This window comes from Lynx rufus, unplaced genomic scaffold (genome assembly GCF_022079265.1).
Source record: "Lynx rufus isolate CCGP_SWC_20201006 ecotype Redwood Valley unplaced genomic scaffold, mLynRuf1.p SCAF_2, whole genome shotgun sequence".
Lineage (NCBI taxonomy): Eukaryota > Metazoa > Chordata > Mammalia > Carnivora > Felidae > Lynx > Lynx rufus.
The window spans coordinates 185786430-185848342 of record NW_025814834.1 but is presented as its reverse complement, the minus strand read 5'-3'; the positions used below and the strand labels follow the sequence as shown (position 1 = coordinate 185848342).

The following is a 61913-nucleotide window of genomic DNA, read 5'->3' as shown; positions in this document are numbered from 1 at the left end:
CCTCCCCCGCTCATGCTCTGTCTCTCAAAAATGAATAAACGTTAAAAAAAATTAAAAAAAAAAAAAGACTGTGCAGTGTTGGTGGAGGGTTAGACACATAGATCAATGGAATGGAATAAAGATCCCAGAAACATACCACACAAATATCCACAATTGATTTGTGGCAAAGGGGCAAAAGCAACTCAGTGGAAGAAAGACAGACTTTTCTTTTTTTTTTTTTTAATTTTTAAATGTTTATTATTTTTGAGAGACAGAGAGCAAGCAGGGAAGGGGCAGAGAAAGAGGGAAACATAGAATTGGAAGCAGGCTCCATCCAGGCTCTGAGCTGCCAGCACAGAGCCCAATGTGCCCCAGACTTTCCTTTCTTTAAAAAAAAAAGGGGGGCGCCTGGGTGGCTCAGTCGGTTAAGCAGCCGACTTCGGCTCAGGTCATGATTTCGCGGTCCGTGAGTTCGAGCCCCGCATCGGGCTCTGTGCTGACAGCTCAGAGCATGGAGCCTGTTTCAGATTCTGTGTCTCCCTCTCTCTGACCCTCCCCCGTTCATGCTCTGTCTCTCTCTCTGTCTCAAAAATAAATAAACGTTAAAAAAAATTAATTAAAAAAATGTTTTTTAATGCTTATATATTTTTGAGAGAGATAGAGCGCGAGCAGGGGAGGGCAGAGAGAGAGGGAGACACAGAATCCGAAGCAGGTTCCGGGCTCTGAGCCGTGTACACAGAGCCCAACATGGGGCCTGAACACACGAATCACGAGACATGACCAGAGCTGAAGTCAGATGCTCAACCGACTGAGCCACCCAGGCACCCCAAGACAGACTTTTCAACAAATGGTTATTGAAGTAAATTTCTAGGCCCAAGTTGGAGCCAATCCTGCCCAGGGTGCCAGATCAGCAAACAGAAACTTAGATAACTTTCATGTCCCTGTAAATGCTCTGCTTGACCAGAAACACAGTACATCCACTCAGCCAATCTCTAAACACCAAGCCAACTCTGGGCTCTATACTTATTTCCTTGTTCCTTCCCACCCCAAATAAGTTTCACTATGTTACCCCAGCCAATCAGATATTTTCTATTTTTCTCTTCCTTGTTCTTTATTCTTTATCCTATAAATGCTTCCTGCCTTCTGTCCCATTTCACAGTTCTCCAAATGGAGACTGTCCACTTCATGAAGTATTAAATTAAGTTTGTTTGTATCACCTAAATCGTCTTCTTTAATGATTTTTTTTTAACATGGTGCTGGAGCAATTGAACATCCATAGGCAAAACAGTGGATTTGTACCTAAATGTTACGTTATAAAAAAGAAATTCAAAGTGGATTACATATTTGAATGTAAAATATAAAACTATAAAACCTTTAGGAAAAACATAGGAGAAAAATCTATGGTTAGATCTAGGGTTAGACAAAATGTTCTCAGACTTAACACCAAAATCATGATCCATAAAAGGAAAAATTGATAAATTATACTGTGTCAAAGTTAAAAATGCTTGTTCTGTGATAGATTCTGTTAAGAGGATTAAAAAAAAAAAGCTACAGAATGGGAGAAAATACTTGCAAACCACATATCTGACAAAGGACTAGAACATATAAAACATGCTCAAAACACAACATTAAAAAACAAAGAATCCAATTAGAAAATGGGCAAAAGATATGAGATATTTCACTGAAGAGGATATACGGATGTCAAATAAGCCCATGTAAAGATGTTCAATGTTATGAGCAATTAGGGAAATGCAAATTAAAATCACAAGATATTACTTCACACCTATCAGAATCGCTAAAGTAAAAAATAATAACAGGGTGCCTGGATGGCTCAGTTGCTTAAGCCACCCACTCTTGATTTCTGTTCAGGTCATGATCTCATGGTTAGTGGGTTTAAGCTCCTCATTGGGGCTCTGTTGACAGCGTGGAACCCTCTTGGGATCTTGGGATCTTGAGATTCCCTTTCTCTCTCAAAATAAATAAATACATTTAAAACAAATCAGTAAAGGGGTGCCTGGGTGACCGAATCGGTTGAGCTTCCAACTCTTCCGATGGAGTAATGATCTCTTAGTTCATGGGTTTGAACCCCAGATCTGGCTCTGTGCTAATGGTGCAGAGCCTGCTTGGGATTCTCTCTCTCTCTCCCTCTCTCTGCCCCTCTCCCGTGTGCGTGCGTTCCCTCTCAAAATAAATAAACTTTAAAAAATCAGTAAGTAAAACATTATTGCCCTCCACCGCCCAAATAGTAAAATTATCATCAGAGGCAGATTTACCATCAAGCTAAAGGTAAGCTTAGACCCTTAGACTCCTGTCTGCATAGCCTCTGGGAGTGCTGGAAGTTACTAGAGATTTGTAACCAGTGTTCTAACTAGGAAGAAACCAGACTGCAACAGGAAGCATTTCTAATTGCCTAAAGAGGTTTCAGAAGAAAGGGACCCACATTTCCAAGATTCCATAATTGGGTATTTTTTCCTTTATTCTCAGTAAATATTAATATGTGTTCCTAATTTTAACGTGTGCCTAATTTTAGAGGGTCTCAACAAGTACTTACAAAAGCTTTAGGCCCCACAAAACCTGGCTCTGACCCTCCTTAGCATGGTGGCTAAGAACAATGACTCTGGAACCACACACTACGTATGTGGCTTTAGACAAGTTACTGGTTTCTCCGCACCTGTTTTCTTCACCTATAAAATGGGGGCAATAATAAACCTATCTCATAGTAATGAGCACTAAATGAATTATATGTAAGAAGCTTGGAAGTGCTTGTAGTAAATGTTATGTATACCCTTATTATAATTAGTGAGTACCTAGGTTGTGCCTGGCACTGTTTTTATTTACTTTTAAAGATGTTATTTTATTTATTTTTAAAGTAGGCTCCACACCCACCCACACTCCGGGGATCCAACTGAACCCGGAGATGGAGTCTCACACTCCACCAAAAGAGACAGCCAGGCGCCCTCTGTGTTGAGTACTTTCAACACTAATTTACTTAATTCTCAGAATAAGATACAGAACATAGTATCTTCTCAGGGGAAGATACCAATAGAATGCACATTTTAGATGTGCAGAAACTGAAGTTTTGAGAGATTGAATCAGTAAGTCTCTGGGATCAGGCCTGATTCCAAGAATCACACTTCCACCAACTTGATTTTGCCTAGCAAAGAAACAGCTTCCTTCAAGAAACCCCGGACCAAACAAATTACTTCCCCTGAAGGCTCTATCACTGCGGAGTAGACCTAGTGATAGGTAGTCCCGGCCGAGTGACTATCCCCATCCAGAGAGTGGGCGAGATCTGATTCCGACCCTGGACCACAACTCCAGGTCGAGCACAGGGGAAGTGCAGACACGTGCCATCTTTCATAATACCCAGCCTTCTGCCGACAGGGGGCAACTCTTCCGCAGTCCAGTCTGATGCCAATGTCACTTTATTTGCCTGCAAGCCCCGCTTGCTCCGCTCACCTCGCCCAACTGCGCACATCACTGTTGGCCCGCCCGTCATCCCTAAGTCCCACCTCCTAGCAGGTCGGTTTAGTCTACTCTCCGGAGTCTCGGCCCATCGGTGACCACAGCACTAGGCCCACCCCCTTCCTGGGGCCGCGAGCGCCGAACTCCTCGAACGCAGCCAATGGGTGATGCGGCGGCAGCACCGCGGGAGGTTCGATTCACTGGGCCTGGCGCGTCCGGAGAGTCCCGGCGGCTGTTAACGCGCGCTTTGTGGAGAGGAAGGTTAAGCCGGGCTCCCTGGGCCCGGATTTACTTCTGCGGCTCTTTCCAGCTCTTCCTGGGATTCCCCTCCCAAGCCTGGGTGTTTTACCTGTTCTGCCTGGACCCCTGCTCGACCTCCCCTAGTCCTGGCCTGGCTTCCGCGCTCCAGACCTGGGAAAAACCCCTCCGCAGTCGAGCGCCTAGCCCTCCCCAGGCCTCAGCTTTTCACCCCAGCCCCTTTCCCCTGGCCTGTGATTACTTTTCCCCCTCAACTACTGCCTGCCGTCACGTCCACTTGGACCATTATCCCAGCTCTGCCGAATCCGGCACTCCATCTGCCTCCTCCCTCTATCCCAGACTTTTACTCACCTTTCCTTGGATACTTCCTCTTTGGCCTGCTCTCCCGCCTTGGCTAACTGGCGACCGACACTCACAGTTTGGGCTCAAACTCCAGCCCCTGGCTGGATTCCCTCCATCCACACGCCCTCTTTAATTAGCTCATGCTTTCAATAATACAGCAGCCCGCTTTAATCCGCCCTGCTTCTGCATTCCCAGCTGTTGGGTGCCTTTGATCTTTGGCTGATGGGTACTTGACATTTTATGATCCTGAGCCCAGGATGGTAAGTATGGGCATAAGAGAGACTGTGGGGAGCCTTGTGTCTGGGTCTAGTGGACTCAGGCTGCAGGATCTCTGGAGAGCTCAGTTTGCATTTTCCCCTTACAGAGGAAGAGCTTAGCTCCTAGCCAGCTGGCCAAGAGAAAACCGGAAGGCAGACCTGGTGATGAGGAAGATTGGCAGCCTAGGACAGTGGTGAGTACTCTACCCCACAGGGGTATAGGACAGGTGGGATGCAGGACTCTTTGGACAGAAAGGAATCCTGGACTTGGTTTCTGGGGTTACACGGAATGAAGCTGGTCACCTCCAGAAACCTCTTCAGTAAACTTTTAATGAGTGCTTACTTTGCATCATCAGGCATTGAACAAGATAAAATCTTTGTTCTCAAGGTGCTAACTAAAATCTAATATAGCCTCAATTTTTCTGATAGAAAAGGATATTTCAAAGCCAAAGAGTTGGGCTTGGGTTGGGCCTTTTGGCTTCCTTGGGGGAAAAAATGGCTCCCCAATAGCAACTAGCTGCCTGCTTTTTTTCCTCTTTGTCCCCTGCCCAATATCACAGAATAGTAGAATACTATAGGGCCTGCCTTAGGGTCCTGAGCTCACTTGGGCTTAGATTAGAGGAGTGGTGCCCTTCTAGTCCCTCCTAATACTCAAGTACAGTTTGATTTTGGTCTGGGTCCTGTGCTCTGTTGCCTGCTTTTGAGGCTTTCTGGGGTTGGCTGTGGGCAGGACCTATATAAATAAAAATCAACAGGATAATGTAGCATATACTTCAGAGATAGAGAGGAGTTAAAGAAGGGCTTGGCCACTGGAACTTTGGAGGAAGGGATTAGCTAAGGAAGGTCTAGAAGACAATTTTGGGCAGGGGCTGTATGTGAGAGGGGAAGAGACCCCGTGTTTGTTTCAGGTGTGTCTCGTAGGATCATTGAAAGTTCAAGTACTTTTGGCAAGCTGCTACAGGCTTGCCTGATAGTTCCATGGGGTCTTGCTCTGTAGTTGCACCATTGCTGGTGTGCAGGAGGCTCCTCTACCTGTGAGGGACAAGGCTGCCCCTTGTTACTCACATGGGTCTCAGATTTGAATTTGGGGCGGCACTTCATGCAGCTGGGTCATAAATGTTGCTGTTTGAGGCTGGTTGCTACTAAAAAATGCTTTCAGTGCTAGTGTCCTCACTGCCTTGGTGTGGGCTGACTGGCTCACTTCATTCACTTCATCCAGTACCCTTCTTCAGATTGGACAAGTTCTGTAACCTCATTAACCTAAGGTTTTCTCACCTGCTAAATGAGTATAATAAATATTTATCATAGGATTACTGTGAAGATGATACACGATAATACATGTAAAGAGTTTAGCACAATGCCTGGCATTTAATAAGTGTGTTAAATGTAGTTGTCATTTTGGTAAACTCTGTGGTCTTCCAGATTTCACCTTTCCCAATACTCTTCTAGACTCCCAAGAAACAGAAATCCAACAGTGGGACCCAGAGCAAAGAGTGTTTCCTGTCGCCTTTTCGGAAACCTTTGACTCAACTAACGAATCGACCACCCAGTCTGGACAGTAGTCAACATGTAAGTCAGAATTGCTACCTGCTGGTAAATGTGTGTGCCCTGTGGAGGCGCCTTTCTTGCTTTGTCTAGGGAGGCTTCTACTGTGGGTCCACCCACAGCCTCGAGGGCCTGGAAGAGTCCTGGCCTCTTGCCTTCTGAGATATGTTCCTGACTTGGAATCACCCCTTGTTTAGAGCTATTTGGGCACCAGATCTCAGGTGGCTCAGATTCCTGAGGAAAGGGAAGGCCATGGCAGGGTATTGGAACCACAATCCCCATGCCAGCTCAGTCTCTCACTCAGCCTAACTTACAGGTTTCACGTGTTTCCTATAGTAAAATCAAATGTAATCTTTACTATGACAGGTTCTGGACATTATCTCATGTAACTCATTTTTTAAGATGAGGAAACTGAGTCTCGGATTAAATAATGTGTCCCAAATTACAATTGCAGAGTAGTCAGAGCTGCTTAGTTTCACCAAAGCTTTTTCCACCAAACTTTCTGAGGACTGTTGTATTGAGCTCCGGCCTGGACCTCCAAAAATGTTTGGAATTTCTTAAGTGAATAAGTAATAAAGGTGTCTTTTATTATTCATAAAAAACCCTTTCAGCTACAGCTGAGTTTATGTTAATGAGATTTCATTTGTAAAGTGCCTAACCTTGATGGCTGCTTGCTAGGGGAACCAACCCACCAGTGGCCAATGTTTAATCAGTCATGCCTATGTAATGAAGCCTCCATAAAACCCCAAACGGTCATGGTTTGGAGAACTTACGAATAGGTGAACAGGAGCTCATCCATGTGCCAGGAAGTGGCACATCCCAAACTCCAGAGGGACAGAAGCTCCTGTGCGCAGGACCCTTCCAGACCTTGCTCTATGTATCTCTTCTGGCTGTTCATATCCTTTATTTTATTTAAAAAAATTTTTTTTAATGTTTGCTTATTTTTGATAGAGTGTGCTCACGCGAGCTGTGGAGGGGCAGAGAGAGAGAGGGAGACACAGAATCCAAAGCAGGCTCCGGGCTCTGAGCTGTCAGCACAGAGCTCGTTTCGGGGCTCAAACTCACGAACTGAACCATGAGACCATGACCTGAGCGGAAGTTGGATACTTAACCAACTGAGCCACCCAGGCGCCCCTGTTCATGTCCTTTAATAGCCTTTGTGATAAACTGGTAATCTAATGGGTAAACTTAGTTCCTGAGTTCTGTGAGCCACTCTAGAAAATTAATTAAACCCCAGGAGGGGGTTGGGATCCTCTGATCTAGAGCTTGTTGGTCAGAAGCACAGGGAGCAACCTGGATTTCGGATTGGTGTCTAAAGTGGTGGGGAGAGGCAGGCTTGTGAGACCGAGCCCCTAACGTGTGGGATCTGATGCTATCTCCAGGTAGGTAGTGTCAGAAATGAGTTAAATTATAGGACACCCAGGTGGTGCTGAATAATTTCTTGTATATAGAAAACACATCTGGTGTCAAGTGAAGTACTGTGGTAGAATGGGGGAGACATACAGGAGTGTGTTTTTCCTTTACAGGGACGTTTTGCAGGAAAAATGGGAATATATAGTGGACATTAGTTATTTGTGCGTTCAGCAAACATTTTAAAACATTTTTATGTAATACTTGATAAATACAAAGGAATATGCATGTAACATGTGAGATAAAAAACACCTGTGAACCCGCCATCCTGCACTAAAACATCAAAGTCATAATCCCTTTTCCCATCCTGAGAGGTAACCACTATCCTGAATTATCTTCATCATCCCTTGCTTTTGTGATAGTTATGTGTATATAATTCACTAAATAATACATTGTTTAATGGTTTACTGAGCCGTTAAAAATGGTGTGTAGTTCTCTGGGACTTTTTTTTCTTTTAATTTTTAAAAATTAAAAAAAATTTTTTTTAATTTAGATTCAAGTTAGTTAACGTATAGTATTGGTTTCAGGAATAGAATTTAGTGATTCATCACTTACATGCAACACCCAGTGCTCGTCCCAAAAAGTGCCCTCTTTAATGCCCATCACCCATTTAGTCCATCCCCCCACCCAGCACCCAGCCAGCAACCCTCAGTTCTCTATATTTAAGAGTCTCTTATGGTTTGCCTCCCTGTCTGTTTTAATCTTATTTTTCCTTCCCTTCCTATGGGACTCTTCATTCAGGATTCATTCAAGTTGTCCTATGTAAGCATATGACATAAGTGCAGGTGTAGTGGGAGTATACAACAGGGGTCTAACCACCTGGAGGTTGGTGAAGACTTGAATCTGAGGGGTAGGACGATTAGGTTGAGTCCTCAAGGATATGAGGAGTCAGCCAGGTGAAGAGAGTGGGAGGTGTTCTAGGTGTGTTCTAAAGGCAAAAGTGCCTCAGGCCCAGAAAAATCTTACAGTGCAGCCCTGGGGATGAGCACTTAGATGTGATGTGTTTTGAAGTCTGATAGGATATCTAGGTTTGGGGATAGTTGCAAGTATAGGTAGGTGTGGAGCCTAAGAGGAAGCTGGGGACTGGGAATAGATTTGGGATCCTTAGCATAGAGATGATATTTGACACCTCCAAAGTGTATTGGAGTGTCACAGTGAGTGTGCATTCAGGAGCTGAGAGACAATCCCTGAGCCCTGAGAAACACTGACTTTTAAGGGGGTTAAGCAGAGAAAGAAGAGCTCATTAGGGGGCTGAGCATGAAGTTCTAGGTCCTGACCTAGAGGTCAGAATAGTAGGAGAGTGGTGTCATGGAATTCAAAGGCAGAGAATATTTGAGAAGAAGGAGTGGCCAGCTTTATCTTCTACCAACATAAGGATAGGGACATGTCCACTGGAATTAAGGTCATGTAGGCCATTGGTGATCTTGGCCAGTCATTTCAGAGGAGTAGAAATGGCAGAAGATACCAGGAGTGGAAGATTAGAAAAGGGAAGCAGACAATTTGTAGCAGTTTGAAAGGGAGGAGATAAGAGGTCAAAGGAATTTTTGTTTTTAAGATAGTTAAGCATGTTTTGAATGCTGGTGGGAAAGTGGTAGTAGGGAGGGAGAGGCTGAGATACAGGAAAGATCTAGCAGAACTGATTGAGTGAATCTCTCTGGAAGAGGGAAGCTTTGACCTTGGTGGGAAGGAGGGATACTCTTCCTCTTCTATCAGAAGGAAGGGATGGTATGAATTTTCAGTAACTAAATAAAGTGAGAGCATGCTCTCTCCCCTGCCTCTGTCAGTCTTACCAGACCAGATTTTCTGAAGCAGGCCATTGCAAGTCTTACAGGCTGTGCCCTCGTGTTTTTGGCCAGGGATGCTCATGCTAGTTGTACAAACTTGCAGTTCTCCCTGCGGACCCTATGGTTACTGGGTTTTATTGAAAGTCTTGCTTTTTAAATCTGTGCATAAGTTTTTGGCTACCCTGAGCCTCAAATCTAGCCTTCTGTATTGAACATATTGAAAAGAAGATTTCAGTTTTTTGGGGGTGCCTGGCTGGCTCAGTCAGTGGAGTGTGAGAATCTTAATATTGGGGTTGTAGTTTCATGCCCCACATTGGGACATTGAGTGTAGAGATTACTTTTAAAAAATCTATTTTATTTCATTTCATTTCATTTCATTTCATTTCATTTCATTTCATTTCATTTCATTTCATTTCATTTTTAGGGGGAGGTGCAAGTGAGTGAGGGGCAGAAAGAGAGAATCCCACAAGGGGCAGAGAGAGGGAGAGAAGCAGGGCTTGTGCTCACCCAAAGTGGGGCTCATGCTCACCCGAAGCGGGGCTTGAGCTCACCCGATGTGGGACTTAAAAAAAATCTTAGGGGAGTCTGGGTGGCTCAGTTGGTTAAGCATCCACCTTCGACTCAGGTCATGATCTCGCAGTTTCTGGGTTCAAGCCCCATGTTAGGCTCTGTGCTGACAGCTCAGAGCCTAGAGCCTGCTTTGGATTCTGTGTCTCTCCTTCTCTCTCTGCCCCTCCCCTGCTTGCGCTCTGGCTCTCAAAAATAAATGTAAAAAAAAATAAATAATTTTTTAAAAATCTTTGAAAAAATTGTTTTAGAATTGAAGCTAAATTAGAAAGGAAATTAGAGTCCATCTCCTTTCTTTTCCTCTCCTTTGAAGAGTAGCTTTTTGATAGCATTGTTCATATATGTTTCTCATTATCATTGCTATTCATAATTATAAGCATAGTCAATATGCTTATTATAGTCAATAAAAGATTTTATTCAGCTGCAAAGAAATATGCAATTAACAGAGAATTTGGGCCTTCCTCCAACCTTCCCTTGTCATGTTATTTAATGTGATGAAGTTCAGTTCTCCACATTCTTTTTCTGTCTTCCAGTAGATTGTCAAATGTGTTCATTACATTTTTCCTATTTAAAGTACACTGAGTTTCTAGAAATTTATGATCAGTGTAGCAGTGGGTCAGAATAAAAAGGTAAAAAATTTCAGGGCAAGACAGGTGTGCTTTTTTCCCTATTAAACCTTTTTGTTTGAGGGGAGTATTTTTCATTATTTCTTTTTCCACTAATGTATTACCCATTAAAACTACCGTGAGGGGTTCTGTTTTTTCTCTTTGCTATCTTGGGTTTTAGCTCTTGTTTTGTTGAGGTTCACAGGCCATTGTAATTCCCCAGAGGGCTCAGGGACATTACACACACACACACACACCCCAGAACTTTAATGGGAGTTGTCAGAGTTGGCTCAGGGGCTGGTGCTATGGACTCCCCTACCTTCTCTCCCTATCTTGTCTCCTGCCCCAGCCTGACGTGGGTCTTGAACTCATGAACTGTGAGATCACCACCTCAGCCTAAACCAAGAGTTGGATGCTTAACCAACTGAGCCACCGAGGCACCCCTCTGGTGTTTTCTTCTTAAGGTGCTGCACCCTGGGGAATATTTAATTGTCCTCACTGACATGGCCTTTCATGAACGAATGGGTCTAAGCCTTGTGGTTGATTGAGGTTGGTTACTTGCCAGTGGCACTCTCCTCTCCCTGAGTATTTGTGTTCTAAATGCACTCTCCTCTCCCTGAGTATTTGTGGAATCTTATGTAAAGCCTCAAAGATGAAAGCTGTTGTATAAAACCTAATAACCTAATAAGGAACACATGTCCTTATGTTTTTTTTTCTTTTAAGTTTTTTTTCTTTTAAGTTTTTATTCATTTTGAGAGAGAGCACATGCATGTAATCTGGGTAGAGACAGACAGAAAATCCCAAGCAGGCCCTGTGCTGACCAGGGGTAGGGTGGGGTGGGGGAGCTCAGTCTTATGGACCATGAGATCATGACCTGAGCCGAAATCCGGAGTCGGACGCTTAGGTGCTCAGGTGCCTAGGTGGCTCAGTTGGTTAAGCTTCAGACTTCAGCTTAGGTCATGATCTCCTGGTCCTTGAGTTCGAGCCCGCATCAGGCTCTCTGCTGACAACTCAGAGCCTGGAGCCTGCTTTGGATTCTGTGTCTCTCTCTCTGCCCTTTCCCCATGTGCACTGTCTCTCAAAATAAATAAGCATTAAAAAAGTCAGACGCTTAACTAACTGAGCCACCCATATGCCCCTCCTTATGTTCTAAATGCATCTGAGTGAGATGTAATCAAAATATAATACTCTGAATGTATTTATTATCTTTAAATTTTAGACTGCATTTGTAGAAATATTATCCCCAAACCTCTCCAATCAGTCCTGAATCCCTGTTTCTTTTTCTTTTTAGGAAGCCTTTATTCGAAGCATTTTGTCAAAGCCTTTTAAAATTCCCATTCCAAATTATCAAGGTAAAAATAGAGACTTTTCTATCTTTTGAATCAATCATGTGCAAATGTATGATGAAATGAATAGAGGAAAACCTCTGCTTCTGTAATACATGCTTACTTTGGAATTGAAGATGCCAGCCCAGTGGTGTCTGTGTATGGAATGGCTCCAGAGGCTTGCATGAAGGCTGTATTTGATAGTTTGAGCAAGGGCTGCCACACCTGACTGCCCCTCATCTCCTTGGTGGGGATGTGCCAGTGCTCAGGAATCTCCTGGTGGGCCCAGGTGGTTGACGGGCCCAGGCTTCATTCAGTCTGAGTAATTTCAGTAGCATCTTGTGTCTGAGGTTGGCTGTGTCTGAGACCTGGGTTCTACAACGTTTTCCCTGACCTTTGTAGAGCATATTATTGTGCTAAAACTGGGACTGGAGAGGGAGGAGGCCAACTTTCAAGAGCCCTCCATCTTGAAAGGCCCTTTGGGTTCCACACCTTTCTAGGATTGACTTGAGATGAACAAGACCCAACCCTCCAGAAGTTTATAGTTAAATGGAAGAAACAAAATGGGGAAAAACTGATCTGAAGCAGGTTGGGATAATGGTCAGGTAGAGGTGCCCCGCTGGGTTTGGAGAGGTTCTGGGAGAGAGAAGGTCGTATGCAAGCTTAAAGGTCATATGAAAGATAAGTATTTAAGCTGGGCGTGCTGATCTCAATATAGAGCCCCAGGTGACAGATTGTTGGTTTCTAGGTCCTCTGGGCTCTCGTGCATTGGGCCTCAAAAGGGCTGGGGTCCGCCGGGCCCTCCATGACCCCTTGGAAGAAGGTGCCTTGGTTCTGTATGAGCCTCCCCCTCTGAGTGCCCACGACCAGCTGAAGCTTGACAAGTATGTGCATTGGTATTTCTTGAACAGGTTTGGTTTTCTGTTAAGTGCACATACCTGGGAGGGCAGAGGGAATTTTGGTGTGACTTTTTTTTTTCCCCCTTGGGATTGGCATGCTTTCAGAGTGCTGTCATGACCACTGCATCATCCAGAGAGTGGGTAGGTGGGGAAGGAGAGTGTGTGGGGAAGAGCTTGTGGGCATGTCCAGTTGGTGGGGGTTCCTCACCCTTCCTGCCAAGCTTGCTCAAGGGAGCAGGAGGGATTGATGACACAGGGAGCCCTCTCCTCACCTTCTAACTCCTGGAGCAAAATTTTGCTATGGTTTGATTATCAGGCTAAGAAGGTCTTTTCTTAGGCAGCTGCCTCTGGCCTCTAGATCAGCAGGACACAACTTCCTGAGGGTGTGGCCTTGCACATGTCTGAGCACTATATTTTCTTTGCTGTGTTTTCTCAGGGAAAAACTCCCTGTCCATGTGGTTGTTGATCCCATTCTCAGTAAGGTCTTACGGCCCCATCAGAGAGAGGTAAGGGGAGCTGGGGTAAAGAGGTATGAGATGGGAGGCTGTCATCCCTGGGGCTGCAGCAGTGTGGATCAAAGTGGCCTGAATGCTGTTATTCCCCAGGGAGTAAAGTTCCTGTGGGAGTGTGTCACCAGTCGGCGCATCCCTGGCAGCCACGGCTGTATCATGGCTGATGAGATGGGTCTGGGCAAGACGCTGCAGTGCATCACGTTGATGTGGACGCTTTTGCGCCAGAGTCCAGAGTGCAAACCGGAAATTGACAAGGCAGTGGTGGTGTCACCCTCCAGCCTAGTGAAGAACTGGTACAATGAAGTTGGGAAATGGCTTGCAGGGAGGATCCAACCTCTGGCCATTGATGGAGGCTCTAAGGACGAGATAGACCAAAAACTGGGTATGGAGCCTTAACTCTTCCATAGAGCTTGCTCGCTTCTTGTGTGTATGCTCACTGATGGCCAGTAGGTTGAGGGCACTGAGAGGATGGAAGAGAATTCCATGGAAAATAATTGAAGTAGTTTCAGGCTAAATTAAAGAACCGTGAAACTTTTTTTGTTTAAGGTATTCTAAGATTTGTTCCCTTGACCTGTTTTCTGTTGTAGAAGGATTCATGAACCAGCGTGGAGCCCGAGTGCCTTCTCCCATCCTTATCATTTCCTATGAGACATTCCGCCTTCACGTTGGAATCCTCCAGAAAGGGAGTGTTGGACTGGTCATCTGTGATGAGGTACTTGCCTCTCAGCAGTCTGGGTGGTAGGAGGAAGTGTTGAAATCTCCTAATAACTGCCATCCAAAGGCTGTGCCAGTCACCAGGGAATATTAAGGACAGAGCTTGTTGCCTTAGAGGACGCAAGTGAGAGGGAGAGCCTTTGATACCAGCCTGCCAAAAGGGATTAAGCAGTGCTTGGAACTTGAGGAGGGTGAGGTACTGTGGGCTGTTTGATTGCTTCCAGTCAGTATTCTTAGACTGAAGAAGGACTTTGAAGGATGAGAGGGATTTGGATAGGTGGAGACAGACTGTATAGTGTTTAAGGGAACAGGTTCTGGAGTCAGACTAGTTTTGTTTGTTTGTTTGTTTTTTAATATTTATTTTTGAGAGAGAGAGAGAGACATGGAGTGTGAGTGGGGGAGGGGCAGAGAGAGAGAGGGAGACACAGAATCTGAAGTGGGCTCCAGACTCTGAGGTGTCAGCACAGAGCCTGATGTGGGGCTCCAGCCCACAAGCTGTGAGATCATGACCTGAGCCAAAGTCAGACACTTAACCGGCTGAGCCATCCAGGCACCCCAAGAGTCAGACTTGTTTTCAAATTCTAGCTCTTCTACTTACCAGTAAAATGACGTCGGACAAGTTAACCACCCGAGCCTCTATTTTCACGTCAGTAAAATGGGCTTATAATATTTGTTTCATGGGTTATTGTGAGGGTTAAATGAGGTGAATGAGGGAAAGCTCTTACCAAGTGCCTGGTATGTCCTAAGACTTTGGTAAAGGTCATAGAACTCTGTTTTTTTATTCTAGGCTGGGGGAATGCATATGAACAGAAGCACAGAGGTAGGAAAGTCCAGTGTGGACAGTCCATACACCTTACACCAGTCCGTATTGACTCGCTGGGACAGAGGGAAATGTGGCAGTAGTTACTTACTAGCCTTTTCCACCACTATGCATGAATGGTGGTAATGATGCTATTACTTAGAAAGGAATGAGGGTGGTGGAAGCTTCCCAGTATAAAGAATTTTCCAGGGGCACCTGGGTAGCTCATTCAGTTAAGAGTCCAACTCTTGGTTTCCGCTCAGGTCATGATCTCATGGTTTGTGGGTTTGAGCCCCGTGTTGGGCTCTGCACTGACAGTGCAGAGCCTGCTTAAGATTCTCTCTCTCCCTCTCTCTGCCCCTCCCCCCTGCTCGCGCTTTCAAGGTCTCTCTCAAAATAAATAAACTTAAAAAATGAATTTTCCAGGTTTTCAGGGTGCTTGGCTATCCTGAGGCTGCTACCATTATTTGTACCTCTTGGGAAGAATTAAGGCCACCTTGCACACCCCTGGGTCTTTAGTGGAGATGTGGCTGAAAGACTTGGCCCCCATTTGTCAACTGATTGGGAAGCTTGACTGTGCTCTGGGAATTGTAGGTTATTAGCTCAGTATCCGAGGGACTTTTGGGACAGGACAGAGAAGAAAGGCTTACTTTTGGGATGCCATGCTTGCTACTTATAAGCTCTTTCCCAATTAGGCTTTTGTCCTTAATAAAGAGTTAGTCATTGTTGGGCAAGTGTGCCAACTTCTGATACCTTGATGGGCTGTTCTTGTAAGAGTAAAGGATATAGGAGGTTGAGGTAGGGTATATGTGTGATAAACCCTATGAAGCTCAGGGTCCTAGCCCATCTGGATTTTATTCTGCTCTGTAGTGTTTTCTTTCTCATTCTCTCTTGTTTTCTGAGCTGACTCTGCAGGGCAGAAGGGACCAGGCTGCTGCTTGTCACACTTAGCATCCTGGCCTGCCTTTTTACTCATCTACCTTTTATTTGTCAGCAGTTTGTCAATTGTCAGAGACCTGAGGAAGCCAGTCCTGGAAGACTGCCTACTCTAGGAGGGTTTGTCCTGTTCATACCCACAACTTCCTTCTAGCTGATGGGTCTTTCTGGAACACAGAAGTGCTGCGTAATAACTCTGTGTACAAAATCTTTGATCCCTCATAGTAACCTGAGCTAGGTTACTCAGGTTATTCAGGTTACTAGGGCAAGTCAGAAGACATGGGGTCAGCCTTGGTGTTGCCACTTGTAAGCACAATGCAGAAGAGACTGCTCAGAGACTCAATGACTTCTGTACAGTGGATGGCACAGGGTATACCTGAAAGGGACACGATCCTGATCAAGAGAGATCTATGGAAGCATTTTGGAAAGTGTATGAATAGGTGAGGGATTGACATCATTGTCATCTCCGTTTTGGAGGTTAGGAGTGCAGTGACTTGCCTAGGGTTTCCCCTGTGAGGACCTAGTGAGCTGGGACTTGAATTCAGGCCTGGGGTTTTAAGACCGGGCTCTTATCCCTTAGTGCCTTGGATATAATCCAAAACGTGGTATAGGAAGCTTGGCTTAGGTATGGAAAGACTGGCCCTTTTGTCTTTAAAAAGGATAAACGGAGAACTCTGCCAGAACAGAAATTCAGCAGCAGCTTATTAATAAGAGCTCTGACAGCTTTTCATCTGGCCAAATATTTGATTTGCTGAGATGCCAGAGTTTGGGTCTTATTTTTATTATTTTTTTAAAATTTTATTTTTAAGCAATCTCTAACACGGGGGCTCAAACTGAGGACTCTGAGATCAAGAGTAGCATACTCTTCCGACTGAGCCAGCCAGGCAACCCAGAGAGTTTGGGTTTTAAATCTGTGGGTGATGGTGGGAGGAGCTGGGTCTGGAGCTGGGGTGTTCCCATAGGGAGCTGGTATTGGCTTACACTTCCACAGAGACCCACAGGGATAGTGTGTCAGCCCAGTTCATTTGTTGGATTATTTATTAAGTGCCTGTCATGCATCAGGCCCTGGGAATCCCATTGATATCTGCCCTCAGGGAGCTTCAGTTTAGAGGGACCCAATTGTTGACCCCTATTTCCCTAGGGTATTTTTTGGGTTTTTCTGTTAAAAAAAAATTTTTTTTAATGTTTATTTTTGAGAGAGAGAGAGAGAGCACAAGCAGGAGAAGGGCAGAGAGAGAGGGAGACAAGAATCCAACGCAGGCTCCAGGCTCTGAGCTGTCAGCACAGAGCCCTACGTGGGGCTTGAACCCAAGAACCGTAAGATCATGACATAAGCCAAAGTTGAACGTTTAACTGACTGAGCCACCCAGGTGCCCTTCCCTGGGGTCTTTTGGGGAATTTCCTCACAAGCTTCAAGTTTTATTTCCCTCTTTGACTCCAAAGTCTCAGCCTTCTGTTTTCAGGACTAGTGCTTGGAGCCTCTAATCATTTTTTATTTTTTTGTTTGTTTTGGATGTCTTAAAAATTATTTTAATTGAAATGTAATTGACATGACATTGTATTAGTCTTAGGTATACAACATCCAGTCATTTTTAAAGATTAAAATTCTATGTCTAATTCTTCTTTAATAGCAACGTTGGTTATTCTTTCATTTAACAAACATTTACTGAGCAGTTCTCTGTGGGGGACTCTGTCATGTACACCAAGTTATATAAAGGCAAATCTGACATGGTCTCTGTTTGAAGAAGTTCCTGTCTAGGTGAGGAGATTGAGTACATACAGTAGAGTATGATTAGTACTCTGTGTAGCAGTAGATGAGAGGCAGAGTAGTACAGTGCCCAGATTTTGGAATCACACAGACCTGAGTTCAAATCCTAGTTCTGCTACTTCCTTTAAAAAATTGTTTTATGTTTATTCATTTTTGAAAGACAGAGAGCGCAAGCAGGGGTGGGGCAGAGAGGGAGGGGGCACAGAATCCGAAGCAGGCTGCAGGCTCCGAGCTGCCAGCACAGAGCCCGACGTGGGGCTCAAATTTATGAACCGCGAGATCATGACCTGAGCCGAAGTCAGACACTCAACCGACTGAGCCACCCAGGCACCCCCTAGTTCTGCTACTTTTTACCAGTGTGGGATTTTGGTGTGTTCACCTTTCTGAACTTCATTTTCTCTAAAATAGGTATTACAATTCCCACTCATCTAATTGTTATCTGGATTATAGAAGAGAATATACAGGAAATGCTGCTTATTAGTCCAGTGCCTGGCACTTGGAAAAGATTTAGTAAACAGCTATTATGTACAGAGTGCCATAGGAGCATGGAAGTGGGAGACACCAACAGCTTGGTGTCAGTGAGGAGGGCTTTGCATCGGAGGTGACATTGAGGAATTTGCCTGTGGGAGAGAATTCTGGGCAGAGGAATGGCATGGGCAAAGAGACCTAAGGAACTCCAACATTAGGAGTGAGGAGGAGTTATGGCTTCCTGGACTAAGACGAGCTGTGAAGACTTGTCAGAGAAGTTAGCTGGGGTCTTACTGAGAAGTGCTAAACTAATGAGCTTGGACTTGATCCTAGACACAGGAGGGTCAGTAGAGGGTCTGTGTTTAATTTCATCATACAAGGCTGGCCAGAGGGAGCATGCTGACTTGTTTGTCCATTCTTTCATTGGTGGTTGCATTTGGGGCTGAAATGGAGACTGTAGATAGAACAGGCGCAAGCTTGATCTTGCCCATGTGGTTCTTGGGGAAAGAGGGAAGATGATAGGGTCCTTTACCACTTCCTTGAAAAGGGCTTAAAAGAGAGAAGTAACAGGGTGTGTATGAAGGATGGGTGACGAATTGGGGAAGAGATACAAAGGGAGGAAGGGAGGCTCTTAGGATTCTGCAGGGAGCGGGAAGAAGGAGCCTGGGCCAAGTCCAGAGGGACTTGGGCTCTGACAACCCAGACATGGCCTGTAAACCAATCCAGAAAGCATCTGGCTCAGGAGGTGTTCTGGGTTGGTTTGGCTCGTGGGAAGGGAGGATTCCCTGAAAGCATGGGTCACTAATGTGGCTGAATGTCTCTGAAGAGGATAGGCAGGCTGCTAGGGCTCTGGAGGTTAGGGCAGGGAAAAGGAGGTGAGGTAATAATCCAGGGAATCGTTGTTTTATGGATGGATGTAACACTAGTGGTCTGGAAACTGAAGGTCTATCTCTTGAACATGACATTTCTCCATAAGCAAGCAGGTAGGTTCTCATTCTTGCTGTGCCCTGCCCAGTTCCTAAGGCCCCAGAACCTGTAATGTTTGATTCCTCTTTCCTCTTTTCCTGTCTACACAAGACTTTGCTATCATTAGGGATGCCTTATCATGCCCAGGCCTAAGTGAGAATTAATTTCCTTGCAGGGACACAGACTTAAGAACTCTGAGAATCAGACTTACCAGGCCCTGGACAGCTTGAACACCAGCCGGCGGGTGCTTATCTCTGGGACCCCCATCCAGAATGATCTCCTTGAGTATTTCAGCTTGGTACATTTTGTTAATTCGGGCATTCTAGGTAAGATTCCAGCCTTTTCTGCTACATTGGAAAGGAGCCTTGCCTTGGCCTTGGGAGTATAACTCTAGCTGAATAGAGAAAGGAGAGAATGCTAGTTATAACATGTGGGTCACTAGTCACTCTTGTAGGAAGGCTTCTCTTGTCAGGGAGTAGCAAAGCCATTGGGAGACCGTGGTTCTGCTGAACAGCTCAGCAAGGACCACTGTAGCCATTTTTCCAGTACAGAGGTAGCAGGGGCTATGCACAGTATGGTGTCACTATGAGCTGGGGGTGGAAACACTACCCCTAGGCATTTTTGCTCATTGCATTGTAGCTGCCTCATAAGAGCTTTGGCCTCAGAACAGACTGTCTTGGGCTGTTTTGTTTTGTTCTAAACTACTTTTTAGTGTACAATTCAGTGTCCTGAAATATACTTACATTGTTGTGCAAATATCACCACCATCCATCTCCAGAACTTTTTTCATCTTTCAGAACTGAAACTCTACCCATTAAATAATAACTCCCCATGTCCCATCCCCCCTCACCTCCCAGCCTCTGGAAACCACAGGTGGACAGTTCTTGCGCTTAAATATCTATGGGAGGATGTCTTAGTGCCACCTCAACTTGCTGTTGCTCAGGAAGATGGTTTTAGGCAAGAACCAGCTAAGCAGTAGAATTTTCATGTGAACACATTTGTGTAACCACTATCAGATCAATTACTGCCACCATCTCAGCGACACCCCCTTCTAATCATTATTCTCACCTTTTCCCCCAGAAATCTCTTCTGACTCAAGATTGGTTTGTCCTATTTTTGAACTTTTGTAAATGGAATAATACAGTATTCCTTGGCATCTAGTTTCTTTTTGTTCATTATGTTTGTGAGATCAGTCCATGTTGTGCAGTAGTTTGTTTTCTTGTTTGTGTATTTCATTTTCATGAATATACCAGGCTTTATCTGTTCTGTTGGACAGTTGAGTTTCCAGTTTTTTATTCTTTTGAATAATGATGTAAACATTTTTGTACGTCTTTACCTGAGCATAGTATGCATTTCTGTTGTGTACATATGCATTCTCTGTCCTATGAGTGGAATTTCAGGGGTATGCATGTGTTTAGTTCATGTGTTATGCATGTATTCAGCTCTAGTAGATACTCTGGCTTTCTTTCCAAAGTGTGCCAGAAGTGTATGAGAATTCTAGTGTCTCTACATGAGGGGTTAGTAAATTTTTTCTTAAAGGGATAGGTAGTATTTTAGGTTTGCAGGCCTGTCTCTGTTACAACTACTCAATTCATACTGTAGTATGAAAGCAGCCATAAAGTATAAATGAATGGGCATGGTTGTGTTCTAATAAAACTTTATTTACAGAAACATGTGGCTGACCCATGGCTGTAGTTAGCTCACCTCTACTCTATACCATGACTAATATTTATCTTGAGAAAAATTTTTTCTGCCCTCCCTGCCCTCACCATGGACTTGTCAGGGCACTGATGAGCCGAACTTCAGGGCCACATGGGAGCCAGTCTGTGATGCACTCTGAGGGGACGGGCCTCGTGCCTGCATTGAACCCGGTGAGGGCCCTGGTGGCTGACGTTTGTCTCCTGTTTGTAAAGCTCAGGTGTCTCTCAAGTCCTTGCACCAGGCAAGAAGAAAAATTAAAGATTTGGGGTTTCCCCCCCCAATTTTTTTTTTAATTTTAGTAATTCTAGTGGGTGTTTAGTGATACCTTGTGTTTACCTAATGTTTAATAAAGTTGAATACCTTTTAATATGTTTATTGGCCATTTAGAGTTATGCCCAGAATTCGTGATCCCCAAAGACCACCAGGGAGCCGAGTCCCATGCAAAAGCAAAAGAACCTTTATTCGAGCTAGCTCGAGCTCAGTCCCCTACCTGCACTGACGCAGCGGTGAGATACCAGGGAGAGAGGGCGAGTTTCAAAAGCACAAAGGTTTTATAGGGGTCTAGGGGCAGCCGATTGGCTGGGGAGGGGGCGTGGCCTCGGCCGATTGGCTGGGGAAGGGTCAGAGTCCTGTTACGCAGGTCGCTGGGCGTGTTTTGATCAGGAAGTTTGAATGGGTGAGCGGGAGGTTACTCAAGGGGAGGAGGTGTGGTCTAGGTGAAGGACACAGAACAAGATGGAGTCAGCCGGTGTAGGCCCGCCCTTTCATTCCCTATCTCTCCTTAACCTCAAACTCTGGCAACCACCAATCTTCTTTCTATCTCTATGAATTTGTCTATTCTGGACAGTTCATATAAATGGAATTCTACAATATGTTACCTTTTGTGTTGATTTCTTTTACTTAGTATAATATTTCAGCTGCATTGTAGCACGTATCATACATGCTACTTCATCTCTTATGAGCAGCATATAGATGGGCTTTAAAAAAAAAAAAAGCCCAGTCTGACAATTGTATGGTCTTTTAATTGGATTATTTGGTCCATTTATATATAATGTAATTAGTTATATATTTGAGTTTTAACCTACTTGGCCTTTCAAGTCTCCATTGCTTTGGTTAGCTTTCTGATCCATTCAAACAGAAATTGCCTATAATTTGTTCAGCTTTGTTCTTGGCAGGAAGGTGGTCTGTAACAAAGCAGTCTGTCATTATTGGCAGTGGGATAATCATTCTGTTTTTGTTTTTGTTTTTTTTAATTAAAAATTTTAATACAGTTCTAATCAGTGTGCCAGGTTCATTTCACTTCCTTCACTGCCAGACCTGGGGGTAGGGATTGCTTCAGTTTCTCTGCCTTTTTTTTTTTTTGTGATGACCAAGCTGCATGAAACTTTCACCTTCACATTATCCTTATGTTTTCCTTATGTTTTCAATTTTTTAAGAAGGAAGTTGATATAGTATTTTTTTTGTTTTGTTTTTTGTTTATTTTTGAGAGAGAGAGTGCCAGAGGGGCAAAGAGAGGGAGACACGGACTCTGAAGGAGTCTCCAGGCTCTGAGCTGTCCACGCAGAGTCCCATGAAGGGTTTGAACCCCTGAACCATGAGATCATGACCTGAGCTGAAGTTGGAAGCTTAACCAACTGAGCCATCCAGGCACCCTTTTTTTTTCCCTTGAGAAAGAGAATCCCATGAGGGGCAGAGAGGGAGAGGGAGAGAGAGAGAAGCAGGGTTTGAGCTCACCCAAAGTGGCACTCGAGTTCACCTAATGTAGAACTCAAACTCACAAACTGTGACATCATGACCTGAGCTGAAGTCAGATGCTTAATGACTGAGCCACCCAAGCGCCCTTACGTTTCTTGATCTTGGCAGATTTGGCATCCTTTCATTTGGCTGTGAGCAAAAAGTCCTTGATTTCTTCAATTTTGTGAGGCCTGGCTAGGAGGGGTGCCGGGGAACACATGGCAAAAAGAGCAAGTGGCTAGAAGTGGGATGTAAAAGAGCGAGACTCCCCTACCTTTTTTTTTTCTTTATGTAGTATTTTATTTTTCCCTTCTCTTTTGTCTTAGGAACTGCCCATGAGTTCAAGAAGCATTTTGAGTTACCAATTTTGAAGAGTCGAGATGCAGCTGCCAGTGAGGCGGACAGGCAGCTAGGAGAAGAGCGGCTACGGGAGCTCACCAGCATTGTGAATAGGTAATAGCAGGGTGGGTGCTGGGCTAGGCAGCAGCACTTTTTTTTTTTTTTTTTTTAAAGTGTTTATTTTGAGAGAGAGAGAGGGAGAGACAGAATCCCAGGCAGGTTCTGCACTGTCAGCACAGAGCCCAACGAGGGGCTCAGACTCATGAACCATGAGATCATGACCTGGGCCAAGACCGAGAGTTGGACACTTAACCGACTGAGCCACCCAGATGCCCCAGCAGCACCTTTCTTTGGGATTTTCCCCCAAGTTAGGTCATCAGAATTGCCTACTAAACTATCCAAGTCCAATTCTTTGGTGCTTTGGCCCATGAGGCTGGGAAAGGAGTGGGATCTGTGCCCTGACTATAGCCACTGAATAAATGGAGAGGTCTTGCAAGCCAAGTCCCTGCTTTCTTCCTGGCCTGGACCCTGTGGTCTGGCTTTGGGCTGCTTAGCATCCTGCTGAGGAAGCTCTTCTCTGATGCTGGTCTCCCTGAACAGAATATCCCTTGGAGCATTGTTAATACTTCAGAAGCTTCCTGTCAGTCAGTCTTAGACCTAAAGCACCAGGCTTCCCTTCTCAGACCCCATAGTCTTCTTTGACAGGTAGAAATAGATCTGACTGATGGGTGTGGCTCCCAGACTAAGAGGGCTTTTCCATAGGGTCCACATAATCCAAAAGGCAAGTACATTCTAGATTCCCTGTTGTAGGTAATACACTTGATTTATATCCTGGAGTCCCGCCCTCTCTCCCTCCCAATTTTCGATGGCAGGAAGGAGAGTCACTATATTCTTAGGAGCTGCTCCTTAGGTGTCTGATCCCGGTCCTTCCTGGTCGGCCAGGAGGTATGGGCTTAATTTCATTGAACCTTGGGCCCTGTGGTATTTGGGCAAGTGCAAGTAGAAACTCCTCTAAGGACTTGGTGGTTTGCAGCTTCCTTCTCCTGTCTGAGCACCAGGCTTAATGGGAGATCGTGGCCTTCTCTTGAAGACTAGCTAAACTTTTGAAGAGGAAGAGTTGTCACTGTAAGCTAGACTGTTCGAAAGAGTCTCTGTTCCCATGACTGAGACCCTGATAAAGATTTCTTTGCCATAGAGCTGATGTGTCTCTGACATTTGATTCTACAAAAGAGACAGTCTTTTGGGTTCTTTGGGTGGTAGCTTTTATTCTAGTAGTTAGCAGGGCATTTTTACCAGCCTCTTGCCTTTTTATCTTCTCTCCCCAGGTGCCTGATACGGAGGACCTCTGATATCCTTTCTAAATATCTGCCTGTGAAAATTGAGCAGGTGGTTTGTTGTAGGTACTGAACTCAACTGAGGGGTGTAGAGTGTGTAAAAACTCAGCCCTTGAGGCATGGCTGGGCTCTCACAGTATTCTCAGGGCAGAGGTGTCGTCCAGCCTTTCCCACTAACCCAGCTACCCTTTTTTCAGGCTGACATCCCTTCAGACTGAGTTATACAAGAAGTTTCTGAGACAGGCCAAGCCAGCAGAAGAGTTGCGTGAGGGCAAGATGAGTGTGTCTTCCCTTTCTTCCATCACCTTGCTAAAGAAGCTTTGTAATCGTGAGTTGGGTCCATGTCCTGGGGTCCCCTGAGAGAGTAAGCAAGGAAGGCTAGGCTCCTGTAAGGTCCAGCCACCTTGACCAAAACTTGTCTAGAGTCCTCATAAAGGCCACCTGTGATTCCAGCCCTCCCCAAGGCATGAACCCTACATTTGTACTCCATACCAGACCCTTTGCTTTGGAAAAGTTTGCTTACCCTTTGCCCAGCCCATGCTTGATGCTTGGGAGTATATGGGACTTGTGAGTACATGGGAGTATGCATGCACACCTGTGCATATAAAATGTTGGACAGGAGGAAAAATAACAAATCTTGCCCTCTGTGGTATAGTTCCCTTCTTGCTGGGAGAACACACTAGTAAGCAAGGTGGTCCTAGATGGAACTGACTGCAAACTAGGAATTGGGACCTGGTAAGTCTGGCGCTGAGGAAGGTCTGCTGGGTAGGCTTCTAGAGGAGATTCCAATGAGCATCGAAGTGGAAACTGGAAAGCACTGTAGCTGGCATTTTGGGTTTTGTTTTTGTTGTTGTTTTCAGATCCAGCTCTAATCTATGACAAGTGTGTGGAAGAGGAGGGTGGCTTTGAAGGTGCCTTGGAAATATTCCCCCCTGGTTATAGCTCCAAGGCTCTAGAGCCCCAGCTATCAGGTAAGCCAGTCTTTGGGCTCCTCTGGGAGGAAAGGTGGGAAATTGTCTCTTTGTGCTAGATGTATCTTTACCTCAAGGCATGATATCAAAAGTAAGAATCCTGGGCCATGGGGATGGCCTGTTGGGAGCTAATGGTTGATGATTTCCCCAGGTAAGATGCTGGTCCTTGATTACATTCTGGCAGTGACCCGAAGCCGCAGCAGTGACAAAGTAGTGCTGGTGTCCAATTACACTCAGACATTGGACCTCTTTGAGAAGCTCTGCCGGGCTCGAAGGTAGGGAAGAGTCAAATCAGTTTGCCAAAGGAGTGCCTCCCCTACCGTCCCCCTAGGAAGAGTAGATGGTAGGTGTTCTGATTGGTGGATATGGGCAAGAAATGGGTGCAGGGGGGACTTCCCAGAAAATATCTGTTCTCTTACTGTGATGATCCTGACTCCATCTCCAAGCAGAATAGCCCCTGGCCCTTCAGGTACTTCCAGAGGACAGAGTCCTAGCCCTTAGTCCCCTGCCTCTCCCTTTGGGAGTTTAGGCCCTCAGGCTCTACATGAGTAGCCTCAAGCCTGGTTAGTTCAAGTCCTTCAGTAGCAAGCCTCTGCTTCCTTCTTGGGTTTTGATGTTTGAATTCCCTTTCAGGTACTTGTATGTCCGCTTGGATGGCACAATGTCCATTAAGAAGCGAGCCAAGATTGTAGAGCGCTTCAACAATCCATTGGTAAATGTACAGCCCCTGTTTCCATACTACCAATGCAGTAACATCTGAATCAGTGGTTGATAGAGAAACTAGATGGGTGCTCTGCTTTAGGGTCTCTCTCTCTCTCTCTCTCTCTCCCCCCCCCCCTTGGTGGGTGTGGTGGAATTAGCCTGGTGGTGATAGTGGGGCTGGGAAATTGGTAGGCAAATTGGTGATCCTCACAGCATAAGAGTACAGATGTATGAGAGAGAGAACTGTTGGCTGGACTGAATAGGATTCCAGTTCGGGCTGCAAGAGGTTCTTTTCTCCTGCTTCCTTTCTTTCCAGAGCCCTGACTTTGTCTTCATGCTGAGCAGCAAAGCTGGGGGTTGTGGCCTCAATCTCATTGGAGCAAACCGACTGGTCATGTTTGACCCTGACTGGAACCCGGCTAATGATGAACAAGCCATGGCCCGGGTCTGGCGTGATGGTCAAAAGAAGACCTGCTACATCTATCGCCTGCTGTCTGTAAGGATGGTGACAGTGGTCAGAGTAGGGGTGGGTCGTGAAAAAGATCTTTAGGACCATCTTGGGTTTTTTCTCAGTACCTGTTTTGCCTCTGCCTCTAGCAGTGGACAATCTATGGGCTTAGCCAGACCCCTGTATTTTTCTGTTCTTTCTCCTTCTCTCCACCCCATTCCTTCAAAACCTATGCCTCCTGATACCTGTTCAGTGGTTGACAAACTCCCCTGTGGCCTCATCTCTTCACAGGACACCTGCTTTCCCTCATACCTTGATTTCTGCTGTGCACTTGCCTTGTAATCTTCTCATACTCCATGTGTCCCCTGGGACTAAGAAGGAGTATTGGCATTCTCCCAAGTTCTCAGTGATCAATCATACAGACTGTAGTTCTCTTTTAAAGCTCATGTTCTCTGACTTGACTACTCTCTTTTCTTCCTTGTCACTGTCATCTACCCTATGCTAGTTTCCTAATTCATTGATGACTTTGGATACCAGCCTCGTCTAGTCCTTCATTTCTTCCCCAAATTCAGTTATCATCTTGACTTCAAGGACTATGCAGTTATCTAGCACTCTGGCTTCCATGTTTCCTTGACCTCATCTCTAATGACCAGTTCAACTCCTTCCCATTTAGTTACTCCCAAGGCCACACTCTGGAACTTTAGTAATGCCAAAACTATACACAGTACCCAAAACTATCATTCTGTTCTCAACTTCCTGTCCTTCCAGTTTTTTCATATCTCCTATATCTGCTTTAGCCTAAATGTCCCTAGTACCTCACCTTTCCCCCAGTCTGGCTTCACTTCTCTTTGTTTGGCCTGATTCCTACTGTGCATCCTTTCAGTCACTCTTTCTGTAATACTCCAGTTGGATCACTACAACTGTTCTCAAGTTCTGCACCAGGTAAAATTTGCGGGTGTAGATTAGCACTACCACAAATTCACATATTCCATTTTGGGCTGGGCTGTATCTCGTTTCTTTCAACAGCCACTTCAAGCCTTCACCACTTCCCTCAAGTTTCTTACCTAACCCTGTCTCTCAATCTTTTTGCAGAGACCTTGTCTTCTGCTTCACAGAAAAAAATGTAGGCTACCAGGCTTGAGTTCTCTTACCTGTCTTTTGTGTATCTCTAGACCTGCCCTTCCCTTCCCATCTCAGAGGAAGATAATTTCCTTCTTTGAGCTTCATCATTCCAGCTCTGCCCTGGATTGTTTTCCTTCTTTCTTAGTTGATTAAGGTCTCTCTTATTTACCTAAGTCTATAAACATGCTGAGGTAGCTCTCACCATTTAACTCTCTGTCCTATTGTAGCCACTACTTTGGGTTACTTTCCATGTGTTCACCGTCACATTTTTCCAAAGCCTACAGATTAACTTCACTTCCTCATCTTCTGTTCACTCATCAGACCGCTTTTGAACTTGCTTTTGAATGTAATATTGGCTTCCTAATTGCCAGAACAAGAAACTCTTGATTTTTCCTCTGTGTATCTGACACTGTTGACTGCTAGTCTTTAAAATTCTATTCTCTTTGGAAATTCCACTCTGGTTTTCCTATCTCTGTGATTACTCGTTATATTGACAAATCTCTAAATGTTTAGCCAAGATCTCTTACCTGAGTTTTAGACCCGTATTTCCATCACCTATTGTACATTTCCACTTGTATGTCTCATGAACACTTTAGATGCAAGGTGACTAAATTCATTTCCTTTCTGAATTTTGTCATTTAATGGCTCCATTATCCAACCAACCCAAATCTGGGTATCATCCTACTGGACCATTCCCTGTCTCCTAACAACAAATCACTATTTGTCTTCTGGCAATTTCCTTATCTAACCTTCCTCTTTACCCTGTGCTAAAGTCACAGTTCTCTTTCACTTGGATACTGCAGCAGCTTCCTAATGCTTTACCTTTGGTCTTAACCTGTTCTTCACATATTGCTTCCAGAATGAACTTTCCAAAAATCCTGATTTTGGAAATCACTTTTCATCACTTGCAGGACAAGGCAAAGCTCTTTCAGCCTGGCATCCATATTTCTCCGGTATGGCCTCTGCTGACTTACTCAGTCCCAGCTCTTACTACACTCCCACCATCCTCAAGACAGGCTCAACTCCTCAGTCCTCCAGTAGGCCAGGCATATGCCTTTGTCCTATGTGGGGCCTATGAGCTTTCCTTCTCTCTTCCCTTGTAAACCATCTATTCATTTTTTACGATTCAACTCAAGGATCATCTTTACTTCAAGCTTTTCATCATTTTCCCCCTCTACTACCCCTCTTGTGGGCCCTTGGGAATCCTATGCAGGTTTCTGTTATTGTGCCAATTAGTTTATGTGTCTCTCCCAGAAGCCTAGGAGTTCAGGAATAAGGATCATATTTAATTCTTCTTTGTATCCTAGTGTTGGCACAGAGCCAGGCATAGGATACCCAAATGATATTTGTTGAGTATGAGAGGCCTGGGCTTGGTGTGGAGGTCTGGTGAAGCTGCTGCAAACCTCAGCTCACTCTGAAGGAATTTAGCCAAGACATGAAACCCTCCATTCATACAGAAAATATCCTGGGTGAGCAGTGGCTACAAGTCATGTTCCCAAGAGACAGATTGGGAAAATGGGCTCAGCTGAGCAGATGTGTTGCTATAGGACTTTTACTTCTCATTCATTTCCCCTTCTCTTGGGTGGCTATAGTTTCAACCCCTGGGTTTTCCTGCCCCCTATGTTTGGGAATGACTTAGCTGTACATCCTTGGGCGCCCCCACCCCAGGCAGGAACCATTGAGGAGAAGATCTTTCAGCGCCAGAGCCACAAGAAGGCACTGAGCAGCTGTGTGGTGGATGAGGAACAGGATGTGGAGCGGCACTTCTCTCTCGGCGAGTTGAAGGAGCTGTTTACCCTGGATGAGGCTAGCCTCAGTGACACACATGACAGGTGGGTGGGGTGCCCTTGCTGGCCATTACTTCTGAACTCCCTGCACAGCATGGAGACGGGCTCTATAGTTACCACGGCTCTGTCCTCTGCCTCCAGGTTGCGCTGCTGCCGCTGTGTCAACAATCACCAGGTCCGGCCACCCCCTGATGGTTCTGACTGCACCTCAGACCTGGCTCAGTGGAACCATAACACTGATAAACGGGGGCTTAAGGATGAGGTACTTCAGGCCGCCTGGGATGCTGCCTCCACAGCCATCACATTCGTCTTCCACCAGCAGTCTCATGAGGAGCAGCGGGGTCTCCACTGATAACCAGCTGGTCTGGGTGTAGCTGTTAGAGGAAGGAGACAGGGAAAGGGGGCTCCTTGCCCCATAGGACCCTACTGAATTTTGTTCTCTGGGACAAAAATCATCAAGGAGGGCTGCATGATGTTTGCCCAAAGTTTATTTTATAAGAAAAACTTTTTTGGTTAAAAAAAAGAAAGGAATAAAGGTATGAAAGGGACTGAGGCTTGGGAGCAGCATGGTGAGCCCAGCAGAGAAGAGGCCTGGTAGTGGACACTCCTGTACTTCTCTAAAGCCTAGGTACCTGCTTGAGGAAGGAAAGCAGGAACCTCAGGCAGGGGGAGAGGAGCTGTCCTCAGTGACTGATGAGCACTGTAACCTGGCCCAGGGTTCCGAGAGTAGTGGGTAAGGGGCCCAAAGGCTCTAAACCCAGTTGTGAGAGTGCCTTTGCTGAGCCCAGCAAGACCTCCAGGACCTCAGTGCAAGGGAAGAAGGAAAAAGAGAAAAAAAAGTTGCAGAAAGAGAAAGACAGAATTGGTGTTTGGGAGTTCTGGGCAGCCCATGTCTCAGCCCCTGCAAGCTGATGGTGCTGAGCATGGGCCTGTGAAGCATGGGCCCCATCACATGGTGCTGACATAATCTGCGAAGGCCTGGGATGAGTCCCACGAGTCGCTAACCACATGACAAGTGGCCCGGAGCCGCCGAATGGCTTCCCTGGCTGTGACTGCATCCTGGTCCAGCCAGTTCTGGAAGAGGCGCAGGTGACCAAAGGCTCCACGGCCCCAGCGCTCCAGCCGCTTGGCGAACTCCAGAAGACCATCTGGCTTGATGCAGTTGGAACTGGTAGGGGTGAGATGGATTAGACACCCAGGAAACAATCCCTAGTCTATATCCTTACAGCTCCATCCCTTGTCCCCTCCTCCTCCCCATGTACCTGATGTCCAGCTGACACAGAGAGGAGGATGAATCCTCTGAGAAAACATCTGCCAGGGCCAGCAGGCCAGCATTCCCTGGGGAGAAGGGGAGAAATGTCTAATCACCCAAGAACAGGGAACAATGGTATCCCAACCCATTTCTGGTGGGGAGAAGCCCAGCCTCCAAAAGCCCCAGCACACAACTATATTCCAACCCCTATGTTCCCAGTGGAGAGGCCTATGCCTTCCTCCACTGAATTTTGAGGTCAAAGAACTGGCTCCTTCACCCCTGTCCCTTCCCAGGGCCCTGCCCCCACCCAGGCGGTTCCCTGGCAGCCGGAGGCCCTTCAGTGTGGAGTTGCCCTTCATAGCAGCAACCATCTCAGGCAGAAACTGGGCCGGGCGCTTCTCAAACAGACGGCAGAAGGAGAAGGTAATCTCTGTCAAGAGAAATTAGAATAAATTCTGATGGCTAACATTAGGACTTGTTGCTGCCCCTCCTGCCCCAGTTGGCCTTAGCAAGGGGTCTGAACATTTTATAGAGGCCCAGAAAGAGAAAGGAATTTGTCCAAGACCCCAAGCAAGACTGGAACTAAATCAGATTTAAACCAGAGACTGAACCCAGAGGTTCACCCTAGAGAGGTCCTCTGTGTGGACAGTTCTCCATTCACTTCTTTTCCCTCTATCCATTGCTTGCCCTCTATGCAGGGGTGGGGATTAGGGACAAGAGTATGAGGGGAACCTGACAGCATATTTATCCTTCCCCACCACCATTATTTCTGTTGGCCACTGAAAGGTAAGAAAAACTTGAGTAATTTTCCCATGTTAAGTATAGGAGGAGTTGAATTTGGGACCTTTTAGAAGGAAGATGATGCAGTTTCTATAACTTATAGTTGAGGATATAAGGCCAAGAAAAGAACAGTGGCAGAGCCACAATGAGGACCCAGCAATGCCCCAGGTTCTGAATGATGAATTTACCTTGAAGAGTCAGATTCTGTAGCAAAAAGAGCACCTCACTCTGACAGTCAGCCAGATTCATGTCGTGGAAGCTCAGCCTCTTCAGGGCTAGGTTGTACTCTGCATGGGGGTAGAGGCCACGGGCCTTAGCTTTCCCAAAGAATAACGGTCTCCTACCCTCCCTTTATCATTCTAGCTGGGTCCTACCTTTGAGTGTCTGTAACACAAGCCCAAAATCTTGGGGAGAGGCAAAGGTAGCACTATCCAGAGACAGCTGCTGCAGAGAACCCGAGGCCTTCAGTACAGAGCAGAGCAGTGGGGCTGGTTGGGCTCCCCGTGGAAATCCCATCTCCAGCTGTTCCAGGCAGTTTTCTGGATATGACAGGGAGAAAAGATTCCAGTGGGCCATCTCTCTTCTATTCTCAGAGCAGGTCCCATCCTGTCCTTTAGAGGCTCACTGAAAAATCTTGTTTACTTGTCATTGAGTGCCTGCTATAACACTAGGTTCTGGGAAGAGAGTACTACTAGGAGATTTAGTCCTTGTTCTCCTGGAGCTTTTAGTCCAGGAAGACTAGACTATTCAGACAAGCAAACAGGAGTGTGCAAGAGTGGTGAGCTAGGAAACAGGATCCAAGGGGACATACGGAAGGGGGACCTAGACCCCTTTTCTGGAGACTCATCTGCCATGGTCACTTTCTATTGGGCTTGTAGTGGTCTGGGCCCTGTCCAGCCCATGGTCATCTTTAACAGCAGGCTCTAAAGAGGGAATGGATTACAGATAAGCCAGGAATGAGTGTTGCTAGGTCTGGATTAGGTCTTCCCACCTTTTCCACACAAATGCACCTGCACATTTGTGTGAACACATGCACACGCACACGCACAGTGCTTCACCTGGTATCTCCTCATCCCCAATTATGTGGCTAGGGGGCCCTGCATTCCCTGGCACGGCAGGGTTGTCCCTCTGGCTGGGGTGGTCAACACGAATAGAGAGGACCCGCAGCAGGGGCAGGGCTCGCACAATGGCACGTGTCAGCTCCAGGATGGGCAGTGGTGAGAACAGATCACTGAGATGCAGGGCACGGAGGCGGCATCCAGCCTGGCCTGACAGGGCCCGCAGACTGTCCAGCAGGCGGAAGATGTTAGAGCCCAGGCCTATGGCAGGAAAGAGGTTAGGTCAGTCATGTGGGAGTGTCAGCAAGAATAACATTCAGAGACCACTCCAGATATTTCTGTTGATGACCACCAATTTTCTTGAGCTTCCGATCAGATTACTTAAAATCATTTGTCTCAACTATTCATCATCTTGCTTTTTTCCTCAGGTAACCAGCAAACTGATGTCTACTGTACTGGGCTATGCCCTCAAGCATCAGTCAGGGCAGTCACAAAATAAGAGGATGTGGTGGGGCATACTGTGCTGCCAGCTAAATGACAGGCCCAGAGGGCAGCAGAAATCTCTGGACTTTTCTTATAGGTCACGTGGAACATTTGAAATCTAAGGGGAGTGGCAATGACTCAATAGGGAATACTTTAAAAGATTAATTAGATAGGAATAGAGCAGAAAAGGATAACCACATCCCACAAAAGGGAACAGGATGCAGAAGGGTTACAGCAGATGCTTAATGCCACAAAGCAAATAATTTCTTGGAACCTACTTATCTCCCCTTAGACTGAGAAGGCCCCTGTTGATCCATTTCCAACTAAACCTCACCCAGCACCTAGTAAATGCTTTGTGTGTTTTTGCTAGACAGTAGCCAGCAACAGCTCTTGCTCCTGCCTATGTAGGCTGATTAACAACAAAAATGTGTGAGGGGAACTGGAGAAGTTGAGTATTGTAGAAGCACAAAGGATGGGGGTACTTAGCACCCAGTCCAGCTTCCCTCAGTAAAAACTTTACAGCTGAGTTGTAAAGAACACAAAGGAGACAGGCTAAAAGGAGGGACGGGAGGGACTGGCAGGGAGAACTCGGTATATATAAGAGCCTGAAGGAGGAAGAGTGGCAGCTTCCAAGAACTGAAAATATTCACTGTGGCTGCTGTGTAAAGTATGAGGCGGGGGGGCGGAGGGTTCAAGATGCCACTATGAAGGTAAGCAGGAGTGAGAACACAAATGACCTGTAAGTAAATTAAGTATGGTGACAGGAAACCATTCAAGGGTTTTTAAATGAATGACCTTTTCATTGAAAAAACAAAACTTGGGCTGCAGTGTAGACTGTGAATTGTATGGTGAGTATGAAGTCAGGAAGAACTACTGAAATGATGAATCTGGGTGAGAAGTAATCATGGCTCAAATTAAGGATGTGGAGATAGAGAAGTGGATTTGAGAGATCATAAAGATATGTGGTGCAAAAGAAAGAACCCAGCTTTCTTTTGGGCAGCTGAGTCAGCTGTGAGGTCACTGACAGAACAGAGCTATTGGGAGAAGATGCATTCAGGCTGCGGGGCTTGTGGTTTATGAAGTGATATCTAGTAGTCGGCTGGCTAAATAGTTCTGGAGTTTAGGAGAAGGATCTGGGCCAGTGTCATAGATTGGGGAATCTTTAGCATAGTTGGCCTTTCAAACTACAAGAATGGACAGAATTGTTCAGGAAGCATGTATAAAGTGGCAGAGCTCTGAGAAACTCTGAACATTAAGAGATAAGAGAGGTAATGTCCAGAGAGGGAGAAGAGAAAAATAGATTTTGAGATAGTGGAAATGAGAATATTTGATGAAGACTACTACATAGCAGCAAATGCTGCCGAAAATTAATGTGAGAGGAGGACTAAAACATATGTATTGGACTTAGCAACAGGGAGGACCTTGGAGAAGGAAGGCAGCAGTAAGGAGTGGTGAAAACCTTGGATTCGGGAATCCGGTTGCCTGGATCTGCATCCTGGCTCAGTGAGGTTATCCTGGGCAAGCCACTTGACCTCATAGGGTTGGTGTAAGGATTCAATTCATATAGTGCTTAAAGTATGCCAGATACATACTAAGCAATATATAAAAGTTCTTATTACTAAGGCATCTGAGAAACAAGCTTTCCTAAGAAGGCAAGAAGGTATGGATCCAGAAAACAGGTAAAAGAGTTAGCCTTAGATAGGATGGCCATCTCTTCCATTGTGATGAAGGAGAAAAGGATGAGTGTAAATGTAGGAGAGTTTATAGGTTAACAATAAGTTGAAGTTCATGTGTGATGGCTTCTATTTTCTCTGAAGTAGGAGGTGAAGTCATCTGCTAAGAAAGGAAAAGGGAGGATTTGGAAGTAGTAGGAATGGGAGCTAATGTTACAAACACAGGATTCATATAAGGATGATGACTGAATACACAGTAGCACTGGTCTGCACAGTTGTGATTTTCTCCATCAGTACTCAGCATCCTAAGTAGATTGATGGATTTACCCAGAGTTGAAGTTTGGCTCGCTGGGCACAGCCAGGTGGGTAAGAACTGAGGACTGCTTTACAGGTTGCTGGTCTGATAAAAATGTGGTCTACACCTTGTCTGTATAGCTGCTTTGATATGAGTGGTGGGACCCAACCTTAGACTTGGTGGGCCTGCATACACTATACTGTTCCCACAATATGGGAATTGCCTACCATATCTAAAATGTACCCATTCTTAAGGTTCTCACTGTCTCTCAGGAACTCCTTCCAACTCTAAAGCCTATAAACCTCATGTTCTTCCCTAGCACTGAAAGTCTGCCACTGTTTCATGTATGTGCCTTCTGCCCCACTCTGACGCAGGCTGGGCCACATCTCCAGCTCCTCGATCGCATTCCCTATTCCCCTCTGCAGGATTGGGCACACGGCTGGTGCTGCTGTGAGACCCATCTCTGCCCCTGCAGGGCACTCACCATTATAGGAGAGTGTGAGGCTCTCCAGAGACACCCAGGAGCTCAGCAGGTGGCACAGTGTCAGAGCCGCCTCTGTGGAGAGCGGAACTGTGAATAGCTCCAAGGTGGAAATGCTTCGGAATCGCTGGGAGGCCTCCAGTGCTGGAAGCCCCAGGCAGCTGGGATCTGATCCATCCAAAGCTCCACAAGCCACTTCCCCGATCTCCATCTCTTCCCCATCCTCCTTCTCACCAGCCACAATGAAAACAAAGTCATACAGGTCTTCAGACTCCGCTCCAGACCCCTGACGGGTGCGAGCACCCTTCTTCCCTGCAGCTCGCTTAAAACGCTTTAGGGGCTTAGGCTGTGGGGCTGAGCTAGCTGGAGCCCGTTTGGATGAGGATGTGGAAGAGGAAGCAGAGGCAGAGGAGGTGGTGGCTGGAGCAGAGGGTGGCCGCTTGGTGCCAGGAGCCTCGTAGGAGGTTGCTGGAGGGTGCAGATCCCTCTTAGGGTCTGTCCCACCTGCTATCAGGCTCTCCTGTGTGCTCCGGCGTGTTACCCGGGTAGCAGGTGCAGCTCTGGCCGTCTGCTTGGCTTCACTCTTCCGCCGGGAGGCCATCAGGGCTGCAGCACATCGCTCAGCAGCATCCCTGCGAGGCCGGCGTGAGCCCAACAGGAGGGACCCTTCATCTCGGGATGGGGCCCGGCCTCGGGAGGCTTCTCCACAGAGGCGGCAAGGTGGACCACCAGGGCCTGGCTGCCAGAAGCCAGCACTCATGGTGAGGATGAGGATGAAAAGGGCTGACTCAGGCACAGGCCAGGAGTACAGCGACACCTGGCTGACAGCCCCATGGTGAATAAGCTGATGCAACAGCTGCCGAAGGGACTGCTGAGCAGCCACATCAGAGAACAGCAGGTGGCGGAACTTGAGGGTGTGCAGGGAACTGGCCAGGGTCTCCAGAACCCTGCGGTTGGGCTCAGCCACCAGCTCAGTCGCACCCTGCAGCATATTGCAGATGGTCAGCTGCCGGACGTGGCGGGAGCTATGCAGAAGAGGTGAGAAGCGCTGGTCACAGAGACGCCTGTCAGAAGATACATCAATGGTCCCACGTAGAACATGGGAAAAAAAGGCCTCCATAAACTTGGCTCGCCAACAGGTCACACTCTGAAAGCAGAGAACATGCCAGACAGCTGTGATACTAAGGGCTACCCACTGAATCATCATTTCCCCAAGTTCCTCTGTTCCAATAGCTATTTGATGAGTCAGGCAACATTCTAAATAATTTATACAAATTAATCTTCACATCTTTGAGGCTTATATTACTGTTATCCCCATTTTACAGGTAGGAAAAATAAGGCACAAAAGTTGTTACTGCCTGTGGTTACACAGGTAAATAGTAGAATCAAGATCTGAACCCAGGAAATTTGGTTCCAGAGATTATTTTGTTATAGTGACTGCCATTCAAGTGAAACATTCACTCCTGTAGTTTCTTCCATGTTTGTTTCTAGAACCTGACCCCAACTTTCCACTCTTACCACTACCACCTTTGTTCAGACCCTTACCCCCTCACACCTGACCATTAGCTTCCTGATTACTCCCCCATCTCTTTCTCCTTCCCAAACTTTTATACACAAGTCCACTGGATTCATCTTTGTAAAACATGCCTGACTACATTCTGCCTTAAAACCCTCAGAATCTTTCCATTGCTCAGAGTTAATCTGAAGTTCCTTAGCCTGGGAGGGAAAGCCCTGTACAATGTGGCCTCTAAGATTTATCTCCCACATCTTGCTCATGTGAATGTTTTGCTCTGGACAAATTGATCACCTTATTGACCGAGACCTGCCTTCTACGTGCTTTTCCTACATCTGCCAGAAATGCTCTTCATTGCCAGACCAAATAGGCTTCCTGAGAAGACCTACTAACATTTCACTTTTTTTTTTTAAATAATTTTTTACATGTTTATTTTTGAGAGAGAGAGAGAGAGGGAGGGAGACACAGAATCCGAAGCAGGCTCCAGGCTCTGAGTGGTCAGCAGAGCCCAATGGAGGGCTTGAACCCACAGACTGTGAGATCATGACCTGAGCCAAAGACAGATGCTTAACTGAGCCACTCAGGTGCCCCAACATTTTACTCTTCTTGAGGTTATTCATCTCAGTGTCTCTGTGTGCCCCCTTTTACCCCTCCCCTGCCTCTCTTGTGGGACTCTTCTGATAATCTGACTACTCAGGTGTTAGACATTGGTAACCTTGTCTCATGGTGTTGTCTCTGCACATGTTTTATCCCAACCAGATGAAAAATTCCTGGAGATCAAGGTCCAAATCCTAGATTTGGTTTCTCCAAGGCAATAGTTACTGGCTTTGATGCACATGAGATTTTATCAGACTATTCTGGTACATTTAGAAGATCTCTGAATGCAGGTGTTTCTTAACCTTTGGTGCACATCAAGATTTACTGTGGAGCTTTTGTTTCTCCAAAATTCATGTCAGCCACCCAGACTTGGTGATCCTCTTATATCTGCAGTAAGGCCCATAAAAAAATTTTTTTTAATATTTAGTTTTGAGAGAGAGGGAGGGAGGGAGAAAGACAATCTAAAGGAGGCACCAGGCTCTGAGCTGTCAGTACAGAGCCTGATGCAGGGTTCGAACTTACAAACCATGAGATGGTGACCTGAGCCGAAGTCAGACGCTTAACTGACTGAGCCACCAAGGCCTGTGCATCTTTATTTTTTAAACTTCCCCCAGATGATTCTGATATATATCAGAGGTCAGCATTTACTGCTACCTACCCTCTCCACCCCCAAAAGGGCACACAGCCTTCCTTAAGTTCCCATTCTCTCCTAAGGTGCAGTAGAAAGTCTGCTGACTTTGATACAAGTGTTATCTCTGCCACTATACTCTGGACCTCTTGAATCTCTTCATCTGTAAAAGGTGGATAATATCACTTGTTTCACAGGTTTGTTGTGAAGATCAAATGAGACCATGCAAGTCAAAGCACTTTGTAAACTGTAAAATACAAAATGTTACTTCTGTTACTGCTAATGATAATAGCCCAGATGGGCAATGTGAAATGAACTTGATGGAGGCAGAGCCTGTTAAGCAGGGTGCTTATTCAGCCTGAAGCAAAGGCAGTAGGGGCCTGAGGTTCCCCAAGACTAAAAAGGCACTTCTCTTTGGTATTTGCCCTGCCTCTACGCATTCACTCATACCACAGTCACCCTCAACTTATATCTGAGGTTCTTGGCAAGAGTTGGGCCCCTATTCTTAGGCAAAAGTGTCATTCCCTTTGCCCTGGCCATTCCCTATGACACTGCCTGCTGTGGTAATAATTGGGAATGACTTCTTCGTGTTTGAGCTAATTGCATGGCAGCAACAAGGGGGAAGGACCTCTCACCAGCAATAATGTAGGGGCATTATGGGACAAGGAAAAAATACCTGACAACCAAATCTCCACTCAGCCTACAGAAGAAGCAGAGTGGGTATTCCTGAATCCTATCTCTAACACTTTTCCTACACATTTGCTGGCCTATGCTCACAGCCTTGGAAAACACCTGCAGGTAACCTAGCAAGGCTTCAACTTCACAAGTGAGACAGTCAAGGCCTAAAATATGGACAAAAATGTGAACCAAGATATTGTGGCTGTTTCTGACCAGGAGGCACATGTAATATGTAGTTTTGGTAACTAAATATTAGCGTTCCCCTCTCCCCACATTTTATTGGTTGATGAAGACAGTGGGAGAATATTTGAAACTGGAACACCCAGACATGTGGTAACTGCTGCGAGAACAGCATGACATAGTGAATAGGAGCAGGCACTCCAGAGCCAAATTGCCTCAACTTCAATCCTAGGTCTGCCATTCACTAACTATAACCTCAGACAGTAACTTCACCTCTATCTGCCTCAGTTTCATCATCTATAAAGTGAGGAAGGTAACTAAACCTACCTACATCATAGAGTTGTGAGGATTAGATGAGTAAAGTTAGTTATGACAATTATGTCAATTAATTATGAGCAGACAGCAGTTCACTGCATTTTATTCCATCACCACCTTTTAGAAGAATCTCTGCTAAAATTTCAAAGTTGAGGGGTGTCTGGGTGGCTCAGTTGGTTAAGCATGACTTCAGCTCAGGTCATGATCTCATGGTTCATGGGTTTGAGCCCCGCATCAGGCTCTGTGCTGGCAGCTCAAGGTCTGGAGCCTGCTTTGGATTCTGTGTCTCCCTCCCTCTCTCTGCCACTTTCTGTCTCTCAAAAATAAACATTAATTTTTTTAATTTCAAAACTGAAAACAAGCTAAGAGATCTAGTTCAAGCCATTCATTGTGTGTGAACTTATACACTATCGAATACAAAATGATTTAAATACATTCTTTTGGGGGTGCCTGGGTGGCTCAGTTGGTTAAGTTTACGACACTTGATCACAGCTCAGGTCATTATCTCAAGGTTGTGGGATGGAGCCCTGCATTGGTTTTCATGCCGGGTGTGGAACCTGCTTAAGATTCTCTCTCCCTCTGCCCCCGTCCCTCACCGCTTGTGCATGTGTGCACACAGTCTATCAAAAAATAAAATAAATAAAATTAGGGCGCCTGACTGGTTCAGTCGGTTAAGCGTGGGACTTGATTTTGGCTCAGGTCATGATCTCATGGTTCATGAGTTTGAGCCCTGCATTGCGTTCTGCACTGGCGGTGTGGAGCCTGCTTGGGAGTCTCTCTCTCCTTCTCTCTGAGCCTTCCCTGCTCATGTTCTCTCTCAAAATAAACTCAATAAATTTAAAAATAAAAGATTGTTTTTTAAATTTTTTTTTTTAATGTTTATTCACTTTTGAGAGACAGAGAGTGAGAGTGGGGGAGGGGCAGAGAGGGAAACACAGGATCCGAAGCAGGCTCCAGGCTCTGAGCTGTCAGCCCAGAGCCTGCCCAATGTGGGGCTCGAACTTACAAGCTATGAGATCATGACCTGAGCTGAAGTTGGATGCCCAACTGACTGAGCCACCCAGGCGCCCCAAAAATAAAAGATTTAAACACATTCTTCTGGAGGCACCTCGGTGGCTCAGTCAAGGTTAAGTGATAAGACTCTTGTTTTCAGCTCAGGTCATGATCTCACAGTTCATGAGTTTGAGCCTCACGCTATCAGTGCAGAGCCTGCTTGGGATTCTCTGTCTCAAAAATAAATAAACATTAAAAACACACACACACACATTCTTTCAAGCAAGAGTAGGGGAAATAAGGCACCACCAAAGAGGTAAAATAACATTTGTCTACCAACACAGTCCTTGGCCCATCCACAGGCTGGTGGCTTAGGCACCAGCTGGGGAGGAAGAAGTGTGTGTACAAACTAGAGAAGGCTAAATATTTTCTTGTACTAAACAGAGCCAGCAAATGTTCACAAACTATTGTCCACTATTTTTCTGATAACAGAAATATTATTTGCGGAGAGATAAAATCTGTATACCAACTCTTTGGAATGTATATGTAAATGTGAATAGCTATAATTGTTTTTTTTTTTAATTTTTAAACATTTATTATTTTCTTTTTTTTGAGAGAGTGCAAGTGGGGAGGGGCAGAGAGGGAGACACAGAATCTAAAGCAGGCTCCAGGCCCCGAGCTGTCAGCACAGAGCCTGATGCGGGACTCGAACCCACAAACCGCGAGATCATTACCTGAGCTGAAGTTGGACACTTAACCGACTGAGCCACCCAAGGGCCCCATATAGCTATAATTGTTTTTATAACATTGAGACAATTTTGAACAACTTCAAATTCTGGGCTTTTTATTTTATTATTTTTATTTTTTTTTTAATTTTTTTTTTCAACGTTTATTTATTTTTGGGACAGAGAGAGACAGAGCATGAACGGGGGAGGGGCAGAGAGAGAGGGAGACACAGAATCGGAAACAGGCTCCAGGCTCCGAGCCATCAGCCCAGAGCCTGACGCGGGGCTCAAACTCACGGACCGTGAGATCGTGACCTGGCCAAAGTCGGACGCTTAACCGGCTGCGCCACCCAGGCGCCCCAAATTCTGGGCTTTTTAAACATTATACCACCGTGTCATTACATTTTACCACCATGTATTTAAATGTTTTTAGAACATGACTTTGTTAATATTTTGAAAATTTGGATGTACTACATTCAATAATTCATGCATTATTGAAGAAGTTATTTCCAGGTTTTGATATTAAGTTGCTGCGATGAACGTCTTGAAATAAATCTTCATGAGTATCTCAACTTTTATGTACTATAAATTCTAAGAAATAGAATTTCTAGTCTAAGAATATTTTAAAGACTCTTGACAATTATCACCAGATTGTCCACCAAGACAGTTATGTAACATTTCTGCTCCCACCAATACCATATTAAAATGCAAGTTTCACCCACCCCTGGAATTATCTTTTAAAACAAACCAAAACAAGACTTCACTAATTTAAGAGTTATAAGTTTATTTTCCCATTTTTTATTATTGAGATTGAATAGTTTTCACTTTATTGGAGATTTTTGTATATTTTGTGACTTGTCCCAATCTTTACGTACTCTACTGGAATAGCTTGTCTTTGTCTTATTCTCTGTATCCTCGTTTTACAAATGTTGTTGCAAACATTCTTTCCTAGTTTATGTACCTTTAAATTGTGTTTATTGTATTGGCATTTATTGTCCATACTTTTTTTTTTGGTTCTGCCCATTTAATAATTAACACTCTCCATCCTGAGATTAGACACCTTTATTCTTGTTTAGTTGTTTTATGCTTTTACTTTTTACAGTTTAGTCTTTAGTTCCATATAGAAATTATTTGAGTATATTGTAAAATGAGGCTCTAACTTGATTTTTTCCAAATAGTGAACCAGTAACTAGAGAATCATTTCCTGAATAATCCTTCATTTCCCTGTTGCCTTGTCTCCAGAATATCAGATCTCTTAATACACACAAAGTACTGCACAATTTGAAATTCTATTTCTTTATAAGCAATCAGGGACCATGGCTATCTTGTTCACCACTGTATACTTAGAACCTAGTATAGTGCCTGGAATTGAGCAGGCACTTATTAAGTGTTTCTGAATTATGAGGTTAAGGTTACTGTCATGCAAAACTGGGAAACAAAAAGAGGCACCCTTTGGAATGGATATGATCCAAGTCAGGACCTCTGTCGAGGTGACTGTTAGGCCACCAAGCCTGGGGTTTCCTTAATGTTCTGAAATGCTCTGAGACAAGAAAAGATAACAAACATATATTCTTTACCAGGAAGCTTGAGATAATGTTGGGAAAAAAAGCGTATTCTAAGTGAAAGATATTACAATCTCCATCAACTGCTAGTCAAACATACTGCTTGGGAAACACTAGGCCACAGTGACTCTCATACTTCTTTAAAGGTTTCAGGAAGCTGTTACTGTTTTCAAATCTTGCATCTACTTCTCCTCATGAGGCCTAATTCCTGTATATAGTGCCTGAAGATTTTGTTGGGCCTTAGCATTATCTCACTGAACTTCAAGAGTTGCATCCAGATCTGGAAGTAGAAAAGCTGAAGGATATGGAGCTGAATGTTACTGAACCCAGTGCATCCCCAGAAATTAAATCTCCAATTCCTGATAACAGCTTGTTTTCTTATCACTTGGCCTCACCCACCAGTTCAAATACTACTTCCCAAGAAACACTTTCTTGCTCCCTTCTCCCTCAACCTTCTTGTTACTATCACACCACTTATCCTCCCATGCATAATGTATTTCTTTGCAGACTTCCTGCTAAACATGAAGTTCCTGAAGATTAGGGACTGTGTCTGTACTTCCAATATCTAACATAAGACCTGGCATGTGGGAAGTTTTAGTAATGTTTATTGAACTCAATCTGTTCTGTCACCTAGTTATGGAGCAGCAAAAGAAATTCTGCTTAAAAGAGAGATCCAGTGAGTTATATCTGAACCAACACATAATAGAACTGCAGGGCTACAAGAAGCCCTAAAAGTCATCTTGTCCAACCTCTCTTACAATGCTGAATTTCTTCTACAATATCCTTGTGTCAGGTAGTTATCTAGACTCTATTTGAACACTTAGTGATGGGAAGCTTATTACCTCTGGAATTAGCTTGTTTCATCACCAATAAGTTCAGGGTTTAAAAGTTCTACAATCACTTTGGCAAAAATTTATCCTCCTTTAGCTTCTACCCATACAAGTCTATTAATTCCTCTTTTATATGATAATCATTCAAATATTTCAAGACAGTTCATGTTCCCCAAGTCTTCTTTTTTTCAGGAAAAACATCTCCAGTGTTCCAAGTGTGACTCACATGATGTGGCCTTGACTTCTTTCTCCATACTCCAAGGGTAGCCTGACCACTGCAAAGCCAGGCAGGTCTATCATCCCCCTTGTCCTTTAGCATATGTTATAGTTACATTAATTCACACAGCTCAGGGTATAGTCATTGTATGAATGACTTTAGCACACTGTTGACCAAACCCCCTTAATCATTTATACAAGTTGCTAAGCCAGGCCCCTTCACCTCTTTCCCTGAGGTCATGCAATTGGAATTTTTTAGACTCAAGTGAGGAATTGGTTTATTCTGTTAAATTTTATCTTGTTAGGTTTGACCACTGCTCCAGCCCTGTCAAGACCTCTACGAATCTGGGTTCTGCCTTCCATTATGATCACTACCTTCCTCTGTTTTGTGTTACCTATAAACACGGTGAGCAATCAAACCAGTGACAAATGCCAAATGGAAAGAACCTTGTGACAAGACATCAGAGCCCTCCTCCCAAATTCATTCCAACCCTGTGTCTGCACTTTACCAGTACCCAGCTTGTGTTTGTAAGCTATTCCTGCTTTCATTGTGCAAAGTCAGGCCAGAGTTCTACCTGGTGCTAACTTACTTCCAAACTGGAAGGCCTTGTCTTCATTAGCTCATCCCATAGTCGGCGCCAGATGGCTTGAGTGGAGAGGCCTGTGGGGAGAAATATCACCTTTATTTGGCTGCTCTTTGGCCACCATGAGTGAAGTACATCAGCCTTTAGTGTTGCCTTCTCTGGATTCACAGGAGCAATATGGCAGACTAGTAAAGAGCACTGGCTCTAAAGACAGACTGCCTGGGTTTAAATATCAGCCAACCACACTCTAGCTGTGTGACTTTGGGCGAGTTTACTTCATTTTTCTGTACCTCAGTTACCTTATCTGTAAAACATAGTTAATAATAGTTATTTCATAGAGTTGTTGAAAAGATTAAATGTGTTTCTCCAAGTAAAGTGCCTAGGAGAGTGCTTGGCACATCAGGATTAGTTAGATAAATGCTGGCTATTAAAAGATCTGTCTAGGGGCGCCTGGGTGGCTCAGTCGGTTAAGCATCAGACTTCAGCTCAGGTCATGATCTCACGGTCTGTGAGTTCGAGCCCCGCGTCGGGCTCTGTGCTGACAGCTCAGAGCCTGGAGCCTGTTTCGGATTCTGTGTCTCCCTCTCTCTCTGACCCTCCCCTGTTCATGCTCTGTCTCTCTCCGTCTCAAAAATAAATAAACGTTAAAAAAAAAAAATTAAAAAAAAAAAAAGATCTGTCTAATGAGTGGTTTGGGAAACAGCAAGGTAAAATAGAAAAACTAAGATTCAGAAAATCTGGGTTTTAGTCTGACTTAGCTATTAATTGTGGCTTGCCTATGGTTTCACTTTCATTAGTGTAATTGGGATCATGTATTTGCTTTGTGTTTCACTGGACACTGTAAGGAATCTGGTAAGAAAGCAGGTGTGAGGGTACTTTTGAAAAGCGTGAGTTCTACACAGGTATCAGGTGTAATATTTACCAGAACATTATGGTGCCTGGCTTATAATCACTGAATGAGAAAGAGAGAAAGACACTCACCTTTCTTGAGGGCAGTTTCCTCAATCCTCTCCAAGTAATATATATTGAGCAGAGGTAAGATGCTTTGAAGTATTGGGCCTGGGAGAGCTACAAAAAGAAAACACAAAATTTATTTTTTTCTCCTAGGGTTCCAAGCATTATTTATCCTATTGGAAAGGAAAACAGAAGGGCAGACTTCTCATTTGGCAAATGGAACCTCCAGAAGCTAACCTAAGTCTAATTCAAACTCTAATCCACTTATCTTCAGCCACTTAGTTAGCACCTGGAATTTCAGGGACATGCACATCTTCAAGGGTGAGATAATAAAGCAAGCTGATATACTCATTTAGGAGCTGGTCAGTTCATTTCTGCCCAAGCATAATGAAACATTCTGCATTTGAAAGGTCCTACTGAGGGGCACCAGGGTGACCTAGTTGGTTAGGTAACTAAGTCTTGATTTCAGCTAGGGTCATGATCTCACAATTTGTGGGTATGAGCCCTGCATCGGGTTCTGTGCTGGCGGCTTGCAGCCTGCTTGGGATTCTCTCTCCCTCTCTCCCTCTCTCTCTCTGTCCCTCCCCTGCTCTCTCTCACAATAAATAAACTCAAAAAAAAAAAAAAAGATAAAAAGGGGTGCCTGGGTGGCTCAGTCGATTAAGTGTCCGACTCTTGACTTTAGTTCAGGTCATGATCTAGCAGTTTGTGAGGTCGAGCCCCGCATCAGGCTCTGCACTGACAGTGTGGAGCCTGCTTAGGATTCTCTCTCTCTCCACCCTTCCCCTGATCTCGCTTTCTCAAAATAAATAAACTTTAAAAAAAAAGATAAAAATACAAAACAAATAAAAATTCCTATTGAATATGTGTGATAAAAATGTCCAACATAATCTGGGCCGTACTAACTTTTCCAGCTCCCTGCTTTGTCTCCTATGCTTCATCCATGCTAAATTACTTTTACATTTATTTAACATGTCACACTATTTTCTGTCTCTGTGCCTTTGTCATGCTGCTCTCTACTAGGAATGTCCTTGCCATTTTCATCATATTAACTATTCATCTTCCAAGTATCATGTGCCTTTTATCAAGCCTTTTCTGAATCCCCTTCCCACTCTTCCAGGTTGGTGACTCCCATCCTTTGGGCCCCTACTATATTCTGAACTAGTACTTTCCGGTGAACAATAGAAATAATCCAGCCCTAACTCTAAATTCAACATATCATAAAAACAAAACTTGCTCTTGCTGACGTCTAGAGCCGAAAGGCTTTACAGTATTATGGCTAAACAGTTTAGTCTCTAGAGTTGGACAAAACTGAGTGAAATTCTGATTCTATTACTTAGTTATGAATCCTTGGGCAAATTAACATCTTTAAGACTCAGTTTTCTCAATTTTAAAATGGAAGTAATAATAACTACCTCATAATATTGCTATAAAAATTAAAGAAGATCATACCTGTAATCTTTTTAAGACCATTCCTGGCCATAATAAGCTCACTAAATGTTGTCTATTATTATCCTTATCCTGTCAATACCATCTCTGTCCTGCCAAGAACAGTCTAAGATCTTAGAGTATACCATATCTAAGGAAAATCTTTCAAAACTTCTAGGATCTCCCTTTATCTTTACTTGTGGAATAAGTGAATCTTGATGTCCACAGTCTAGTACAATTCTTTGTACATAGTACTCAGTGTACTTGCTGAATGAAAGTATTAATTCCCTAAGCTATTACATTAATGTAAGTTCTCTATTGCATTCAAGCTCCATATCCTGGCATTCAAGGCATAACATACCTATTCTACTTGTTTCCTCACTGTATCCTTTGCTGCTGCCTCTACTCACTTTACCCTTCTCTCTCCCTACACAAAGCAACGCTAGTCCACTGCCTCCAGGAAGCCTTTCTTGGCTGTTAGCCCACACTGAGACCTTCCTCCAAAGCAGCACTTCTTCCCAGGCCTCTTACTTGGCCCTCCTAAGAGGCCTAACCTGATTCAGCTTTTTCTGTGTGACTATTTACCTAGGCTAGGCCCATAGGAGCTCGTCCTCCTCTGTCCCTCCAATCTGCTCTGTTTAGCCATCCCCTCTCACAGCCATAGGGATTCTCATCCCCTATTATCCACAAACTCCTCTCTTCCTTTCTCCATTCTTCTTAAGCCAGGCTCTTCCTTGCTTCTTTCCAGCCTCTACCTTTACTGCCTCCTCTTCCCAACTTGGGGCCTCTATACCCAGTCCTCTTCCCTCCTAGCCAAGTTTAGCATTCTAGAAGCTCCAGGCTGATAGAGCCAATCCTCTCTCTGCCTTCTTCCAGGCAGACTCTTCAGGACTCTTCTGAGCCCCCTGCCCAGCTCCACTGAGACTTCATCTATTCCCCATGGGTCAGCCTGACCCTTCTCCTCTCATCTGTTGGCACAGGGCCTCCACAACTCCTCCCCCCATCAGCTTGAGGACTCTAACAGTCTTCCCCACTACAGGAAGACACTTGGGCCTCCTCAGGATCGCTGCCCCACCCCCACCTCACCAAGGGCCTTCCCACATCCCTAGGCCTTCTTTAACCACTCTCCACAGCCTTGGGCCTTATTCCTGGAGGCCCAACCCGTCAAACTCCAGGGCCCTTTCTTCACAGCCATCTCCTCAAAGTGCAACTCAAACCCAGAATCCCAGGACCTCAAGCCTTCACTTCTGACCTTACCAGGGCCTTCCTCCTGGCAGAGGCACTACCACCACTCCCGAGGCCTTCTCCAGAACCTCACCCCCCCTACCCCTTCAAGGCCTGGGGGCCTCCTCTTCTCTCCTGCCACTCCCTCGGGGTTCCCTGGGCCCTGGGCCTGGCCTGGATCTCCTCACCCAGCTTCGGCCGGGCCTCTGGACCCCACCCCCTCACACCACCAGTCTGTCAGGCCCAAGGCCTCCCTCATCCCCGTGCGGCCAGGCCTACCCCCCCCCCCCCCGCCCCCGGAGCCCTCACTCACTCTGCTGTCTATCACTCTCACCATCAGTGTTCGCCAGGCCGACCCGAGTTTTTCCTCACCAGCTGCCAGGCTGGGGCCGGCGGGGCCCACCCCAAAGCCCGGCCTCCGCGTGCGCATCCGGCTGCGGGCCTTCTCTCCTGCGTTACCTGACCCGCGCCAGGCCGCCCTACTCCCAGGCCCACCAGCCCGGCTGGTCGGTTTGCCCTTCCCGGCCCCTCGGCCCAGGGCCGCGGGCCGCGGGCCGCCCGCCTTGGCCGCTCAGCCTGGGCACCCTCAGCCCGGAGCCGGGCCGTCGGTCCCGGCAGCTTTCGGGCCCGGTGCCTCCTTTGGCTCCGACTCAGCCCAAGGCCTCCTAGCTGCGACGCGCCCCCTCCCAGCCGGGATCCCCGGGCCGTCGCCCCGCCTGGGGCCTCCCTGGCCCTTCCCGCCTGTCCGTCATTCGAGCCTCCCTAGATTGCTGACCCGCTCCCGGCCTCCCTTCACCCGCTCGGGCCCTTCCTCCGCTCAGGCCAGTCCGAGTGGCCTCCGGCGTTCCCTGCCCTGCCCGTCAGTCAGTCCTGCGCTGAAGCAATTGGGCACCCGAGGCCCCGGTCGTCAGTGCGCTCCCCTCAGCCCTGGGTCGTCGGACAGGCCTCGGCGCCCCAAGCCTTCGGCCTCTCCCCCAGCCCCTCGCTCTCCATTCCACTGGGCTGCCCTGGCCCATCAGCCTGGCCTCGGGAGTCTCAGCACCCGCGGTCCGTCAAGCAGACACCGGAGGCCCCGCGCGTCAGTCAGGTTAGGTGGCCCCGGGCCTGGCCTCCTTGCCTTAGGCCGGGCCTCCCAACCTCGGCCCCCGCCCCCAAGCGGCAGGGCCATCTCTGCCCGTCGGTTCGACATCCGAGACTCCCCAGCCCGGCCCGTCTCGAGCATCAGTTCGGTGCCCACGGCCGGTCCGTCACTCCAGCCTCTGTCGTCCGGGCCCTGCCTGCTTGGCCCCAGACCGGGCCTCCTGCCCTCGCCCCCCGCGACCCCCTAGCCAGGCCGCGGTGCAGGTCCACCTGCCGATTTGGTCCCTGCTTTTACTCTGCCTAGTCCAGTCAGTCACGGAATTCGTGTTCCGACCCGACGGTGCGGCTTCCAGTACCCCGGGCTGGGCCTTGCCCCAGGCCTCCCGGCCTCGCCCCCCGCGCCCCCCGGCCGCTGGGCCGCCTCCGCTCGTTGCCAGAGGTAGCCCCTCACCCCGCGACTTACCCCACACCCCGCTCTCCAGAACCCCCATATGGGCGCTCACCGCCCGCCCGCACAGCTCGAACAGGGCGGGGGGAGCGCTGGGGCCCGAGGCCGAGCTCTTCGCTGGCGCCGCCTCCCGGGACGTGGCCTCCATGGTCGTTGCCGCCGCTACCTCACAGAACCAGCAACTCCGGGCGCGCCAGGCCTCGGGCGCCGCCATCTTGGGGAGGTGCGCGATCCCGAGAGTGGCACCCTCGCGCCGCCATCTTGAAAAGGTCAGCAGTTAGGACGGTTTCATCAGCGATGTGGGGAAGACTGGGAACTGCGCTAAAGGAATGTCGAGTAAATGCGCATTCTTACCAAGTCTCTTAGAAGCCAATACTTTAAATAAATTCGTATATCAATGTATTTGGCTCTGGCGCGATCAAGGGGATATTTCTTAGCAAATCCTCCTTAGGCACGAATACTAGCTCCCCCTGTCCCCTGCCTGTGGACGGTAGTATATGCCAATCCGAGCGTGTGTTCGCGACTACGACGAGTCTGCCGCACTTCCGGCCAGATCGCCGGATATCCGCTGAGTGACCCTTACAAGTCCTTCTTGATCCTGGAGTGGAATAGGTGCCGCTGTTGCTGCTGGTGTTGAATTCAGGACCGTAGCGGAACATGGGGCTGGAGGACGAGCGAAAGATGCTGACTGGGTCCGGAGACCCCAAAGAGGTAAGGCAAGGCGACCGACTCGGCCCTCTTCACTGCCCTGAGGCTCAAGACCAAGCCCGCCAAAATACACGCGGGGCCCTGTTGGCCTTGGATTCGCCCCTGGAGTTTGCACGGTTGGGATTTACTGGTTCCCTCGACCCAGCCCCAGAATTCGTCGATTCATCTGGGGCTAGTAGATGACTAGCTTTTCTCTGGGCCTTGGTTTCCCCGTCTTGTGAAAGCGGTGACGGTTTAACGAGAGCGAAAATGCTGTTTCGCCTAAACTTTTGTAAAAATAGTATCTGTGTTTTTAGTCAATCAGGTGTTCTGAGATCCTGGTTTGACAAGGTCAGGGAGCAAGCAGACCAACCCTAGCGCTTCCCTCCGCTCAGGTCAGGAATCCTGCTACATCTTCTGTTGAGGTTCCGGAGATCTGGCCTTATGCTAGTTTCTGTGAGGAAGGGATTTCTTTTTCTTTGGTGGGGGTGGGAGTGGGAGGTATATTTGGGGACGGTGTAGGAGTGTGCAGTATAATTCTGTGAGGATGGAAGAGGGAGCTCTTTCCCAGAGGAAGAATTCCAACCTAGTAATAATTTATTGACAGCTTACTATTCCATTCCAAGTTCTTTACATGTACTCATTCCTTTAAGCCACCCCATAGTCCTATGAGGTAAATATTAGGTACTATTCCTGTTGTCATTTTACAGGTGAGGAAGCTAGCATAGAGAGGTTAAATATCTTTTCTAAGGACCACACCTAAGAAATCATGGAGCGAGGAATTGAACCCAAGCCACATGGTTCCAGAGCCAAGACTTAGCCACAGCGCTATACAGCTTTAGAGAAGCCAGCTAACTTTTGGTTTTCAGTCACATTTCCTATCCTTTGTTTTGTTCTCTAGTCACTTCTGGGCAGCTGTTCTGGGTTTATGGGTTCAGAGTAGTTGGAAACTAGTTGATCCCATGATTTTTCTTAGTGTTATTTTCAGAAAGAGGACCAGAAAGAAATGGAGCTTGCCTCAGGAAGTTCAGCAGGAAGTATACCAGAAAGTTCAGTAGAGCTCACCACAGCAGCAGATGAGAAAAAGAAAGTAGTCAGTTTTTTTGTTTTTTGGGTTTTTTTTGTTTTTTTGTTTTAATTAAGAAAACTGAGGTCTTTTATGAAGAACCTATCTATACCTTTTGGACAATAAATCTTTTTATCTAGTGTGACCTTGGTTTTTGTCATTGACTGGAAATTTTATATGAAGTAGTCCCATTTTCAGACTTGTATTTGGATTTGTTTTTCCAAAACATGCTGTGATACTTCTGCTACAAAATCATCGAAATAATCAATGTAGCATTGCTAATAGGGAAATGATACAAAGGTCTTGCTTCTGGGATACAAATTTCAGGTTTCTAACTCGGGCAGGGTAGGATTTCAATTTGGTGGGTGGGAGGATTTTTTGTTTGGTTTTTTTTTTGTTTGTTTTTAAAAAAAAATTTTTTTTTTAACGTTTATTTGTTTTTGAGACAGAGACAGAGCATGAACAAGGGAGGGTCAGAGAGAGAGGGAGACACAGAATCTGAAACAGGCTCCAGGTTCTGAGCTGTTAGCAGAGAGCCGGATGCGGGGCTCGGACTCACGGACTGTGAGATCATGACCTGAGCCGAAGTTGGCCGCTTAACCGACTGAGCCACCCAGGTGCCCCTTGTTTTTGTTTTTGAGAGAATGAGTGAGTGAGCTGGGGAGGGGCAGAGAAAGAGGGAGAGAGAGAATCCCAAGCAGGCTCTGCACTGTCAGCACAGAGCCTGTCGTGAGGCTCAAGCCCAAAAACAGTGAGATCATGACCTGAGCTGAAACCAAGAGTTGGGATGTTCAACCGACTGAGTCACCCAGGTGCCCCTGGAAAAACTTTTTCAGTATGAATTTTTTTTAAAGAGCAAGGTTAAGAAACCTTAATGAAAAACTGGAATTTGACATCATAAAAATCATCTTCATGTTTAGGAGAGATCTTTGCTAACTGTGAGAATAAATAGCCTGGGTTGAAGCTGCCTTACCCTTCCCAGCTTTCATTAGAATGAAGCAAATTGTGTTGGAATTTTGAAAACTTAATGAAGGATTGCTAAGCTAATTTGTTGTGGTTTTTTTTTTTTTTTTTTTTAATCTTCGTATATACCTTTTCTTTCCCTTCCCCAAATGTGGACATGTGCATTCACATTCCTGTGAATGTAAATTAAGGCAAACACCTTAATTTAGACAGGTTGAGATACTGCAGTTCAGACTCTGCTATGCCTGAGATTTAAGCCTATGCTGATGCTCCCACAGGGAATCTTTTACATTATTTGTAAAAGTTTACATTATTTGTAAGTTTGAGGTTGTGTCCCTGAATCAGAAGTAAATAGGTTAGGGCGTGGTTCCAAGTTTGTGAATGGACTACTCTAGACTTTTGATGCACTTAACACTGATAGTTTACTTAGAGTCCTGAGGGTTCAGCAAGCCAAATGCAGTAACTGGAAAGCATTGGCTATAGAAGAGTTTAGGTTTGGCCATTTTCATATTCCCAGTTCAAGTTCAGTGTCTACAAAAAATGTTTTCCTCCTAATTTCATTTGGGATGTAAGGATGAAATTAAGCTATTTTTGGTGCTAGTAGGACCTACCAGAATTCCAAACAAAATACTTTAAGTTATATAGGTTCCATGTGAACATCAGCTTGAATCTGTATCAGAAAATGTCTAATTAGGGGTGTCTGACTGGCTCAGGCTGTAGAGCATGCGACTTTTTTTTAAATCTTGGGGTGGTGAGTTTAAGCCCCACTGGGTGTAGAGCTCACTTAAAAAAATGTCTAATTAGTGTTTGTTATTTCTAAACTGGGAGCCCTTTAAGGGGCTGTTGTGATTAATCAAATTACAGATAAGTACTTTAGAGGCTTTAGAGTGTCCTGCACACTTTAGGTTGTTGCTAATTAAAGTGAGATAGTGTGTCCTTGTTGCAATGTACTCAGGGTTTGTTTTAATTAGGTATGGTAAGGTTACAGGCATGGAGACAACTGTTCTTGAAAGAAGAGTTTGTATGGGTTCCAAGAGAAAGGGGGAAGGCCACACCACCCAGGGCCAGCCACATGGGAAAGTGCCTGGACCAGCGGAGAGAGCAAGGGAAACCAGACTTTTTGTTTCTGAGGGAAAGAATGGGTGAGGCAAGATAGTCAAGCTCTGGCAAGGTTAGGATTAGATAGTTTGAATAATTTCCTTGGGTTCTGGGCTATAGAGGTGGTCTCCAGTTGTTTGGTACTTGACTTTAAGGAGATTAGGGCAGGGACAATAACAGGTTTAGTGTAGGAGAGTTAGATAAAGGAGGTAGTTGGTGATAAGGGTTTCGGATTGGTTGGTTTACATATGAAAGATGTGTCCGTAAAGCAAGTTGCTGCCTAGAAATTAGCCAGCCCTGGGAGGGGCTTTCTCTCCTGGATTAGTAACGTAGCAATGCCCTACAATGTCAAAGCATCATAAAATACAGAAAATTTTAAAAAACACAATTAATACAATGCTTATCCTCCGTAATTACAACAATCAGTGTGATTGGGAATATGTATTTCCTAAATTGCTGCTGACATTAATTTTGTTTTCCTTTTTTAGGAGGAAGAGGAAGAGGAGGAATTAGTGGTAAGAGCCGTCTCAGGTTTGGAACTACCTCAGTAAAAGAAAGTTTGAGCTTCGTGAAACTCTTAAGGGCATTTTAAGGCGTCTTTACTTGACACCTTGGAAAAGATGGAAGTGGAAAAGGCCTTTAATCCTTCCTGTGCTGTGGAGTGTTTGGGGGGTGGTGTGGGCCTGGGAAACAGTCTTTTCTGGGTTTGGGGCTTTAGTCATGGCGTCAGGGAGCAGAGCAGCATCTTGAGGACCTAGTACTCAATTATCTGCTATTTGTGGTTTAATAAAGAATTCTGGGAGGAACTCTTCTTGTATAGTCCTTCTCCATGTTAACATTGCCTTTCTAGCTGGACAGCTGGGGTTGCATAGGCCTGGCTGTCAGATGAGGAGAATTCAAATTCACAGACATTACATATCCCAAAATGCTATGTTAACAAGTAAGGCCTCCTATAGATCTACTTCAAGTTTGGCTAGGTTTCCTTTACCACCTTGTTTTTCAGATAGGACTGAGGCTTTCAGTGCATACTGGCAACCTTGGAAGGCAGGAATGTGAAACTTTCCCCTACTACTTAGCATCAGAATTGAATGGGAGACCCCATTCTGCCATTTCTGGCGGCAGTGTGGCTCTGCCAGCTGGCCTTCTGCACGGTAATTCAGAGGCAGCACCTTGGTTTGGTGGTTGTATTAATCAAAGCAGATGGTTGTGGGTCTCCTCCTATAACCCCATTTTGGTTCTTCTCTGTGTTTCTCCTTCAGGATCCTCTAACAACGGTGAGAGAGCAATGCGAGCAGCTGGAGAAATGTGTAAAGGCTCGGGAGCGGCTAGAGCTCTGTGATGAGCGCGTATCCTCCAGGTCAAAGACAGAGGAGGATTGCACAGAGGAGCTCTTTGACTTCCTGCATGCAAGGGACCATTGTGTAAGTCAGCCTAAAGTCAGGAAGGGGGAAACTTATAGTGGCCAGGCAGACTTGGTGCTGACAGCCTTTCCATCCTAGGACAGTTCCGTCAATAAGCATTTACTTATTGGCCCAATATATGTCAGGTCCAGTTCTGAGCACTTTACATAAATAGTCTTATCTAATTCTGTTTTCACTGGAGATAAGGGGTCGTTATCCCCATTTTGCAGATAAGAAACTGAGGCTTAAAGAAGAGAAATGATGTCCCAACTTGGATTGGGAATCCAGTAAGAAAGCTGGATTTTGTATCTTTAAGTAACAGGCTATTTTAAAATAATTGATATCCTTGGGGCGCCTGGGTAGCTCAATCACTTAAGCGTCAGCTTTGGCTCATGTCATGATCTCTTGGTTCGTGAGTTTGAGCCCTGTATCGGGCTCTCTGCTGTTGGCACAGAGCCCGCTTCAGATCCTCTGTCTCCTCTCTCTGCCCCTCTTCCACTCAGTGCGTGTGTGCATGCATGGGTGTATGTGTGCGCATGCACGCAGTCTCTCTCTCAAAAATAAACATTAAAAAAAATTTTTTTAATAATAATTTATATCCTTCAGCATGTCTTATACATAGCAGTTGGTCCAAAAAGTTTTCTTTCTTTTTATTTATTTGTTTATTTTTAAGTTTATTTATTCTGAGAGAGAGAATGGTGGGGGGAGGGGAGGGGGCAGAGAGAGACAGAATCCCAGGCAGGAGATCATGAGCCAAAATCAAGAGTCAGGCACTCAACAGACTGAGCCATCCAGGTGCCCCTTCCTTTTTTTTTAAATTTTTAAAATTTGTATTTGACTCTTTTACATGTAAGAGTAAGGTATTGTAAATAAATTAGAGTAGGCAAAAGTTGGATATGATTGGTTACATTAAAACTGATTGGTTAATAAGCATATGAAAAGGTGCTTAATACCTTTACCCCTCAGAGAAATACAGATCAAAACCATAATGAGATACCAGTTCATATCTACTAGGATGGCTATAATCAAAAAGATAGGGAGAAATGGGTGAAGGGGGTCAAAAAGTAAAAAGGAGAAAATAAATGACATTTGCTCCCGTGAAAAAGTTAATGATCTCCATTCAACCAATTTTATGCTTCAACAATTCAATATTTGTGTTTTAATTCTGTAATATACACTGGGAATACACAAATGTACACAAGTACCCCCATTAAACACATTGTGGTAATCAAGGAAGGTATTTTATGAACATAGAAAAATCTAACTGAAATCATACTGGCTAGAGATAACCATGTTTTCTTGTATATACTATCAGATTTTTAAATAAAAATGGCATCATAGATACATTTACATATAAAATATGAATAGAGGCATTTCTTTTTCAACATAATTTTAGTGGAAAGAAGCAAAATTTATATACAAAATATGTGTCTGTAATTCTCCATATCATGAAAGAAATAGATTGGTGTTGGTGAAATGTGGAGAAATTGGAAACCTCATACACTAGTAATGGGGATATAGATTGGTATAGCCCTATAGATAAATGGTCTGGCAGTTCTTCAAAAAGTTAGAGTTAATATGACCCAGTAATTCCACTCCTACCTATATACTCAAGAGAAATGAAAACATGTCTATGTAAAAGGTTGTACACAAATACTCACAGAAGCGTTATTCATAATGGGCAGAAAGGAGAAACAACATATATCAACTGATATATGGATAAATAAAATGTAATATATCTGTATAATGGGATATTATTTGGCAGTAAAAAGAAATCATGTACTTTACTCAAAAATGTAAATTCTACCATATGATCTAGCAGTTCCACTTCTGGTTGTATACCCTAAAGAATTGAGACTGTTCAAGGACTTAAACAGATTAGTACATGCATGTTCACAGCACTCATAGTAGCTAAAAGATGGATGCAGCCCAAATGTCCATTGTGGTATATGCATACAATGAAATATTGTTCAGTCCTAAAAAGGAAAGAAACTCTGACATGCTACAACATATATGAACCTTGAAGACATGCTAAGTAAAATAAACCTATCACAAAAAGACAAATAGGTCATTCCACTTACTAGGTACCTAGAGTAGTCAATTTCATAGACAGAAAGTAGAATGATGATTGTCGGGGGAAATGGGGAATTCCTTAATAGGTACATAGTTTCAGTTTGGGAAATTGAAAAAAATTGGAGATTGATAATTGCTAGACAGTAAATTACTTAATGCCACAGAAATGTAGAGTTAAAAATCATTAAAATGGGGGTGCTTGGCTGGCTCATTTAGTGGAGTGTGCAACTCTTGGTCTCGGGGTTGTGATTTCAAGCTCCATGTTTGTCCTAGAGCTTACTTTAAAAAAAAAATAGTTAAAATGGTAAATTGTATATTATTTAAATACTTTTATGAGCCAAGCACTGGGTTGAGATCTGGGGATGAAATAGGCATGGTCCTTTCCTTCACCAAATTGAGCCAGCATAGAAGACAAGTAGAGTAGTAAACTCTCTTGGGTGTAGCCTTTTCAGGATGGCCTTCACTGATCCTCCTGTTTAAAGCTGCTAGCCCTCCCTGCCTTTTTATTTTCCTCAGAGCATTCCTCACTATCAGAAGTTAATCTTATATGTATTTTATAATTCTGTCATTGTGTAAGTTCCTTAAGAGACAGAGGTATTACCTGGTTTACCATTGTAGCTTACTCAGCATCTAGAAGAGTACCTGGCATATAGTAGATATTATATATAAACATTTGTTGAGTTAATAAACACTGTGATATGGGACATACGAGTTTCTGTGGGGAAGACAGAGGAGAGACACATTTGTGTGGGGATAGGAGTTTGTTTAGAGAAGGCTTACAAGAAATTACATGTAAACTTAAGTTCTGAAGGAAAAATAAAGGATGAAAACAGTGGGAAAGAGTTCCAGGTAGAAGGGAGATAGTATTCAAGTAACTAGGGAGTTCACTAGGGCTCAAGAGGGGTGTGGGTGTATGGAACGCTGTGGAGAGACAAGAAGCAGTATTGTTCCAGGTCATGAAGGACCTTGTAAGCCAGGATATTAAAGCTGCCGTTTGATGACATCCTTTTCTTTCCCCCATGTAGGTGGCCCACAAACTCTTTAACAGCTTGAAATAAATGTGCAGACTTCACCCCAGCCTTCATGACCTGGTCATCAGGATACTTTCTTATGGTTTTGACCATGCCATTTGTTTATTTGTGTAACTAAGTTCATGTGAACCTCATGGATTTTAGCTAGGCAGGTAGCTTCTATGTAATTAGCAGTGATTCCTCTTAATAAAGGCCAGTGATCTGCAGACCTGCTGCCTCTTGTCCTTTTTTTAAATTTAATTTGAAAATTTCAAACATAAGACTAGGTAGAACAATAATCAACTCCCGTGTACCCATCGCCTAGCAAGTATGCATCTCTTAATGATACAAAATTTACCTTGATGCTATTATCACAGTTAACATGAACAGGGATGGCTCAATTTCATCGAATGCTGAGTCCATGTGAAATTCTCTTACAAGCGTCTTTTGACAGTTTTTGGTCTCAGTATTCAACAAGGTTGCTTTTTAAAAATACACATATTTAGGGGCCCCTGGGTGGCTTAATCAGTTAAGCATCTGACTCTTGATCTCAGCTTGGGTCTTGATTTCAGGGTCATGAGTTCAAGCCCTGCATTGGGCTCCACGCTGAGCATGGAGCCTACTTAAGAAATAACATACATACATATTTTAAAAAGGAGTGAGGAGATAATAAGTTTGTGAGGGGAAAGGTAGTGGATTCCAAGAAGGATGAAAAAAGGGCACCTGGGTAGGCAGTGCTGGCAATGGGAAATTGGTTACATACATATGAGTAGAAGACATCTAGTAAGTTAGTATATTGAAGGTAATAAGTGCTAGGAGAGAATGAGTTACAAATAGGAAGAAACCAGAAGGATTTGAGCAGTGTTGAGGTATTTATGATCGAAATAAATACAGATTTCAATGTAAGTAAATACAGATGCCAGTGTATAAACATGTAGGCGATATATATTTCTTTAGCTCAGCCCACAAAGAGGGCTTTATTCTCCAATAAAAGGAACCAGGGTTCCTTGGAGGAATGGGTGATTTCAGAGCTGGGAAAATACAAGACATTTGTTTGTTCCAGAGAGAAGGAAATGCTCAAACAACGATAGGGATGTGTCAAGTACACAAAAGCAACTAGCCAAATCCGGAATAATTTGAGCATCAAAATATATAATGATAGTACTGGATTGTAACTCAATTGAATAAAATAATACAGGAATCCAAGCTAATAAAAATAAGTGAATCAATTAAAGGTTAGGTGAGGGGGGCACCTGGGTGGCTCAGATAGTTAGGTGTCTGACTTTGGCTTAGGTCATGAGCCAAACAGCCTGCCTGGGATTCTCTCTCCTCTCTTTCTGCCCTTCCCCCACCTGCATGTGTGCTTTCTCCCTTTCAAAATGAATAAATAAACCTAAAAAAAAGTAAGGAAGGTGATACATATTACAAAAGGAGAATGTACAAACTGTAGCTTAAATCAAAGCTGGTATCCCCACTAAGGAGACACATGGTGTAGGCAGCAATGAGAAGAACACAGCATCACTGATTCCTGCAAAAAATAGATAAGCTGAATCTAACCAGATAAATAAAACTGAGGGACATTCTATAAAACTAGACATCGTACAAAGTAATCCTCATTTGTATCAAAATGGTAAAAGTCAAGGAAAAACTGAAGAACTGCTCCAGATAAAAGGAAACTAAAGAGACAAGACAATTGAGTGCAACATGTGATTTCAAACTGGATCCTTTTGTTATTAAGGACATTATTGGGGCAACTGGTATCTATTCTGTATTGTCCAATATGGTAGCCACTAGCCATAGATGGCTACTGAACACTTGAAATGTGGTTGAGGTATCGAGGTTTTAAATTTACTATTTTTTAAAAAAAATTTCTTTTTAGTATTTTTGAGAGAGAGAGGGAGACCCAGAATCCGAAGCAGGCTCCAGGCTCTGAGCTGTCAGCACAGAGCCCAACATGGGGCTTGAACCCCCAAACGGTGAAATCAGACCTGAACCAAAGTCGGATGCTCAACCAACTGAGCCACCCAGGTGCCTCTAAATTTATTTAATTGCAATTAAATTTGAATTAATTTATGTTCAAATTGCCACGTGTGTCTAGTGGTTACCATATTAGACAGCAGAGGTCTAGGCATTGCAAATTGAACCACCTGAGTGCTGAGGGAAGCTGGCGCTGTAGATGTTGGAAAACTGCTCCAACTGCATAAGCTGTTGCTATGTGGGAATACACAGCCAGTGTTGCCAGACCACTTGGTAAGGAGCCAGAAATCCAAGTTTTATGTTAGCTCTCCCAATTTTTTATTTTTTCCTGTCCCCATCTCCCAATTTTTAAATGTGGACAACTAACTTTTTAAAAGCATTAGGCCAAATAACACACATCTATGGGCTGGCTTTGGCTCACTAGTTTGCAACCTCTGGTTGCAAATGAAAAAGACAATATGCAGATAGTTATATATGGATAGAAAGTGAACCATGGCAAAAATGAGTACCTTGTGCTTCAGAAGTAATTGATAGTATAGCCAGCAAGGCTGCAGAAAGCTTCATAGATGAAAATATGGCAGTGGAGCTTCTGAGAATCTGAAGGATTATGTTTGCAAAAATGGGGCAAAGGGCCACTTGAACCTAGAAGCTCTTTCAACCTGTTGTCCTAGCTACAGGGATGGCCAGCATTTCCCAGCCATTTCTGACTTAGAACCCATTTCATGGTGATGTATAATCTCACAAAATACCTTTAAAAATACTGGGATTGTATTTGTTGTACGTAATCTGATTATTTTCAAACAGCTCATTAAAATCTCAAACATATAGGAAAGCTGAAGTTTTACAGGGAACATTTCTAAACTCATCACTCAGATTTCAGTGGTTAGTAATGTGTTATTAGTTTTATCATAGAGAGGAGGAATTACCCAGAGAAAAAGCTCCAGAATTCTGCCTAGAGGATTCTTGAGTCTGTTGCTGAATATTAAGCTGCAATTGAATAGGGCAACACTCTGTGTAGCCAGGCAAAGAACTACTGGGTACCTATAAATTGACTAATTCCCAGAGTTAACAGAGGGCTGGGAGTTGTTTGAGTTTTGGCGAGCTGATGTGGGGAATTCCTATTAAACTTGTTGAACACCTGGAGCATTGACTCTGGAAGTGGACGCTTCAGCAGTAGGGCTAAAGCTAGCCCTAGAAAGAGGATACTGAAGATAGGCTATACCACATCTTAAAAAGGAGCCTTGAAAGGATTAGACTGATTCACAAAAAACCTGACTGCCTGCTGGAACAAAGTCCAAGACATTTTAAAAGAAGACAACAAAATCTAGCATTCAACAATGTAAATTTTGCAATACCAAGCATTCAATAAAAAATTGCTAGATGTGCACAAAAACAGGCAAATGTGACCAGGAGAAAGATAGTCAATAAAAACAGACACATGATGATAAGATGAGAAAATAGTAGACAAGGACTTTGAAAGAGCTATTAAAAATATGCCCAAGAATTGAAGGGAAATGAACATAATGAGAGAAGTGCAATATATAAAATAAATCAAATAGAATTTCTGGAGCTTATAAGTGTAGTATCTGAAATTTAAACTTCACTGGACAACACTGACACAAGATTATACAGTGAAGAAAAAAAAGTGTGTACTGGTATGCTCTTGAAGACCCAGCAACTGAAACTATAAAAACTGAAGCACAAGAGGAAAAAAAAAACACTAAAAATAAATGAACAAGGAAAAAGTAAACTGAGACAATATCACATGGTCAGAAGAGAGAGAAAGTGAGAGATGGGAAGGAAGAGAGAAAAACAATTTTTGGGGGGTGGTGGGGAATACCATATTATTTTATTTGAAGGAATGTTATAAATGAAAAAACTTAAGTAGATGTTTTGGAACAGAAAAAAAATGGAAACAATAATGGTTGAAATTTTACAAATTTAATGAAAATTATAAATTCATAGTTCCCAGAAGCTCAACAGACTCTAATCAGTATAAACAGAAAGGAAATCGGGGCGCCTGGGTGGCGCAGTCGGTTAAGCGTCCGACTTCAGCCAGGTCACGATCTTGCGGTGCGTGAGTTCAGGCCCCGCGTCAGGCTCTGGGCTGATGGCTCAGAGCCTGGAGCCTGTTTCGGATTCTGTGTCTCCCTCTCTCTCTGCCCCTCCCCCGTTCATGCTCTGTCTCTCTCTGTCCCAAAAATAAATAAACGTTGAAAAAAAATTAAAAAAAAAAAAAAAAAAAAAGAAAGGAAATCACACCAAGTCACTTATTCTCAAATTGCTGAAAACCAGTGATAAAGTGAAAATCTCAAAAAGAAAACATGCATTACATACAGAGGCACAATGGTAAGAATTACTACCCACTTCTCCTAAGAAAAATCATCTTTAAAGCTTTGAAAGGGGCGCCTGGTGGCTCAGTTGGTTGAGCACCTGACTCTTGATTTCAGCTCAGGTCATGACCCCAGGGTTGTGGGATTGAGCCCCACATCGGGCTTTGCACTGACTGTGGAGCCTGCTTGATATTCTTTCTTCCTCTGCCCCTCTCCCTGCTCCCCCACTCACATGTTCTCTCTCTCTAAAAAATAAAGTGTTGAAAGAAAGAGATGTTTATCCTTAAATTCTGTATCAAGTGAAAATATCCTTAAATGAAAACTAAATAAGGATGTTTTAAACAAACAAAACAGGGGCACCTGGGTGGCTCAGTCGGTTGGGCGTCCGACTTCGGCTCAGGTCATGATCTCGCGGTCCGTGAGTTCGAGCCCCGCGTCGGGCTCTGGGATGATGGCTCAGAGCCTGGAGCCTGCTTCTGATTCTGTGTCTCCCTCTCTCTCTGCCCCTCCCCCGTTCATGCTCTGTCTCTCTCTGTCCCAAAAATAAATAAACGTTAAAAAAAAATAAAAAATAAAAAAAAACAAAACAGAA

The 61913-nt window shown here is 44.8% G+C and overlaps 3 protein-coding genes and 1 pseudogene across 4 annotated transcripts; 2 read left to right on the top strand and 2 right to left on the bottom strand.

The window, feature by feature from the left end:
* Nucleotides 1-3714: 3714 nt before the first annotated feature.
* On the top strand, nucleotides 3715-29148 carry RAD54L (RAD54 like). Its single transcript, XM_047083792.1, has 18 exons — nucleotides 3715-4304; nucleotides 4409-4495; nucleotides 5751-5870; nucleotides 11504-11564; nucleotides 12286-12421; nucleotides 12873-12942; nucleotides 13042-13330; nucleotides 13536-13660; nucleotides 18775-18925; nucleotides 22361-22487; nucleotides 23699-23773; nucleotides 23905-24035; nucleotides 24568-24678; nucleotides 24830-24953; nucleotides 25312-25390; nucleotides 25697-25876; nucleotides 28619-28782; nucleotides 28879-29148. Exons 1-18 carry the CDS (start codon nucleotides 4302-4304, stop codon nucleotides 29087-29089), a joined length of 2244 nt encoding a protein of 747 aa, XP_046939748.1. The 5' UTR covers nucleotides 3715-4301; the 3' UTR covers nucleotides 29090-29148.
* LOC124515772 (60S ribosomal protein L38-like) lies at nucleotides 21592-22254 on the bottom strand (annotated as a pseudogene).
* Nucleotides 29149-29207: 59 nt separating the features above from the next.
* On the bottom strand, nucleotides 29208-49143 carry LRRC41 (leucine rich repeat containing 41). Its single transcript, XM_047083789.1, has 10 exons — nucleotides 48730-49143; nucleotides 44562-44648; nucleotides 43587-43657; nucleotides 34763-35906; nucleotides 31828-32088; nucleotides 31144-31308; nucleotides 30958-31056; nucleotides 30297-30419; nucleotides 30000-30075; nucleotides 29208-29905 (listed from the first exon to the last, which is right to left on the bottom strand). The coding sequence occupies exons 1-10, from the start codon at nucleotides 48926-48928 to the stop codon at nucleotides 29686-29688; spliced, it is 2445 nt and encodes an 814-aa protein (XP_046939745.1). The 5' UTR covers nucleotides 48929-49143; the 3' UTR covers nucleotides 29208-29685.
* A 139-nt stretch (nucleotides 49144-49282) lies between these two features.
* On the top strand, nucleotides 49283-57240 carry LOC124515169 (cytochrome b-c1 complex subunit 6, mitochondrial). Of its 2 annotated transcripts, XM_047083791.1 has the most exons (5): nucleotides 49361-49425; nucleotides 53017-53043; nucleotides 53532-53679; nucleotides 53788-53949; nucleotides 57027-57240. In XM_047083791.1, exons 3-5 carry the CDS (start codon nucleotides 53617-53619, stop codon nucleotides 57057-57059), a joined length of 258 nt encoding a protein of 85 aa, XP_046939747.1. In that variant the 5' UTR covers nucleotides 49361-49425; nucleotides 53017-53043; nucleotides 53532-53616; the 3' UTR covers nucleotides 57060-57240. The 2 variants fall into 2 exon arrangements, with proteins under 2 accessions (XP_046939746.1, XP_046939747.1); XM_047083790.1 differs by lacking the exon at nucleotides 53532-53679 and having other exon boundaries at nucleotides 49283-49425.
* Nucleotides 57241-61913: the final 4673 nt, after the last annotated feature.

Excerpts from the sequence above, each read along its gene's own strand:
- LRRC41 (XM_047083789.1), bottom strand. The coding sequence starts at position 48,928 with ATGGCGGCGCCCGAGGCCTGGCGCGCCCGGAGTTGCTGGTTCTGTGAG. Across the intron at positions 43,658-44,561 it reads GGAAACTGCCCTCAAGAAAG|GCCTCTCCACTCAAGCCATC; the intron begins GTGAGTGTCTTT and ends TTCTCCCCACAG. Across the intron at positions 32,089-34,762 it reads CCTCACACTCTCCTATAATG|GCCTGGGCTCTAACATCTTC; the intron begins GTGAGTGCCCTG and ends TTCCTGCCATAG.
- LOC124515169 (XM_047083790.1), top strand. The coding sequence starts at position 49,372 with ATGGGGCTGGAGGACGAGCGAAAGATGCTGACTGGGTCCGGAGACCCC. Across the intron at positions 49,426-53,016 it reads GGTCCGGAGACCCCAAAGAG|GAGGAAGAGGAAGAGGAGGA; the intron begins GTAAGGCAAGGC and ends TTCCTTTTTTAG. Across the intron at positions 53,044-53,787 it reads AGGAAGAGGAGGAATTAGTG|GATCCTCTAACAACGGTGAG; the intron begins GTAAGAGCCGTC and ends TTTCTCCTTCAG.
- RAD54L (XM_047083792.1), top strand. Across the intron at positions 13,331-13,535 it reads CGAGATAGACCAAAAACTGG|AAGGATTCATGAACCAGCGT; the intron begins GTATGGAGCCTT and ends TTTCTGTTGTAG. Across the intron at positions 13,661-18,774 it reads GACTGGTCATCTGTGATGAG|GGACACAGACTTAAGAACTC; the intron begins GTACTTGCCTCT and ends ATTTCCTTGCAG.